General features: G+C 48.3%; 1 protein-coding gene, 13 non-coding genes and 1 pseudogene across 15 annotated transcripts in view; 13 read left to right on the top strand and 2 right to left on the bottom strand.

Annotated features, from left to right (window-relative positions):
* The first annotated feature begins 4,197 nt into the window (after window positions 1-4,197).
* LOC138219119 (5S ribosomal RNA) lies at window positions 4,198-4,306 on the top strand (annotated as a pseudogene).
* A 6,767-nt stretch (window positions 4,307-11,073) lies between these two features.
* Window positions 11,074-11,192, top strand: LOC138244914 (5S ribosomal RNA). Its single transcript, XR_011193529.1, has one exon. It is a non-coding gene; the product is annotated as a 5S ribosomal RNA (ribosomal RNA).
* A 600-nt stretch (window positions 11,193-11,792) lies between these two features.
* On the bottom strand, window positions 11,793-11,957 carry LOC138243540 (U1 spliceosomal RNA). The gene has a single exon (XR_011192195.1). It is a non-coding gene; the product is annotated as a U1 spliceosomal RNA (small nuclear RNA).
* Window positions 11,958-13,439: 1,482 nt separating this feature from the next.
* On the top strand, window positions 13,440-13,558 carry LOC138216607 (5S ribosomal RNA). The gene has a single exon (XR_011180319.1). It is a non-coding gene; the product is annotated as a 5S ribosomal RNA (ribosomal RNA).
* Window positions 13,559-14,095: 537 nt separating this feature from the next.
* On the top strand, window positions 14,096-14,214 carry LOC138244875 (5S ribosomal RNA). The gene has a single exon (XR_011193490.1). It is a non-coding gene; the product is annotated as a 5S ribosomal RNA (ribosomal RNA).
* Window positions 14,215-14,751: 537 nt separating this feature from the next.
* Window positions 14,752-14,870, top strand: LOC138216618 (5S ribosomal RNA). Its single transcript, XR_011180330.1, has one exon. It is a non-coding gene; the product is annotated as a 5S ribosomal RNA (ribosomal RNA).
* A 537-nt stretch (window positions 14,871-15,407) lies between these two features.
* LOC138217324 (5S ribosomal RNA) lies at window positions 15,408-15,526 on the top strand. The gene has a single exon (XR_011181036.1). It is a non-coding gene; the product is annotated as a 5S ribosomal RNA (ribosomal RNA).
* Window positions 15,527-16,063: 537 nt separating this feature from the next.
* On the top strand, window positions 16,064-16,182 carry LOC138216616 (5S ribosomal RNA). Its single transcript, XR_011180328.1, has one exon. It is a non-coding gene; the product is annotated as a 5S ribosomal RNA (ribosomal RNA).
* An 18,415-nt stretch (window positions 16,183-34,597) lies between these two features.
* trnaf-gaa (transfer RNA phenylalanine (anticodon GAA)) lies at window positions 34,598-34,670 on the top strand. Its single transcript has one exon. It is a non-coding gene; the product is annotated as a tRNA-Phe (tRNA).
* Window positions 34,671-35,533: 863 nt separating this feature from the next.
* trnae-uuc (transfer RNA glutamic acid (anticodon UUC)) lies at window positions 35,534-35,605 on the top strand. The gene has a single exon. It is a non-coding gene; the product is annotated as a tRNA-Glu (tRNA).
* Window positions 35,606-36,052: 447 nt separating this feature from the next.
* trnav-cac (transfer RNA valine (anticodon CAC)) lies at window positions 36,053-36,125 on the top strand. Its single transcript has one exon. It is a non-coding gene; the product is annotated as a tRNA-Val (tRNA).
* A 1,727-nt stretch (window positions 36,126-37,852) lies between these two features.
* On the top strand, window positions 37,853-37,925 carry trnaf-gaa (transfer RNA phenylalanine (anticodon GAA)). Its single transcript has one exon. It is a non-coding gene; the product is annotated as a tRNA-Phe (tRNA).
* Window positions 37,926-44,809: 6,884 nt separating this feature from the next.
* LOC138243732 (U7 small nuclear RNA) lies at window positions 44,810-44,867 on the top strand. The gene has a single exon (XR_011192350.1). It is a non-coding gene; the product is annotated as a U7 small nuclear RNA (small nuclear RNA).
* A 5,184-nt stretch (window positions 44,868-50,051) lies between these two features.
* Window positions 50,052-70,357, bottom strand: part of LOC138242777 (zinc finger protein 271-like) — a 362,720-nt gene continuing 342,414 nt past the window's right edge. Inside the window, exons 1-2 of one of the 2 annotated variants that reach the window (XM_069198330.1) lie at window positions 52,014-52,241; window positions 50,052-51,886 (exon numbers count right to left, since the gene is read on the bottom strand). In XM_069198330.1, coding sequence (XP_069054431.1) covers window positions 50,907-51,878 — 972 coding nt within the window. In that variant the 5' untranslated portion in view covers window positions 51,879-51,886; window positions 52,014-52,241 and the 3' untranslated portion in view covers window positions 50,052-50,906. Of the gene's footprint in view, window positions 51,887-52,013; window positions 52,242-70,357 lie in introns of those variants that run through there. The other variant, XM_069198329.1, reaches the window with a different exon arrangement.
* On the top strand, window positions 58,237-58,310 carry trnan-guu (transfer RNA asparagine (anticodon GUU)). Its single transcript has one exon. It is a non-coding gene; the product is annotated as a tRNA-Asn (tRNA).

The raw sequence follows: 70,357 nt of genomic DNA on the forward strand, positions 1-70,357 counted from the left end.
GCACTGGCTTCCTGTCAAGTTTCATATCGGCTTAAAAATCCTCCTGCTCACCTATAAGACTCTCCATGTCTTGTCTTGGCTTGGCTTGACACCTCCATGCTGGTCTGATATTATCACCCTACTCCCTACCTTGCAATCTTCGCTCTTCTAATTCTGTTCTCCTATCTGTCCCCCAAGGCTGTCTACATTGTATGGGTGACAGGGCCTTCTAATTTTATGCCCCAAGCTCTGGAACTCTCTCCCCAAGGATATCAGAGAGTCACCTTCTCTAAACTCCAAATCCAGACTCAAAAACATTTTCTTCAGAAGAGCCTTTATTTAACTGTTCTGTACCCCTCTGTTCCTACTTTACTTAGTACCACTGTCTACTGTCTCCTCTAACTGTGTATTCTCGTCATGCTAAGTTTGTGTATTTTTTGTTGTTGGCATTCTGTAAAATGCTTTGAGAAGCCACCTCTAAAGGTATAAAACTATAAAATAAAGTTTATTCTTATAAAGGTCTTGTCTTGTGTTTACAGATTCAGAGGCCAGTGCTCTTATTGAAGCTGGGGAAAGGGCTCCTCTTGAACTGCAGCACAGTGTGGAGATGCACAGGCTGATGCAGGAAACAGAGGTCACTGCCGCAGAAGGGAAAGAGGCACTGGACTCTGTGCCCATGATGAAGACAGAGCCTGAGAGTGAGACACCTGGGCTCTTAGTATGTGATGATTTTACAGAGAATATTAATAATCTGGACACAATCAATATTACACAAGGCTGTAATGAACTGGGCTGCATCTCTATACAAGAGCACAGTGAAAAACTGGATGTTTTAAATCTTACAGAGCAGGACATGGAGCCCAAGTTGATTGACCCTGCAGAGCAGCAGACTGATGTACCTGGTGAAGAGAACAGTACTGAGTCACAGCACACTGAGAAGAGTCAGTACAGGGAGGAGCAACAGCAGCTCCTACAGGGCTTGATAATAATTAGGCCTTGTTCTGTTCAAGTGGAGAGACTGTCATTGCAGAGTCTCAAACAATCATATGATCCCTTAGTATCTGATGACTTTACACACAGGTTTAATAATCTGGTTACTGAGAAAATCGTTGAAAGTTTTAATGAACTGGAGAGTATGTCTGTTCTTGGGCAAAGAGAGGATCAACTGAATGAACTGGACGGTTTTAGCCTCAGAGAGCTGGAGAAGGAGCCCCAGATGATTCACAGTGCTGTGCAGCACACTGAGGGACATAATGATGAAAACAAATCTCAGTTTCATCACACAGAGCAAGGCCATTCCATGGAGCATTTGCAGAATAAGAGACCCCAGCACGATCAGGGGATGAAGAAGAATCACTCAAGGCCTTGCTCAGATGGAGTGGACAAACTGCCATTATGGCACAGGGAGAAGCAGCGTTTCTGTCAGTCTAGCATTTCAAAACCCTATCAGCACCTTCACACAGGAGAGAGACCGTTCAGCTGTAGTCAGTGTGGGAAGAGTTTTAGTCAGTCAAGCCACTTAAAAACCCACCAGCGCATTCACACAGGAGAGAGACCTTTCAGCTGTAGTCAGTGTGGGAAGAGTTTTAGTCACTCGCACCTCTTAAAACGACATCAGCACATTCACACAGGAGAGAGACCATTCAGCTGCAGTGAGTGTGGGAAGAGTTTTAGTCAGTCAAGTAACTTAATTACCCACCAGCGCATTCACACAGGAGAGAGACCGTTCAGCTGCAGTCAGTGTGGGAAGAGTTTTAGTAAGTCAAGTCACTTAAAAACCCACCAGCGCATTCACACAGGAGAGAGACCGTTCAGCTGCAATCAGTGTGGGAAGAGTTTTAGTAAGTCAAGTCACTTAAAAACCCACCAGCGCATTCACACAGGAGAGAGACCGTTCAGCTGCAATCAGTGTGGGAAGAGTTTTAGTCAGTCAAGTAGCTTAAAAACCCACCAGCGCATTCACACAGGAGAGAGACCGTTCAGCTGCAATCAGTGTGGGAAGAGTTTTAGTCTGAAAAGCCACTTACAGTCACACCAGCGCATTCACACAGGAGAGAGACCTTTCAGCTGTAGTCAATGTGGGAAGAGTTTTAGTCACTCAAGTAGCTTAATAGTCCACCAGCGCATTCACACAGGACAGAGACCGTTGTAGCTTGAGTTTGCTGCTCCTTTGCCAGTCTCTCTCTCCCTCGTCTCAAGTGGTGCTGGACACAGAGAGGCCATTCCATTTGGTTCACATTTAAGGTGTTTTTCTAGCTGATAGAGTGTTCTGATAAGGAACAATTCCCAAAGCTGAGACACATCAACCACCCTAATTAATGGTCATCTCTGGTGCCTCATTGTCTGGGAGATTCCAAGGGAGAGTCTCATCCCAAGTGGTTTACACCCAAGGATGAGTGCATGGTTACTCATCCTCACACTGGGCACCAATAAATGTAGGCATCCTCTCACGAGGCACCAATAAATGTAGGGGTTTGTGCATTTACTGGGCCAATTGTTAATTGTTGCAGTAAGTCACAAAATGATTCTCGAATGCCCATGGAGCTTTCAACCAATGAGCGACCATAGTACCTCCAGGTAAAACTCCAGCTCCTCCTGGACATCCTCAGACTCAGCTCAGACAGTCACGTAAACGCCAATGTGTCCGAGTGTCAGGACTTTTCCTTGTTCTAAGAGTCAAGAACGGAGGTTGCCCGCCCATAACCAAAGGATCCACCCGAGGTTAGCCCAGCAGCAAGCCTCGTGAACCCACCGCGAACGCTCACCTGATCAACGAGTGAACTACGGTCGGAGCTGTGGACAGCTGAATATCAGTATTCAGGACTAGCGCTACATCAGGAACGAACCGGTCTTCTTCCTGTCTAAAGAGTGCGACTTGCTCGGATCTGTAGTCACTTTTCTGTGTGCAATCTCTCCTTTGTTTCAGCCAACACTAACTAGCCGGTCTTCAGAGAGCATCAGCAGCGCACAGCAGCAGAAATCTCTCTTCTTCTTCTTCTCTCAAGTCGAACCAGCACTGCCTGGCACCGGCTGAGCCAGAGAGGGCCAGAGAGCACCGATTGGACGCAGCAACAGCCTGCTACTGCTTCTTTGCGTCTGCGGGAGATCTGAACCCCCACAGAGCAGACGAGTATTCAACATTCTGCATTACAGCTCGAGAATTCAATTGTTACCTCAACCTGAGTTGATATCAATTTAATTCCTATGAGTCATGTACTTGCTTTTGAGTATCTAATGTACAAGTTGTAACAAAGTTCATTTACAAAACGGTCTAAATGAATGATATATGGAATGTATGTCCATCTTGGTTTGTAACTCTTTGTGATTGAATACATACCTTTTGTATTCTGCTAACCCTCACTATAAGATCTATGCACATTTTATGTAATAATAAATGTACTCTCGTGTATTAGTATCCATGTGTATGTGCGTTGCTGAGTTATCCTGCTGGGTCGGTCTTCTAATAACCATCAAAGAATCATTTTGTGACTTACTGCTACAATTAATAATTGTCCTGGTAAATGCACAAGACACCTACATTTATTGGTGCCTCGTGAGAGGATGCCTTTTAAGTTCCTCCAGTCAGGACAGTAGGCTCTACTGTACACAGAGAGGGGTGGGGGTGTGGATTAAGCCGATACCCTGGCTTCTCTCCAGACACAGCTGTGTGAGCTCCTCCAGTAAGGACAGGAACCTCTTCTGTACACAGAGAGGGGTGGGAGGGGGAAACAAGCCGATACCCTGGCTTCTCTCCAGGCACAGCTGGGTGAGCTCCTCAAGTCAGGACAGGAGGCTCTGCTGTACACAGAGGGGGGTGGTAGGAGGGAACAAGCTGATACCCTGGCTTCTTTCCAGACGCAGCTGGATGGGCTCCTCTATTCAGGACAGGAGGCTCTACTGTACACAGAGAAGTACCGGGGTGTGGATCAAGCTGGTACTTTGGCATCTCTTCAGACACAGCTGGATGAGGTCCTCCAGTCAGGACAGGAGGTTCTACTGTAAACAGAGAGGGGCGGGAGAAGGGAACAAGCTGATACCTGTTTGTCCTTATCCAGTGCAGGACAAGCCAACACAAGGGAGCACATTTGTGAACATCCAGCCACGCATTGATTTCGAAAGAAGCTCCTTTCCAAAGAATTGCAAATGAACGATCCCGCTCAGGGGACACGGAACCCCCGCCAAACAGCTTCAAGTAGCGTGTCAGGTGCCATTGCTTTAGCTTATGGCCACACCACCCTGAACATGCCTGATCTTAGAAGCTAAGCAGGGTCAGGTCTGATTAGTACTTGGATGGGAGACCACCTGGGAATACCAGGTGCTGTAAGCTCTTGCTCTCTCAGCCAGCAGAGGTCGCCATTGGTGCCGTAGGCTTTGGGAGGAAACCCTGAAGTATGGACATTTAACACTTACAAGAAAAGTGATCTATAGCCTCATTTTTGAGATGTTTTGTGTGTGACTCATACATATAAAAAAAAAGTTTGTAAAACGAATATCGAAGCTGCCTCTAAATCTGCAAATGAAGATCAGTCAATAAACCACTTGTTTATGTATAACTATACATATATTCACTTATTACTGATTTCATTAATTGAGCACGGATGCAATAGAGGTACAGCCATTCACTGTTTGACATGTCTGTACTGGTACAGAACCTAGCAATCAGAAAACGGGTGAAACTGTCTTTAGAATTAGCATACAGTACCGAGGCCCCCCATGACCAAATAAAGGCTAATCTCGATAATCATCCTAAATAATGCAAACTACAGCAAAAAGACTCACTTTGAAAAGGGAATGAATGTCCGGAAGGAGTAGTGTAACCAGCTTGAATTGCTTCTCTGGACCTATAAGTAAAAGAAACAGAGAACTAGTAGCGTCATCGATTCCTTTCAAACTGGGACCCTTTAGCAAGCACATGATTCGTGGTGTCGTAAATCTTCTGTATCTGATGTTGGACCAAGCACATCAGGGGAGAGTGCGAACGCAGTCCCCCACAACCACAAGCATCTTGAGATACTGTCCTATGCCCTCTATTTCCCACAGATTTTCTGCTTTCGTGCAAACACGTCAGGAGGAAGTTTGTCAGGAGAGATGCCGTATATAACGAAAGCAGCGGTCAGGGAAAATTGGGGCGAGAGAACTTGCAACCAGTGTTCAAACTGGGCCCAGAAGGTCTTAGCAAAAAAGCAGGACCACAGGAGATGGGTCACAGTCTCCTCCTCACCGCAGCCCACCCAAACGCAGCGAGGGCTGGGGGTGAGGCCCTACGGTACAAGAAAGTTCGCACCGGTAAGCACTGGTGGATGACATTTCAGGCTACGTCTCTGTGAATGTTGCACAGAAACTTAGAGAAGTGTTTCCACACCTTCCTTGTTTGGGCTGATGTTAAAATGCTCACATGGGTCTGCCTATTCTTCTGGGGTGCAATGAAATCTTCCAGTTTTTGGACGCTGACATCTCGGAGGGGAATATGGCCAATTGGGTGAGATCTTACAAAACTTTTAACTGTCCCATAAATTGCAGGGCATGTGTCAGAGAGTGTGACATCCAGCTTGGGTCTGACACCCCACACTCTGAACACCTCCCTACCTACCCAGAGCCTGGCAAAATAAGTCCAGGTACTCTCCAGGCGCTGTTGCAAAGCCTCTCAGCACAGAGGCCAGGAAAATGCACAGCAGCTTCATAGCAATATCTGGGACTGACTTCCCCCCTGAGAGTAGCGGCCTGTACATTATTTCTCTTCTGAGTCTTTCCTGCTTCCCACCCCATAGAAATTGAAACATCAATCTCCTCAGCACCGCCGCAACACAGTGTGGGATTGGGAAGGTAGGAGCCAGAAAATTCAAGACAGGCAAGAGCTCGGCTTTGATGACCAGCACCTTCCCTGTCATGGTGAGGTCTCGGTCCTTCCATTGCATCAGTTTTTTGTTTAAGATTGGCAATTTGTTCTGCCAATTTACTGTTCCCATCTCTTCTCCAAAATACACCTTAATTCTGTTCTCTTGCAGGCTGAGATCATGTCCTTCTTTTGGCTCCCTCCAGTTCTGATAAAAAATCTCACTCTTAGATTTGTTAATTTTTGCAGAGGAAGCCAAAGAGAAACGATCACAGCACTGCAGAGCTCTGCTAATTGAGGCATTGTCAGAGAGGATCAGGGTGACGTCATCCATGTATAGAGATGTGTTTACCTCTCCTCCCCCACTTCCAGGCACTGGTATCCCATTAATGGCCTGATCCTGGCGCAAGGCACAGGCTAAGGGCTCCATAGCCAAAACGAATAACAAGGGGGATAATGGGCAGCCCTGCCTCACCCCTGAACAGACTTCAAAGGGGCGTGATCTATTGCCATTAACCATTACTCTGCTGTTGCTAACTGTGTACAGCAGGTTAATCCACTTTCTCATGATGGGGCCAAACTTCATGTGCTCAAGTACCGATATTAAGTACTGCCGGTTTAGGCGGTCAAAGGCCTTTTCTAGGTCTACACCTAAAATGCACAGAGGGAGGGAGCGATCCTCTGAGTACAGACAGACATCCCTCAACAAGACCAGGTTGTCGCTCATCAGGCGTCCTGCTATCCCACAAGTCTGTTCTTTCCCTACCAGTGAGGCCACTACATTTTGTAGGTGCAGGAAAAGGGCTTTGGACAGGATCTTAGTGTCCACGCCTAACAGGCTGAGGGGTCTCCAGTTCTTTATGTCATTCTTTGCTCCTTTCTTAAACAAGAGAGAGATAGTGCCTTCTCTTAAGGAGTCAGGCAGCAATTCTGTCTTATAGCTTTCCTCGAATAGGAGCAGTAGCGGATCCTGAAGCAGATCCCAAAAGGTGCAATAAAATTCTTTAGGGAGCCCGTCAGCACCCGGAGTTTTTCCCTTCTGTAAGCTCTCCATAGCCTGTCTCAGCTCTTCTACTGTCAAAACCCTCTCAAGTACTTCCCTATCTTCTTCACTCAAAACGTTTTCTAGCTTTGAGGTAAAAAAATGAATTTCTTCATCCTTTACCTCTGTAGTGCTGTACAGTCTTGAGTAGAAGGCCTCGGTGCAGGAGAGGATAGCACTCGGCTCTGTTCTCTCTCGTCCCTCCTCATCAACTACACTTTCCATGACAGACTTGGAGCCTACCACTTTCCTGAAAAAGAAGCGAGTACACTTCTCATTTTCTTCCAAGAACTGCACTCTGCTTCTTAACAGCACTCCTCGACTACTTTCTTCGGCTATGCTCCGGATGTCCTTTTTTAAAAGGGTGATATCCTCAAGCACATCGAAGCCACTGTGCAGCATCGTGTAGAGACGCTGCAGCTGCCTGTTTCCTGGCTAGCACTCCTCTCCGTCTGGCAGCAGGCTTCCTTCCCTCAGCCATGAAAAAGGCCCTTGTCTTCACCTTCACCTCCTCCCACCACTCTCCTACTGACCCATACAGAAACTGCAAGGACAGCCACTTTGATGGTTTCTCCTTGTAGCGGGATACTACCCCCTCGTTCTCTAGCAGCTTTGTGTTGAGTTTCCAGAGGCCTGGGCCAAAGACAGTCCCGCCCTGGAGTTCCACTCTACACCCTAAAGCCTGATGATCTGAGAAGAAGACAGGCTGAAGAGTGACCCCAACAACTTTCACTCTCTCCGAGACAAAGCAATAGTCAATTCTGGAACTGATATTCCTCCCTGACCATGTATATCCTGCTGTTGTGGGATATATAGATCTATATGTGTCAGAGAGTTTAAAGTCTAGAACTAAGTTTTGCAGGGCCAGTGAGCTGGAATCCAATTTTATCGGAAAGCTAGACTGCCTATCTGTGTGCTCTAAGATACAATTAAAATCCCCTCCCACTATCACGTCTGTGCTACATAACAATAGGGGAGAGAGTGCCTTGAGTAGCTCCACCCTTCCTCCCACGTCAGTAGGACAATACACATTGATTAGATGCAGGTTAATGGTCCCCCATTCAACATCCACACACAGCAACCTGCCATCTATGACCCTCTGAATACTTTTCAATTTGAATGCCCATCCTTTGAAAAGAATGGCCATGCCAGAGGCTCTGTTGTTATTGTCCCCTGTCCAAACAGAAGGCCCTTTATCCCACCTATCTTCAAAGCTTTTGAACCTCTCTTGATAGGCTAATGCACACTCCTGCAACATGAACACATCCCCCTCTCTCTGCTGGAGGTAATCAAAGACAGACTGGCATTTAACTCTGTCATTGATACCTCTGGTGTTAAGAGAAATTATGTTTAGAGCCATATTACATAAGAAGGTGGAACCAGTCTTTACAAAACACATTTCTCTTCTGTCTCACCTGTTACCTTCTCTTTTTCTTTTTCTTCTTACCAATTTCCTGCCAGCCATCCTCTGAATGAGCCTTCATCAGGGCGGCAGCAGTAAAAGCGTTCACGGAGTCCATTTCAAGGAAGGGGGTAGAGGGAGGGGTGGAGGGGTTCCAGCTGTCCCCATCGCCATGCTCTCCTTCCTCCTCGCTCGGGGAGAAAACAGAGTCATTTTTCCTTTTCCTCAAGTCCAGCTCCTGGGAGCACTGAGGGGAAAGGGGTGCAGCCGATGCACCAGTCTCCTCTTCCCCCTCACCCACCAGCTGTTGCAGATCCTCCGTGATGGACTGGATGGAGGAGAGGAGGGCATCTGTAGCACTTGCAGAGTCTGAGAATAGCAGCTCTGCTGAATCCTGGGTATCCTCGCTGGACCCGCTCCACCGGGGGGCCCCACACTGGCCCTCGTTCTGAGGAGCAGGAGTGGGGGAGGGGTCCTCGCTGTTCTCGGGGGTTTTCAAACCCTCGTTCTTGTCTGGTGCAGTCTGCGGTTGTAGGGGCGTAGTGCTTTTCTCTTCCACCGGCCCTGGAGCCACAGCAGGACTGATCCTGGCTGGAGGCTGAAAGCCTTTGTCCAACAAGGGTTCTTTGTTTGACTTGTTGTTTGCTTTGGCTTTTCGGGCCGGTTTGGCTGAAACAAGCACTGCCTCATCCTTTCTCATTTTGAGTTTATTGGCGTAGGCGTGAGGGCAGTTCTTAAAAACGTGTCCTTCCGAGCCACATAAATTGCACTTTGGCAGCATTGAACTGTCAGAGGCTAAATGTCCCTGTTTGCCACAGGTCTTGCAGCATTTCACAGTGCAGGACGATGCCAGGAGTCCCACAGCACCACAGCGCCGACACACCTTTGGTTGTCCCACATAAAAAACATAGCCATTGCAGGCGCCCAGCCGGATTGTAGAGGGCAGGTGCCTTAAGCCTCCATTTACATTGTCCGGTAGCAAGCGAACCTCGAATTTCCTTGCTCCTGTTTTTATACCGTCAACATCTCTAACCTCAGTTCCATGGTGGACGGTGCAGTACTGGTTAAGCCAGGTGTGAATGTCCTCCGTCTTTGCCAGTTCCGAGAACATAATAACATGCACCGTTTTCCTCTCTCTCTGTGTCAGAGGCTGCAAGTTGATCTTCTCAAGGGCAGGAACTTTCCCTCTTTTTACCTCAAACACATCCACACATTGTTCAAACAGAGAATAGGTAGCAAAAACAATCTCAAATGCTTTCTGACCTGGGAGAGCGAAGATGAAATCCAAGTGCCGAGGTTCCTTCTGCAACACTTTTCTGCTGAACTGCATACGGTCCATGAAGAGGTCATCCAAAAGCTCAAAACGCACAGCATTCTTGCGGGATCCAAAGGTTGCCATTTCGAAAACTGAAAAACAAACACTGCTTCCACAAAACAAGAAAACAATCCAACTACTCCACCTACAGGCTGATCAAGGTACCACCCCTGCCAGGTAAGTATGAGCTGTACAAGCCCCTGCAAGCGGCCCGCACCCACAGCACAAAGCGCGCAGCCTACGCCTGCTCCTCCCCCCGCACACCACCGCCTCCTGCTGGGCCCACTCTTTCGCACACTCACACGCCACACTAACACTCAAAAGGGTGGGCAAAATGAGAAAACGAGCGCGCCGTTTCCTACACATCTGCAGACCTCCTTGAATGTCTGGCGCTGGGCATGCCCCGCTCTCCTCCACCTTATCTTATCACGTGTGACCACCGACAATGGCCACAATGCCGGGGAATGGCACCTGTAAAGTGTTAATTGGGGCACAGGAACAGCCCGTCTCGTCTCGGGGGCCGGCTTCAAAGACAATACAGCAAACACAGCGGGGCGGGGGAATTCAGGTACATTCAGCTCCGGCGGGAATGAGTCATTTGTTGGTCTTTTCAAGTGCTGGGAGCCGAGTAATCCTTCGCTTGTATCGTTTCTCCCCGGTGACTAGATCACTAGATCTGACTGGGACCAGTAGGGAGCGCTCACCCTGCGGTCTGTGTGGCTTTCTTATGCCCCAGCATCCTGATGGCGACACTCTGCTGCACAAACAGGCGCCGTCCTTCGGGGGAGGCATAAAACCGAGGTTCTGACCCTCCTTGGCCATTAAGAAATCCGAGGGCGTCTCTCAAAAAGAGACTCCGGGGGTGTCTCTCTGGTGTTAGTGTTCCCCTTTACCAATCAGTCGGGGTCTCCTCCTAATCCCCGTCTCATATGTAACAATCAATGACGAGGCCCCCCTGTCCCGCGATATTGTATTTGTCTCCTGGCCGCTGGCTGGCGCCGTGAGATTTAGTACTCGCGCAAGAGACCGGGGGCAGAGCGCGAACGCGGTTCCCCGCCCCCCACAAAGTGTGCGCTCCAGGTTCCCTCTCGAGGCTCTGCAACACAGCGGAAAGGCAGCGAGAAGGAGCCTCTTGCTCTGACGCCGCAAGGCCACAAGAGGGCGGAGGCGCCGCGCGCCCGGCCGATGTGTTGGACTGGTGCGCTTTATGTGCTGAAATAAACATGCGACAGCCCAGAAATGTTTTCAGAGTGCTGTGCACTGGAGGTTTTTGTCTTGTGAAGACTTGCCTTGTGCTCCTCCGTGCAGTTTGTTTGTTCTCCTCCAGTACGGGACAAGCCAACACAAGGGAGCACATTCGCCAACATCCAGGTACGCAATGCGATTTGGAAAGAGGCTCCTTTCCAAAGAGTTGCACACGAACGATCCTTCAGTCCCGCTCGGGGGGCACAGAGCCCCAGCCACACACAGCTTCAAGTAGCGAGTTAGGCGCCAAGGCTTTTGCTTGCGGCCACACCACCCTGAATGTGCCCAATCTCTTCTGATCTTGGAAGCTAAGCAGGGTTGGGCCTGAATAGTACTTGGATGGGAGACTTCCTGGGAATACCAGGTGCTGCAAGCTTTTGCTCTCTCGGCCAGCAGGGGTCGCCGTTGGTGCCGTAGGATTTGGGAAGAAAACCTGGAGGATGGAAAGGTGATCTATAGCCTCATCTCTAGAGATGTTTTGTTGCTATGGCATGTGTGTGACCCATATAAAAAAAAAACCCGTTTGTAAAACGAATATCGAAGCTGCCTCTAAATCTGCAAATGAAGAAGAGTCGATAAACCACTTGTTTATCGTATAACTATACATATATTCATTTATTACTGATTTCATTCATTGAGCACAGATACAATAGAGGTACAGCAATTCACTGTTTGACATGTCTGCACTGGTACAGAACCTAGCAATCAGAAAAGGGGTGAAACTGTCTTTAGAATTAGCATACAGTACCGAGGCCCCCATGACCAAATAAATTGGCCTTAATAATGCAGACTTCAGCAAAACGACTGACTTTGAAAAGGGAATGAATGTCCGGAAGGAGTAGTGTAACCAGCTTGAAATGCTTCTCCGGACCTCTAACTAAAAGAAACTGGGAACCAGCAGTGGCTTTCGAACTGGGATCCTATCGCAGCACGTGGTGTCATAACTCTTCCGTATCCGATATTGGACCAAGCACATCAGGGGAGAGCGCGAACGCAGTCCCCCACTACCAGAAATTATGCAGTCGAGATTCCCACATTTGGGGAATTCGCAGGGGTCAGCACAGCCGGAGTGCAATGGCCGAGCCTCGCCCTGGGTGAATCGATTTTTTAAGAACTTTATTTTCTTTTCACAAAAAAATACAGGACATCACAAATTAGAAAGCTTTACATTAATATACATACTTAAAACAGTATATATGATCACATCTCATTACATTTTGACACGGTACCAGTTACATAGCAACAATTTCTTTTTTTCTGGTGTAAATCACATTCTTTACTTAAACATGATAATGTTTTTCACAGTTTCTTGAGATTTTGACCTATGCTCTCTATTTCCCACAGATTTTCTGCTTCCTCCCTCCTTTCTCTCCACAGATCTCTGAGGTAATAGTTCTCTTGGGTGATGAACAGGGCCAGGCTACCTGCTGCCTTGACTGGGACCTCGATGCCTTTGAACAGCCCCATGTTCCTCACTCTCCACAGGGCGTCTTTCCCACTGTTCACCATGGCCCAGATCCTGTCAAACAAGTCAGGAGGAAGTTTGACAGGAGAGATGCCGTTGTAGCGGCAATGCTTGTTAATAAGACAGAATTAAGCGGTGGTATGCTGTCCTAAATGAGGCCCCATCTCACCTTCCATCTCTGTGGTGCAGCCACAGAGAAAGTATTCATGCAGGCTGATTTAAGATGTTTTCTTTTGATAAGGGACAGCTCCCAGATGGGGATGCACTTAGCTAAGCCTGGCTATCATGATCAATGGTCATCCATTGGCGCCTATCTGTCTAGGGAGTGCCAAATGGACATCTGGACTGCATTCCAAAGTGTTAAGAGTAAGTGACTCATATCTCACGCAGGGCGTGGTAATACCACGTGGGTCTCCAATGCCCGCCAAATTCTCAACCAATCAGCACACACCTGTGTCTTGGTCAAAAAGTGAGCGCAAGCTCAGATCGGGGCTCTCCTTGGCCATTGTCGCACATCCTCAGAGACAATCATGTGACAACTGCTGTTGTCTGCAAAGGGACTTGAACTTTGTTATAAGCGCAAGGCCGAGGATCCCGTACGTACTCAGAATTCAGAAAGCTTTTAAGCGCAGGAGGCGCCCTATCCCCGCTCGCTCGCTCACTCCCCTGTTCACACGTGCAGTGCGGCTTGTCCGTCTGTTTATTTGTCAGCTTTGGCGAGACACGGGTGCTTGTGTATTAGCGTGAGCGTTTTTTATTCTGATCAGGAACAGTTCTACAAGTCCGCAAAGGATCGAGGAAAGGTTTATCGCCAGCTGAAAAGAGACACAGCGCTTCGGCTGTGGAGACTTGTTCGGCTGGCGTTCGGAGAGTCGCGTTTTTCAGAATTGTATTGAGATCGTTTTCCACAGAGCTCAGATGTCAAAGCACAGCAGCAGCTCTCCACAGCGATCCTCTATAGCGCCCTTTCTCCCGCAGCTCCGTCCTCATTGGAAGGAAGCAAGAGTGAAAGGCTGAAGTGAAATAGAGCGGGGACGAAGGCAGTGAAGAGAGAGAACGTGGGAAGAAGAGAAAAACGCAAGGGAAAAAAAGCAGCGTCGAAAAAGAGGTGACGGAGCTGTCCTCTCAATAAGAAGGGTGCCAGCGAGCCTTGCTCTCGCTTACGGCCACACCCCCTTGAGCACGCCTGATCTCATCTGATCTCGGAAGCTAAACAGGGATGGGCCTGGTTAGTACTTGGATGGGAGACCGCCTGGGAATACCAGGTGCTGTAAGCTTCTAAGCGCAGGAGGCGCCCTATCCCCGCTCCCTCGCTCATTCCCCTGTTCACACGTGCAGTGCGGCTTGTCCGTCTGTTTATTTGTCAGCTTTGGCGAGAGACGGGTGCTTGTGTATTAGCGTGAGCGTTTTTTATTCTGATCAGGAACAGTTTTACAAGTCCGCAAAGGATCGAGGAAAGGTTTATCGCCAGCTGAAAAGAGACACAGCGCTTCGGCTGTGGAGACTTGTTCGGCTGGCGTTCGGAGAGTCGCGTTTTTCAGAATTGTATTGAGATCGTTTTCCACAGAGCTCAGATGTCAAAGCACAGCAGCAGCTCTCCACAGCGATCCTCTATAGCGCCCTTTCTCCCGCAGCTCCGTCCTCATTGGAAGGAAGCAAAAGTGAAAGGCTGAAGTGAAATAGAGCGGGGACGAAGGCAGTGAAGAGAGAGAACGTGGGAAGAAGAGAAAAACGCAAGGGAAAAAAAGCAGCATCATAAAAGAGGTGACGGAGCTGTCCTCTCAATAAGAAGGGTGCCAGCGAGCCTTGCTCTCGCTTACGGCCACACCCCCTTCAGCACACCTGATCTCATCTGATCTCGGAAGCTAAACAGGGATGGGCCTGGTTAGTACTTGGATGGGAGACCGCCTGGGAATACCAGGTGCTGTAAGCTTTTAAGAGCAGGAGGCGCCCTATCCCCGCTCGTTCGCTCATTCCCCTGTTCACACGTGCAGTGCGGCTTGTCCGTCTGTTTATTTGTCAGCTTTGGCGAGACACGGGTGCTTGTGTATTAGCGTGAGCGTTTTTTATTCTGATCAGGAACAGTTTTACAAGTCCGCAAAGGATCGAGGAAAGGTTTATCGCCAGCTGAAAAGAGACACAGCGCTTCGGCTGTGGAGACTTGTTCGGCTGGCGTTCGGAGAGTCGCGTTTTTCAGAATTGTATTGAGATCGTTTTCCACAGAGCTCAGATGTCAAAGCATAGCAGCAGCTCTCCACAGCGATCCTCTATAGTTCCCTTTCTCCCGCAGCTCCGTCCTCATTGGAAGGAAGCAAGAGTGAAAGGCTGAAGTGAAATAGAGCGAGGACGAAGGCAGTGAAGAGAGAGAACGTGGGAAGAAGAGAAAAACGCAAGGGAAAAAAAGCAGCGTCGTAAAAGAGGTGACGGAGCTGTCCTCTCAATAAGAAGGGTGCCAGCGAGCCTTGCTCTCGCTTACGGCCACACCCCCTTGAGCACGCCTGATCTCATCTGATCTCGGAAGCTAAACAGGGATGGGCCTGGTTAGTACTTGGATGGGAGACCGCCTGGGAATACCAGGTGCTGTAAGCTTTTAAGCGCAGGAGGCGCCCTATCCCCGCTCCCTCGCTCATTCCCCTGTTCACAGGTGCAGTGCGGCTTGTCCGTCTGTTTTTTTGTCAGCTTTGGCGAGACACGGGTGCTTGTGTATTAGCGTGAGCGTTTTTTATTCTGATCAGGAACAGTTTTACAAGTCCGCAAAGGATCGAGGAAAGGTTTATCGCCAGCCGAAAAGAGACACAGCGCTTCGTCTGCGGAGACTTGTTCGGCTGGCGTTCGGAGAGTCGCGTTTTTCAGAATTGTATTGAGATCGTTTTCCACAGAGCTCAGATGTCAAAGCACAGCAGCAGCTCTCCACAGCGAACCTCTATAGCGCCCTTTCTCCCGCTGCTCCTTCCTCATTGGAAGGAAGCAAGAGTGAAAGGCTGAAGTGAAATAGAGCGGGGACGAAGGCAGTGAAGAGAGAGAACGTGGGAAGAAGAGAAAAACGCAAGGGAAAAAAAGCAGCGTCGTAAAAGAGGTGACGGAGCTGTCCTCTCAATAAGAAGGGTGCCAGCGAGCTTTGCTCTCGCTTACGGCCACACCCCCTTGAGCACGCCTGACCTCGTCTGATCTCTGAAGCTAAACAGGGATGGGCCTGGTTAGTACTTGGATGGGAGACCGCCTGGGAATACCAGGTGCTGTAAGCTTTTAAGCGCAGGAGGCGCCCTATCCCCGCTCGCTCGCTCATTCCCCTGTTCACACGTGCAGTGCGGCTTGTCCGTCTGTTTATTTGTCAGCTTTGGCGAGACACGGGTGCTTGTGTATTAGCGTGAGCGTCTTTTATTCTGATCAGGAACAGTTTTACAAGTCCGCAAAGGATCGAGGAAAGGTTTATCGCCAGCTGAAAAGAGACACAGCGCTTCGGCTGTGGAGACTTGTTCGGCTGGTGTTCGGAGAGTCGCGTTTTTCAGAATTGTATTGAGATCGTTTTCCACAGAGCTCAGATGTCAAAGCACAGCAGCAGCTCTCCACAGCGATCCTCTATAGCGCCCTTTCTCCCGCTGCTCCGTCCTCATTGGAAGGAAGCAAGAGTGAAAGGCTGAAGTGAAATAGAGCGGGGACGAAGGCAGTGAAGAGAGAGAACGTGGGAAGAAGAGAAAAACGCAAGGGAAAAAAAGCAGCGTCGTAAAAGAGGTGACGGAGCTGTCCTCTCAATAAGAAGGGTGCCAGCGAGCCTTGCTCTCGCTTACGGCCACACCCCCTTGAGCACGCCTGATCTCGTCTGATCTTGGAAGCTAAACAGGGATGGGCCTGGTTAGTACTTGGATGGGAGACCGCCTGGGAATACCAGGTGCTGTAAGCTTTTAAGCGCAGGAGACGCCCTATCCCCGCTCGCTCGCTCATTCCCCTGTTCACACGTGCAGTGCGGCTTGTCCGTCTGTTTATTTGTCAGCTTTGGCGAGACACGGGTGCTTGTGTATTAGCGTGAGCGTTTTTTATTCTGATCAGGAACAGTTTTACAAGTCCGCAAAGGATCGAGGAAAGGTTTATCGCCAGCTGAAAAGAGACACAGCGCTTCGGCTGTGGAGACTTTATTAATAAGGCCCCTCAGTAGTTGAGATCTCTGTTATACCCATCTAGAAACATGCAATCAGCATGTTATTGCTGAAGCAATAGTCACAACATTATTCCACACCTGGGTGAGATGCGGGTTATGATGACAGTCATGCTTTCTACACCTTATACTGAGCTCAGAAATGGACCAAGCGGACATCTCACGAGCAGATCCCTCCGCGTATAAGAAAGGCAACTTGTCTCAGCAAAAATACCACGGATTCACATCCAAAATATGATAAAAAGGCAAAAACCCCACACTTGGAATGCAAACGTACCCTAAAAAGGAAACACGGTTTTAAAACGAACTTGATTTTCCCCTGGAGAAACCTTTTTATGGACACACATCGCATCTATTACACATGTAGAACTAAATATAAAGATAAAACTTAATATAAGAAGTCATGACATATCACACATGACGAAGTCTGGTCCAGAATAAACAGTTTACACTGACCCACCTTTATTTACCCTGGTCACTCACTTCTATTAACTGTTTAACTGGGTAACAAATTAATATTTGTTTCAATTTGGGATCTACACCTGGGAGCCCTGAAATGTTGGCCAGAGGGGAGAAGCTGATATTCAGACGTGAGAATATATTAAAAAAAAGGATCTGATGTTGTTTTTCACCTGTCTAATCAAAGCTTGTTCAAAAATTATCTGATTATAGGACACACGAGTTTATAATCATACTCATTCCACTTTTTAACCCCGTATATATGCACAATATGAAACGTATATACACTAAATCTCACGTGTGACTCCCATAATATACATTTCTTTACGAAAATTAGGAACACTTACTACAATTATCAACCCCCCCATGACGAGGCAATATTTCATACCTTTGTTTCTTTGTGGGTTCAAAGTTCTGTCCTGTCGTTTCACACGTAATGTTTTGGTAGTTATCTCAATGTTCCTTTGCAATTATCTCCAAGATCATCATCAACTTTTTGTAAAACGCTATGCACAACTGATATTTAAAGAAAGTCCTGTACCAAAACGTCTTCATAGGGAAAGACAACTTTTTTTTCCTTACGTTAGTCGCTACACGGTTACTCAAAAAATCCATTCACCGCCTTTAAAAAAAAGTTTCGTTTTTTATTGTGGTTCACTGACATTTCTGTCACAATTCTGAGGGACCCCAAATAAAATTCACTTGCCGGTATAAAGACGCCGGCGGGGATAAGACAGGTATCGAGCCACCTGCGTATCTAGCGGACGTTTAAAATAAAAAAAATGGCGTGTAATGTTGCGAAGGGCTACTGTTTTTTTTATAGTTTGTCGATTGTAAGGGACGTGGGCCGCGACAGAAATACTGGACGGGGTGGGAAAAGCTTGATTGATGGTTTGTTGTACCGCAACGGTCACAATTGACTCACCAGCAAAGATGGCGCCGAGGCCACATCGACTCCCTCCCGCCCTGCCTCGCACCGAAGCTCGAGCTGCGGAGCGCGACGCCAAACCGCCGGTCCACGGGCGCGGGCGCCGGACATAGACGTCATAAACCCTTCCGAGGCGCAGGAATTATAGATCACGGTAGTTTCTTCTGGACCCGGGTTAGGGACAGTGTGCCCTCCATGAGAGTCTTCTGAGGAAGCCAGTGTCTCATGGGTGTCCAGGCTTGGTACCATCTGTCCATCACAGGACACACAGACACACACACTCACTCACACACCCTGGACAGGACACCAGTCCATCACAGGACATACACACACCCTAGATAGGACACCAGTCCATCACAGGACACACACACACTCACACACCCTGGACAGGACACCAGTCCCTCACAGGACACACACACACAACCTGGATAGGACACCAGTCCCTCACAGGACACTCAGACACACACACTCACACAACCTGGACAGGAACCAGTCCATCACATGACAAACACACACACACTCACACACCCTGGACAGGACAGCACTCCATCACAGGACACACACACACCAGGGCCAGTTTTCCCAGAAGCCAATTAGCCCAAAAGCCTGTCTTTGGACCCGAAGAACACAGGGAGAACATGCAGACTCCACACAGACAGTCCCCACCCCCCCGGTCCAGACCCGAGCCCGGAGCCCCCCCGCGCTGAACCCCTCCGTACAGACGTCCGCACACAGCTCCGTTGTTCCCGATTCCCGAGGTGATCTGTTAAAAGAAGCCGGTGTGTTGCCTCCAGGTGACATTTCCTACTGGAGTCAGGACAGGAGGCTCTTCTGTACACAGAAGGGGGTGGGGGTGGGGAACAAGCCGCCCAGCCCTGTGGTTGAAGCCGATACCCCGGCTTCTCTCCAGACACAGCTGGGTGAGCTCCTCCAGTCAGTACAGGGGGCTCTACTGTACACAGAGGGTGGCGGGGGTGTGGAACAACTCCTTTGTTCGGGGCCTTGGGGCATTCTTGTTGTGAAAGGCGCTATATAAAAACTGAATTGAAATTGAATCTTACAGGTTTGGGTTTTTCGGAGATCTTGTCAGAGATCTTGTCTGACATGCCCGTTTCAAAAACGTAACGACACTCCTCACGTCCGAGCGCCGCCGGTCTGTGACGTAACGTATCCTTACACAACCATGACGGTTTCATCATGGACAGCACGAAAGCCCGAAAAGTGGTTGACGTTTTAATTTGGCAACGCCACGATGGATCCCATTTTTTTTTTTATTTTGGGGGCCAAAGAGGACAAAAAAGGAAACGTCTGGAGGTGGATCGATGGTCATCTCTGCGGTTGTTCTGATGTTCTGGAAAAAACAAAACAAAAAAAAAACGGCTCGCTTGCCCGGTCGTGTAGTGTTTCCACACCCCACGCAAATCAACTTCTCTTCGCCCCCTGGGGCTCGTCGCCCGCCGCACCCCTCTCACGTGATAGGGGCTTCCCCCGGCTGTGACGTACTTACCCCACCCCCTTCGGCCAACGTCATACCGAAGGTCGCGCTTCGGGCCGCGGCGATGTTGACGGACTGTCTTGTAGCGTGAGAAGGGTTTAAATTTCAACTTAAGGAGTTGGCCATCGTTATATTTCGCGAGGTATCATACGGGGGGAAAATGAACATTTATATTTATCAACCTACTAGTAATACTGGGTGGATGTCACGTTCCCCAAAGTTCAGTGCCTCTCTCTAATAAAGTAGAAACGCGACATTAAAAAAAAGAACTCCTATTCCCATTTGTTATGACCCCATCGTGTTTTTCCCGGTGTGCGCTTATCTTTCGGAGACTGTTTCTCTCTGGTGTTGTTTTGCTGTTGGAATAAATGCCGAGGTGACCCTTCTGTGTGGAGTCTGCGTGTTCTCTCCAGCGGGTCGTTTCCTCCACCGCAGGGGCTGGTCGAACCGGGGTCTCCCAATCGTCACAGAAGTGTGTGTCGTTTTGGGTGGTGGTGGGGGGGTGCATCGGGGATACTGCGCCCCGAGGGGGTGACCTCTCACCTTACTCCGGACAAAGGGAGAAGACCTGTACCTTCACGAGTCCGGGTTGTGAAAACTTCTTCTGGCAGTTCAAAACGTTTCGAAGGGACTACAGCGCTACCCTGTTTTCCATTTGTATCGTGTATTATTAGACAGTCATAAGTATCTGTACTGATCACAGAGTCCCCCTCTCACTGCCAGGACTGAAGACCAGTGCAGCACGAATAATAATAATAATTAATAAGTCTGGACTCTCCACTCAGAGCTCCTCCCAGGTCAGGGGGATCCCCTCCAGCCCCCCCAGTGTGCAGCCCCTACCTGGATGATGCTCCAGTCCGCTCAGCACACAGCAGCTCTCAGTGGGGAGGAGAGCAGAGGGATGGAGCCAGTTCAGAGAGGGGGGTGATAAGGAGGCCATGATGGGTCAAGACCAGGGGGGGAATCAGGCCAGGACACTGGGGTAACACCCCTACTCTTCTCCAGAAACACCCCGGGATTGTTAACGAGCACAGAGAGTCAGGACCTCGGTTTTACGTCTCATCCGAAGGACGGCGCCTGTTTACAGTCCAGTGTCCCCCGTCACTATACTGGGGTATCAGGACCCACACAGACTGCAGGGTGAGAGCGCCCCCTGCTGGCCCCACTCACACCTCTCCCAGCAGCAACCTTGGGGGGGGGGGGAGGGAAAAAACCAAAAGCTAAACAGATTTTTTTTTAAAAAAATTTATTGATGCTTAACAAAAGGTCATCAGTCCAGTCTGGGGCCCCTCAGCTTCAGTTCAGACCAGTCTGGGGCCCCCCAGCTTCAGTACAGTCTGGGGCCCCTCAGCTTCAGTCCAGTGCAGTCTGGGGTCCCTCAGCTTCAGTCCAGACTGGGCTCCTTCAGCATCGGTCCAGCACAGTCTGGGGTCCCTCAGCTTCGGTCCAGCACAGACTGGGGTCCCTCAGCTTCGGTCCAGTCTGAGGTCCCTCAGCTTCGGTCCAGCACAGACTGGGGTCCCTCAGCTTCGGTCCAGACTGGGGTCCCTAAGCTTCGGTCCGGCACAGTCTGGTGTCCCTCAGCTTCGGTACAGCACAGCCTGAGGTCCCTCAGCTTTGGTCCAGTCCAGTCTGGGGCCTCTCAGCTCCAGTCTAGTCCAGTCTGGGGCCCCTCAGCTCCAGTCCAGTCCAGTCTGGTGTCCCTCAGCTCCAGTGCTGTCCAGTCTGGGGTCCCTCAGCTTCAGACCAGCACAGTCTTGGGTCCCTCAGCTTCGGCCCAGCACAGACTGGGGTCCCTCAGCTTCGGTCCAGCATAGACTGGGGTCCCTCAGCTTCGGTCCAGCACAGTCTGGGGTCCCTCAGCGTCGGTCCAGCACAGTCTGGTGTCCCTCAGCTCCTGTCCAGTCCAGTCTGGGGTCCCTCAGCTTCGGTCCAGCACAGTCTGGGGTCCCTCAGCTTCGGTCCAGTCTGATGTCTCTCAGCTCCGGTCCAGTCCAATTCAGTCCAGTCCAGTCCAGTCCAGATCTTAGCAGGCACAGAACCAGGAAAGGAACCTGGAAAGATATTGTTATTGCAGGTGTGAGGGACACAGACACAGACGTCACCATGACATCAAACAGCAAGAGGAGACTCCTCCTTGAATCACAGACACGACCGGGCGGCGCCCCCCTGTCTGCTCACCTACACCTCCTCTTCCTCTTCTTGTCCTTCCCGGCAGCCTGCTTCTCCTCTCCCTCGCTCTTCCTCTCCTGAGCTACGGTCTCCGCCGCCTCCATCGGCTCGTCCTGATCTTCTGTCTCCACTGACACGCAGCTCAGGGACTTTAAAAAGACGCATCGGCGCTTCTGAAGCAGAGACAGGAGAGTCACGTTAAGAGTCGGACTGGACACTCCAGTACATGAACACTGCACTGAGAGAGAGAGGGGTTCACACAGAGACACTGACTGGACACTCCAGTACATGAACACTGCACTGAGAGAGAGAGGGGTTCATACACACACACTGACTAGACACTCCAGGACATGAACACTGCACTGAGAGAGAGAGGGGTTCATACAGACACACTGACTGGACACTCCAGTACATTAACACTGCACTGAGAGAGAGAGGGGTTCATACAGACACACTGACTGGACACTCCAGGACATGAACACTGCACTGAGAGAGAGAGGGGTTCATACAGACACACTGACTGGACACTCCAGGACATGAACACTGCACTGAGAGAGATAGAGGGGTTCATACAGACACATGACTGGACACTCCAGGACATGAACACTGCACTGAGAGAGAGAGGGGTTCATACAGACACACTGACTGGACACTCCAGTACATGAACACAGCACTGAGAGAGAGAGGGGTTCATACAGACACACTGACTGGACACTGACTTGACACTGGACAGGAGTAAAGAGAGGATCAGAGCATTACCCACCTTCTTTTTCTTCTGTCTCACAGGAGGTGGTGATTGGACCTCCTCCAGCTGGAGTCCGTGGAGGGAGAGAGGGGGCAGGAGAGGGACAGCACAGGGAGAGAAAGAGAGAGACAGGTAAGTCAAGTGTCCCAAGAGCACAGAGACTCTGCTGAGATCACACTCGCAGTGAGTGAGCCTGGGTGTAGCCCACTAATACTGACCCACTGGACACCACAGGACAGAGAGGAGGAGGAGGAGAGAGACACACTGCCTGGACACCACAGGACAGAGAGGAGGAGAGAGACACACTGAGGACAGAGAGGAGGAGTAGAGAGACACTGACAGACAGGGCTGAAAGAGAGAGAGACAGAGAGGCAGGGACAGGCAGACAGCAGGCCGAGAGAGACACTGACAGACAGGGCTGAAAGAGAGAGAGACACTGAGACCCAGGGACAGACAAGACGGCAAAACTCCACCACAGACAGGACAGGGGGCAGGGTGGGACCAGCACTGACCTCCTTACTCTCTCCTGCCGGAAGAGCTGTCTCCACCTCCTCTTCCTCCTGCAAGTCAAGAGACAGGCTGAGAGAGTGACGGGCTGGCGGGACATCGGCGAACAGAGCTGAAGGCAAAGAGCAGAGGAGACAGGCCCAGCTGGGACAACGCAGGACAGACAGAGAGACAGACAGGGAGACACACGGAGAGACACAGGGAGAGAGACCCAGCTGGGACAACGCAGGACAGACAGAGAGCAGGGAGACACACGGAGAGACACAGGGAGACAGGCCCAGCTGGGACAACGCAGGACAGACAGAGAGCAGGGAGACACACGGAGAGACACAGGGAGACAGGCCCAGCTGGGACAACGCAGGACAGACAGAGAGCAGGGAGACATGGAGAGACTCAGACAGAAGGACAGAAAGACAGAAAGAGAGAAGTACAGACGGACAAAAAGACAGAGAAAAGGACAGATGGACTGATGGACAGAAAGGCAGAGAAAAGGACAGAAAGACAGATGGACAGATGGACAGAGAAAAGAACAGAAGGACAGAGGGACAGATGGACAGAGGGACAGATGGACTGAAGGATAGACGGACAGACTCTGCCCCACTTGCCTCGTCAGACATCTCAGCCTCTCTCCTTGCCCTCCGCACTGGGGAGCCCCAGGCGGGGCGTGGCGGGGCCGGGCGGGCGATGGGGGGCAGGACGGGCGGGGGCAGGGGCAGGGGCACCGCCCCGGGCAGCAGGGGGGGCTCGCGGGGCATGGTGGGGATGAAGGGGGGGCGTCGGGGCGGGGCGGGCAGGGGCCTGAGGGGGCCGGAGGGGGGGGCTCTTGGGCGAGGGGGGGGGGCACCGAGCCGAACGAGCTGGGCGAGCCCGAGCGGGACGAGCCGGGCGACACCGGGAGCTCCAGCTGCAGCTCGGCCGCCCTCTCCAGCTTCTGGACGAGCTCGGGAAACACGAAGACACCACGGGATTCTGTCCAGCGGGGAGAGAGGGAGACACAACGCAGGGGGGATGAGGAGCAGAGACTACGCCTGGACAGGTGAGTGTGTACAGTGTGTCCAGTAAGAGTCTGGACAGGTGAGTGTGTCCAGTGTGTCCAGTGAGAGTGTGGACAGGTGAGTGTGTACAGTGAGAGTCTGGACAGGTGAGTGTGGACAGTGTGTCCAATAAGAGCTCAGACAGGTGAGTGTGGACAGTGTGTCCAGTGAGAGTCTGGACAGGTGGGTGTGTACAGTGTGTCCAATAAGAGCCCAGACAGGTGAGTGTGTACAGTGTGTCCAGTAAGAGTCTGGACAGGTGGGTGTGTACAGTGTGTCCAGTAAGAGTCCGGACAGGCGAGTGTGTCCAGTGTGTCCAGTAAGAGTCCGGACAGGCGAGTGTGTCCAGTGTGTCCAGAAAGAGTGTGGACAGGTGTGTCCAACAGTAAGAAGCTGTCTTACCCTGTAACCTAGCTCAGGGGTGTTAGGGGGTGCTCTGTCTCCTCCCCAGATCTCACCTTCAGCTCTGGTGAAATGACGGACCACTAGGAGATGCTGGAAACGAGGACACAAGACAGAGGTTAGGTCCACAGAGCTCACTCAATCACTACAGCAAGCAGAGACCTCTCGGCCATCAGGACTGTGGGGGCCAGAGTGGGGAGCTGTAGGGTATCGGGAGTTTAGGGGTCAGAGTGGGGAGCTGTAGGGTATCGGGAGTTTAGGGGTCAGAGTGGGGAGCTGTAGGGTATCGGGAGTTTAGGGGTCAGAGTGGGGAGCTGTAGGGTATCGGGAGTTTAGGGGTCAGAGTGGGGAGCTGTAGGGTATCGGGAGTTTAGGGGTCAGAGTGGGGAGCTGTAGGGTATCGGGAGTTTAGGGGTCAGAGTGGGGAGCTGTAGGGTATCGGGAGTTTAGGGGTCAGTGTGGGGAGCTGTAGGGTATCGGGAGTTTAGGGGTCAGTGTGGGGAGCTGTAGGGTATCGGGAGTTTAGAGGTCAGAGTGGGGAGCTGTAGGGTATCGGGAGTTTAGGGGTCAGAGTGGGGAGCTGTAGGGTATCGGGAGTTTAGGGGTCAGTGGGGGGAGCTGTAGGGTATCGGGAGTTTAGGGGTCAGTGTGGGGAGCTGTAGGGTATCGGGAGTTTAGGGGTCAGTGGTGGGAGCTGTAGGGTATCGGGAGTTTAGGGGTCAGTGGGGGGAGCTGTAGGGTAGATGTGGGGCACCGGGCCCACCACAGGGCGGCCGGTCCAGTCTCGCGGAAGGCGACCGGGTCAGACTTACGGAAAAGCACCGGGACTTGGGCCGGGACCTCTCCCGCTGCCAGTCCGGGTTCGGCCTGACCGGTGTGACCTGTGAAGACGCCAAACAGCCCATCTCCGAGACAGCTCTGACCAAATAGCCCAGCCCAGTCGTGTCGAGACTAGGGGCCTTGGGCAGTCTCTACAGTGTGTCCAGTGAGAGTGTGGACAGGTGAGTCTCTACAGTGTGTCCAGTGAGAGTGTGGACAGGTGAGTCTCTACAGTGTGTCCAGTGAGAGTGTGGACAGGTGAGTCTTACCAGTGTGTCCAGTAAGAGTCTGGACAGGTGAGTCTCTACAATGTGTCCAGTGAGAGTCTGGACAGGTGAGTCTGACCAGTGTGTCCAGTAAGAGTCTGGACAGGTGAGTGTGTACAGTGTGTCCAGTGAGAGTCTGGACAGGTGAGTCTCTACAGTGTGTCCAGTGAGAGTCCGGACAGGTGAGTCTCTACAGTGTGTCCAGTGAGAGTGTGGACAGGTGAGTGTGTACAGTGTGTCCAGTGAGAGTCCGTAAAGGTGAGTCTCTACAGTGTGTCCAGGAAGAGTCTGGACAGGTGAGTGTGTACAGTGTGTCCAGTAAGAGTCTGGACAGGTGAGTCTCTATAGTGTGTCCAGTGAGAGTCTGGACAGGTGAGTGTGTACAGTGTGTCCAGTAAGAGTCTGGACAGGTGAGTCTCTACAGTGTGTCCAGGAAGAGTGTAGGACGTCCAGAGGCAATCTGTGCTCTCAGAAGGCCATAATGGACCTGCAGCTTGGTTTTCCTCGGACCCGCGACCCTGTCTCTTGAGCCGAGGCGTGTCCTCAGTCAAGATCACCACTGGAAGTGTCTCTCCTCGTCTGGAGGTGTTACCTTGAGACCTGGTCTGTCAAGCGCTTTGCGCTGCTATGTGTGTGAAAGGTGCTCTATCAGTGAAGTTTATTATTATTATTATAATACAGCGAGCGCTGCTGGGGGCGGAGAGGCCAGTCGGAGGAGGGCTGGACGCTGGACGCTGGACGGCGGGCGGGAGGGGTGGACTTACGACGCCTCGCCGGGCCCGGGTCCTGCTGCGAACGCGCACGGCCGTGCTGCATCTCTGTCGGTCCATCGCCCTGCCGAGACAAGCAGAGTCACAGAGGGGAGGGGAGGGGGCGGAGCCACACAGCTGGGCGGCTTGTTCCCCACCCCCGCCCCCCTCTGTGTATAGTAGAGCCTCCTGTCCTGACTGGAGGAGCTCACCCAGCTGTGTCTGGAGAGAAGCCAGGGTATCGGCTTCAACCACAGGGCTGGGCAGCTTGTTCCCCACCCCCACCACTCTCTGTGTAGAGGTGCACCTCCTCTCAATATCTTTTTACAGCACGATCACACCCATAAGAGTGGAGTAACGGGAAAAAAAAAACAACTTATTTCTCAACTTATTTTGTTATTTCTCGACAGCGGCATTTTTAACTGACTTGCCGATTTCACGGGGATACTTCAGAGTGAATCTGAAGCTGGAACTATTATTTGATTGAAGTCGAAGTAACCCACGAATCTTTTTTGGAAGAAACACGTGTTTAGAAAGCGCTATATAGTCCTTTCCTCCTCCTCTCTCTTCACTCCTCTGAGCTCACGGGGCTCCGGCGCCGCCCCCCGCTAGATTCCGCCGCTCTGTGACGTCAGGCGGCTCATTGTGACGCCCCCGTGATGTCGCCCCCGACGCGCTCACTGCTCGGCCGCGAAACAAAAATGGCCGACATTTTTCGCGGTTGTTTTTATTTAGGTGGACATTTTATTTTTCCAACTCTCAGCGGCCAGCCGGGTGTCCCTGTACGACCCCGGTAGTTGCCACATCGGACAGGCAGAGGAAACGGGTCCAGGTGTTTCCGGCCCAAGCGTTACAAAAGCTGCACTTGAATTTAAAAACAAAATCACGTCGAAGGGCGCATTCAGCACCCCCACGTCCAACACGGGTTTCCGTTAGGTATGGTTCAGTGAAATTAGCACCCCCCCTACCCCCAAGTCAAAGAAAGACCAACCTCCACCCCCCTTTAGCGGCCAAGGGCGGAAATTTCGGGCCACGCCACGTCCAAAAAACACGGGTTCCCACCTCCCCGTCCTGCGGGGAAAAGAGACGGCATTTTCTTTTCCGAGCGCTGCGTGGGACCTCACAACCCCCCCCAAAAAAACGGGCTTCGGAGACGAGGAAAACCAGGCATGTCGACCTCTCTACAACACCACCCGGCCGTTTCTGTTTCAGAACCCCTGAATCTCGGGGTTGCTTCTTGAACCCCGAAAACGACCTTTTTTCTCTCTCTCGTTTTCTTGGTGTCTGGGACGTTCACGAACTCCGCCGCGTCGGTGCGATTCCCAGCGGGACTTGAACATAACCCCCCCCCCGTGGAGCCACAGCGCCCCCGTGTGGCCGAGAGGACCACCACCCGCAGGGCTGAGCTTTTACTGCCGTGTCCCGCTTTCACTCTGGCGATGAAGGAGGGAATCAAGGAGGAGAATTAATATTGTGATCCACCAGTCCATCACAGGACGCACACACACCCTGGACAGGACACCAGTCCTTCACAGGATACAAGTCCATCACAGTACACACACACACCCTGGACAGGACACCAGTCCATCACAGGACACACACACACTCACAAACCCTGGACAGGACAGCAGTCCATCACAGGACACACACACACTCACACACCCTGGACAGGACAGCAGTCCATCACAGGACACACACACTCACACACCCTGGACAGGACACCAGTCCATCACAGGATGTTCAGTGCCTCTCTCTAATAAAGTAGAAACAAGATATTAAACTCCGTTCAAAACGGGAGAAATCACCAGGACACAATACACCTTGCTCCGGACGATGGGAGAAGACCTGTACCTTCACGAGTCCGGGTTGTGAAAACTTCTTCTGGCAGTTCAAAACGTTTCGAAGGGACTACAGCGCTACCCTGTTTTCCATTTCTATCGTGTATTATTATACAGTCATAAGTATCTGTACTGATCACAGAGTCCCCCTCTCACTGCCAGAACTGAAGCCCAGTGCAGCACGAATAATAATAATAATTAATAAGTCTGGACTCTCCACTCAGAGCTCCTCCCAGGTCAGGGGGATCCCCTCCAGCCCCCCCAGTGTGCAGCCCCTACCTGGATGATGCTCCAGTCTGCTCAGCACACAGCAGCTCTCAGTGGGGAGGAGAGCAGAGGGATGGAGCCAGTTCAGAGAGGGGGGTGATTAGGAGGCCATGATGGGTCAAGACCAGGGGGGGAATCAGGCCAGGATACTGGGGTAACACCCCTACTCTTCTCCAGAAACACCCCGGGATTGTTAACGAGCACAGAGAGTCAGGACCTTGGTTTGACGTCTCATCCGAAGGACGGCACCTGTTTACAGTCCAGTGTCCCCCGTCCCTATACTGGGGCATCAGGACCCACACAGACCGCAGAGTGAGAGCGCCCCCTGCTGGCCCCACTCACACCTCTCCCAGCAGCAACTTTGGGGGGGGGGGGAGGGAAAAAACCAAAAGCTAAACAGATTTTTTTTTAAATTTTTTATTGATGCTTAACAAAAGAACAAAAATTACAAGCTTCAGTCCAGACCGGGGTCTGGGGTCCCTCAGCTTCAGTCCAGTCCAGAATGGGGCCCCTCAGCTTCAGTCCAGTCCAGTCTGGGGCCCCTCAGCTCCAGTCCAACCTGGTGTCCCTCAGCTCCAGTGCAGTCCAGACTGGGGTCCCTCAGCTTCGGTCCAGCACCGTCTGGTGTCCCTCAGCTTCGGCCCAGCACAGACTGGGGTCCCTCAGCTTCGGTCCAGCACAGTCTGGTGTCTCTCAGCTCCAGTCCAGTCCAGTCTGGGGCCCCTCAGCTCCAGTCCAGTCCAGTCTGGTGTTTCTCAGCTCCGGTGCAGTCCAGTCTGGTGTCTCTCAGCTCCGGTCCAGTCCAGTCTGGTGTCCCTAGGCTCCAGTCCAGTCCAGTCTGGTGTCCCTCAGCTCCTGTCCAGTCCAGTCTGGGGCCCCTCAGCTTCAGTGCAGTCCAGTCTGGCGTCCCTCAGCTCCAGTCCAGTCCAGTCTAGTCCAGTCCAGATCTTAGCTGGCACAGAACCAGGAAAGGAACCTGGAAAGAATATTGTTATTGCAGGTGTGAGGGACACAGACACAGACGTCACCATGACATCAAACAGCAAGAGGAGACTCCTCCTTGAATCACAGACACGACCGGGCGGCGCCCCCCTGTCTGCTCACCTGCACCTCCTCTTCCTCTTCTTGTCCTTCCCGGCAGCCTGCTCCTCCTCTCCCTCGCTCTTCCTCTCCTGACCCACGGTCTCCGCTGCCTCCATCGGCTCGTCCTGATCTTCTGTCTCCACTGACACGCAGCTCAGGGAGTTTAAAAAGACGCACCAGCGCTTCTGAAGCAGAGACAGGAGAGTCACGTTAAGAGTCGGACTGGACACTCCCGTACATGAACACTGCACTGAGAGAGAGAGGGGTTCATACAGACACACTGACTGGACACTGACTGGACACTGGACAGCAGTAAAGAGAGGATCAGAGCATTACCCACCTTATTTTTCTTCTGTCTCACAGGAGGTGGTGATTGGACCTCCTCCAGCTGGAGTCCGAGGAGGGAGAGAGGGGGCAGGAGAGGGACAGCACAGGGAGAGAAAGAGAGAGACAGGTGAGTCAAGTGTCCCAAGAGTACAGAGACTCTGCTGAAATCACACTCGCAGTGAGTGACACCGACACTAACCAGCCTCAGGACAGCACTGCTAGAGCACCACAACCCAGACTCAAGCACATCACAGCATAGATCAAACAGCAATATCTCACACACTGGGACACACACACACAAACACAACATAAACTGGAATGCTACAGAACCTTAAACAGACAATACACACTAGCTGAATATTTGACCAAAATAAAAAATAACAAACAGAAACAGACCCTGACGAAGTACAGGCTCAGTGACCACAACCTGGCCATAGAAACTGGGCGACACAGGCAGACCTGGCTGCCCAGAGAGGACAGGCTGTGCTCCCACTGCCAGCGGGGAGAAATAGAGACAGAGGTGCACTTCCTACTGCACTGTGACAGATACTCTGGGATTAGAGAAACATTCTTCCCGAAATTCAGGAATCTAATCCCAGAGTTCCCACACCTGCCAGAATCACAACAGGTCCCAATCCTACTGGGAGAGGGAGGAGGGAACTCAGTTGATCTGGCAGCCCAGTATGTGATCTCCTGTCACAGCCTGAGGAACAGTGAGTCTGTCTCCCAATAATGCTCCAGCCGCCTACAGTATATGTCAATATTTTATAATATGTCTTTGTTGTAAATGTCTGTAACATGTCTGCTTTACGCAGAGAGTGGCGGGGGTTGGATGTCAAGGCCTGACGATACCGCATTACGCAGAGAGTGGAGGGGTGGGATGTCAGGGCCTGACGACACTGCTTTATGCAGAGAATGGAGGGGTGGGTGTCAGGGCCATACGACACTTCTTTATTCAGAGAGTGGAGGGGGTGGGATGTCAGGGCTAGATGACACTGCTTTACACAGAGAGTGGAGAGGTGGGTGTCAAGGCTATACGACAGTGCTTTCCGCAGAGAGTGGTGGGGGTGTGATGTCAGGGCCATACGACAGTGCCTTACACAGAGAGTGGTGGGGGTGGGATGTCAGGGCCATATGACACTGCTTTACACAGAGAGTGACGGGGGTGGGATGTCAGGGCTTGACGACACTGCTTTATGCAGAGAGTGGAGGGGTGGGTGTCAGGGCTATACGACAGTGCTTTCGGCAGAGAGTGGTGGGGGTGTGATGTCAGGGCCATACGACACTTCTTTACGCAGGGAGTGGCAGGGGTGGGATGTCAGGGCCTGACGATACTACTTTACACAGTTAGTGGTGGGGGTGGGATGTCAGGGCCATACGACACTTCTTTACGCAGAGAGTGGCAGGGTTTGACGACACTGCTTTATGCAAAAAATGGAGGGGTGGGTGTCAGGGCTATATGACAGTGCTTTCAGCAGAGAGTGGCGGGGGTGGGATATCAGGGCCTGACAACACAGCTTAACGCAGAGTGTGGAGGGGAGGGTGTCAGGGTTATACGGCAGTGCTTTATGCAGAGAGTGGCGGGGGAGGGATGTCAGGGCTTGACAACACTGCTTTATGTAGAGAGTGGAGGGGAGGGTTTCAGGGCCATAAGACACTGCTTTATGCAGAGAGTGGAGGGATTGGTGTCAGGGCCATATGACACTACTTTACACAGAGAGTGGCGGGAGTGGGATGTCAGGCCCTGACGATACTACTTTACGTAGACAGTGGCGGGGGTGGGATGTCAGGGCCTGACGACACTGCTTTATTCAAAGAGTGGAGGGGTGGGTGTCAGGGCTATACGACAGTGCTTTCCGCAGAGTCTGGTGGGGGTTCCGCAGAGATCTAGACAAAGGGGGCAACTCTTAGTCGTATGAGCTTAGTCACACATCGCAGCGATTAAAAAAACAAAACAAACATATTATGTCTGTTACTAACGACTTTTTTTTCCTACATTGAAAGTCTCTTTCCCGGGTGATTTTCTAGCGCGACTGGGGCTCTTCATTTCTCCTCGGTGTCTCATCGCGGGCGGATTTGAAACAGACCACAGAAGGTGGTCACACACTATATTATTATTGAGAGACAGGCTCACTGTCTGTACCTCAGGCTGGGACAGTAGATCACACTGTATTATTATTATTGAGAGACAGGCTTACTCTCTGTTCCTCAAGCTGAGACAGGACATCACATACTGTATTATTATTGATTGACAGGCTCACTGTTCCTCAGGCTGGGACAGGAGATCACACACTGTATTATTATTATTGAGAGACAAGCTCACTGTCTGTTCCTCAGGCTGGGACAGAGGATCACACACTGTATTATTATTATTTAGAGACAGGCTCACTGTCTGTTCCTCAGAGTTGGACAGGAGATCCCACACTGAATTATTATTATAGAGAGACAGGCTCACTGTATGTTCCCCAGGCTGGGTCAGGAGCTCACACAGTATTATTATAATTATTGAGAGACAGTCTCACTGATTGTTCCTCAGTCTGGGACAGGAGATCACACACTGTATTATTATTATTGAGAGACAGGCTCACTGTCTGTTCCCCAGGCTGGGACAGGAGATCCCACACTGTATTATTATAATTATTTAGAGACAGACTCACTGTCTTTTCCTCGGTCTGGGACAGATGGTCACACACTGTATTATTATTGAGACAGGCTCACTGTCTGTTCCTCAATCTGGGACAGTAGATCACATTGTATTATTATTATTAATATTATTGAGAGTCTGGCACACTGTTCCTCAGGCTGGGACAGGAGATCACACACTGTATTATAATTATTGAGAGAGAGGCTCACTGTCTGTTCATCAGACTGGGACAGGAGATCCCACACTGAATTATTATTATTGAGAGACAGGCTTACTCTCTGTTCCTCAGGCGGAGACAGGACATCACATACTGTATTATTATTGATTGACAGGCTTATTGTTCCTCAGGCTGGGACAGGAGATCAGACACTGTATTATTATTATAGTGAGACAGGCTCACTGTATATTCCCCAGGCTGGGACAGGAGGTCATACATTATATTATTATTATAGAGAGACAGGCTCACTGTATGTTCCACAAGCTGAGACAGGAATTCACACTGTATTATTATTATTGAGAGACAGACTCACTGTCATTTCCTCAGTCTGGGACAGTTGGTCACATACTGTATTATTATTATTGAGAGACAGGCTCACTGTTCCTCATGCTGGGACAGTAGATCACACTGTATTATTATTACTGAGAGTCTGGCTCACTGTTCCCCAGGCTGGGACAGGAGATCACACACTGTATTATTATTATTGACAGATAGGCTGAAGGTCTGTTCCTCAGAATGGGACAGGAGATCACACATTGTATTATTATTATTGAGAGACAGGCTCACTGTCTGTTCCTCAGGCTGGGACAGAGGATCACACACTGTATTATTATTGAGAGACAGGCTCACTCTCTGTTCCTCAGGCTGGGACAGGAGATCACACATTGGCTTGTTATTGAGAGGCAGGCTCACTGTCTGTTCCTCAGGCTGGGACAGGAGATCACACGCTGTATTATTATTATTGAGAGACTGGCTCATTCTTGTCTGTTCCTCAGGTTGGGAAAGGAGATCACACACTGTATTATTATTATTGAGAGACGGGCTCACTGTCTGTTCCTCTGACTGGGGCAGGAAATGACACACTGTATAATTAGTATTGAGAGACAGGCTCAGTGTTCCCCAGGCTGAGACAGGAGATAACACTGTATTATTATTATTGAGTATCTGGTTCACTGTTCCCCAGGCTGGGACAGGAAATCACACACTGTATTATTATTATTGAGAGACAGACTCACTGTCTGTTCCTCAGGCTGGGGCAGGATATCACACACTGTATTATTAGTATTGAGAGACAGCCTCAGTGTTTGCCAGGCTTGGACAGGAGATCACACACTGTATTATTATTATTGAGATACAGACTCACTGTCTGTTCCTCCTGCTGGGACTGGAGATCACACACTGTTCTATTATTACTGAGGGACATGCTCACTGTTTGTCCTTCAGACTGGGACAGGACATTCCACACTAGGTTATCATTATTGAGAGACAGGCTCGCTGTCTATTCCTCAGGCTAGTACAGGAGATCACGCACTGTATTATTATTATTTAGATACAGGCTCACTGTGTGTTCCTCAGGCTGGGACAGTAGATCACACTGTATTATAATTATTGAGAGGCTGACTCACTGTTTCCCAGGCTGGGACAGGAGATCACACACTGTATTATTATTGAGAGACAGGCTCACTGTCTGTTCCTCTGGCTGGGGCAGGGAATCACACACTGTATTATTAGTATTATTAAGAGACAGGCTCGCTGTCTACTCCACAGGCTGGGACAGGATATCACACACTGTTGAAGTGTTCTCTCACTATCACCAGTTCTGTAGGGGTTTGGGCATTAACTGGGACAATTATTTTTGTGGCAGTAAATCACAAAATTGATTCTTTTAATGGTCTTAGAATCCAACCATGCGACATAACTCAAACAACGCACACACAGGTACAAATACACAAGGATACATTTGTTAATATATAGAATATGCATGCAAACCTAACAGATCTTATCGTATGGGTTATCAGAATACAAAAGATATAAATTCATTCAGTTACAAAGAGTTACACATATCAAGAGGACATAAGTTCGGTATATCATTCATTTAGACCATTAGACCATTTCGTAATTGAACTTGTTTACAACTTCTACATGAGATACTCAAAACAAGTACATAACCCTTAGGAATTAAATTGATATCAACTGGTTGGGAGCAGTAATGCAATAAGGTTGAATACTCACTGCCGGGGCATCCCTTTTCTCACTGTTTCCGTAGTACAGCGGTTATCACGTTTGCCTCACACGCGGAAAAATCCCCGGTTCGAACCCGGACGGGAACAGCCTCTTTTTGCACGCTCCTGTACTTCACAGAGGTCTTGAGTGAGCGCTCATGCCGCAACACAGGAAGGCTGGAGCAGGTGTCTGTGGGCTCTGCGCACCGCCGAAATAGCTCAGTTGGGAGAGCGTTAGACTGAAGATCTAAAGGTCCCTGGTTCGATCCCGGGTTTCGGCATTTTGTTTCATCACGCCCTTTGTTCCTCTCTCCAGCGCCCCCTGCCTAAAGTGACGCGTCCCTTTCTCAGCCCGAAACGCAAGCGAGACACCAGCAGCGGTCCCTGCAGGTTTCCGTAGTGTAGCGGCTATCACGTTCGCCTAACACGTGCAAGGTCCCCGGTTCGAGACCGGGTGGAAACAGCCTTGTTTTGCAAGCTCCTGTACTTCACAGAGGTCTTGAGCGACCGGTCATTTGTTCCCAATGTGTTTCCGGTGCCTTCATGCACTCTTGTACCAAACGCACGTTCCTTCTGTACGCGGAGCCGATCATTTGCAATTGGGCTGTGCCGACAGACCAGGACGAGCTCTGTCGGCTCAAAAGCAGCGCAGGACCTGCAAGAACAACAGAAAGATTAGCATCCAGCGGGGGCCTCTTAGTGAGCCCAAGATCTCATCAAGAATCGGCTCCAGCAACAGGGCTGGGCGCATTGTTCCATTCTCCAACAACTCTCGGTGTAAACAAGTCCCTCCTGGTCTCTGCTTGAATTGCACTTTCCTGCATTTGCTTTGGTGTAACTGGCTTCCCCTGCATGGGCGAATGTGAAGAAGATCCTTAGTAAGTCATTGAAGAAAACCGAGAAGAGGTCGAGTGGCCTCTGTCGTTCATCAACAATCCAGTCAGGCAGTACTCCTCTGTAAAGCGCCGTTCATTCACATCGATTGGCTTTTTTTTGCCTTCATTTGTGCATGTAGTAAAAGCAGACGCCCCTATTCTACCAACTCGTATACATCGACCCTTCGACACTCTGAGTGACACCTCTTGCGTTTTCTCATATTTATGTAGTTTGCTTGCATGATGCCCGGAACAGCGGGGTTGTGCGCTCCCATATGGTCTAGCGGTTAGGATTCCTGGTTTTCACCCAGGTGGCCTGGGTTCAACTCCCGGTATGGGAACGTGTCGGTTTTGAATCCTGCTTTCCAAAAGATCACCACCGTGTACGAAGGAGCCGCATTAAAACTACTCGAACGTGCAAAACGTGCGAGAAGAGGGGGCGCTTGTTTCCAGCCGAAACTTCTCGCGTGTGAGACGAGCTGATCATCGCTGCAGGAGGTGGGAAGGTTACTCTGGTAGACAGGGCTGACCTTCGGCAATAAGTTTTATACAAGATGATATTTGCACTTTCTGGAGAGGCGATTTTCTCCACTTCAGTAGCCCGATTTCGTCGATTGCGTGGAGAGGGCTGTAGAATGTGGCGCCTCCTTTCCTGCTCCGTCCATGACAGGCGTGCTGGTCTCTGGAGAGAGAGCACGGTCCATCAGCGCACTCCAATAAAGGCACTGGAAGCAGCTGAATCGCATTGACGAAGCTCAGTGCTGGGCCGCTGGGCACTTCTTACCACCGTTTCCGTAGTGTAGTGGTTATCACGTTCACCTCACACGCGAAAGGTCCCTGGTTCGAAACCGGGCGGAAACAGACTTCTTTTGTCGCCACGCACAAAAGGGGATTGGGGATTCGCCTAGCACTGTGATCGAACAGACCCACTCACCTCTTAGTGTGGCGGGATCTGCACAGTGCATGTCACAGCGCATCCTGCTTTCACTTCAATGCGCGTCCTGATGTACCCCGGTCTTCCGCGTGACAGGTGGGGACAGGTGACAGGTCCGCGTGACAGGTCCTATACTAACGAGGAAGACATCGCTCTCTCCAACCCCCGGTATCGTGTCCCGACCCACCGTGCTGGAAGGCGACGTGTGCTGTGATTCCTTTACGGAGCAGAAATGACAACTGAGGAGCCGAGAGATCATTTCAGCATTTCGCGTCTGAACGGAAAACACAAACGACCAACTCGGAATGACTTGCCTTTGACGCTTATCAAAGCGTTCTTTGTGCATCGAACAGACCCACTCACCTCTTAGTGTGGCGGGATCTGCACAGTGCATGTCGCAGCGCTTCCTGCTTTCACTTCAATGTGCTTCCTGATGTCGAGTCGTGTGCCGTGCGGAGGCTCTGAAAGCGAGAGCAATGAAAAGGTGCACGACGCTGTGAAAGAAAACAGAGAAGTGAAAGGCAGTCCTTTCTCTAAGGAGGTGAAAGAAAAGCTACTCCCCGTCGGGGAATCGAACCCCGGTCTCCCGTGTGACAGGCGGGGATACTTGCCACTATACTAACGAGGAAGACGTCGCACGCTCCGACCCCCGGCATCGTGTCCCGACCCAGCGTGCTGGAAGGCGACGCGTGCTGTGATTCCTCTATGGAGCAGAAATGACAACCGAGGAGCCGAGAGAACATTTCAGCATTTCGCGTCTGAACGGAAAACACAAACGACCAACTCGGAATGACTTGCCTTCGAGGCTTTTCAAAGTCTTCTTTGTGGACGACGACTGCACCGCCTAGCAGATACAAATGGGTTGTACAACTTTGAACTAGCAAATGGAAGAGGGCTAAGCCCCCTCTCTTTTAGCCCAGGTTCGATCTGTCTCCCAGAATCACCAGGGCGCACGCACACACACACACCCGTGCCGTTGAAGTGCTCTGCTTCATTTCTAAGGGCAACTCAACATTCACTCCTACCCCGAGTGCAGAAAAGACAGCGTCCGCAGCAACAACAGCTCAGGTCTCTGCACAGGAGCTAAGCTGCCCCCATCTCCCCTGCTCTGCGGCTCCTGCGGAGTGGAGTCCAGCCTGGAGCCGTGTTTGCAGGCGGCAGCTCCCCGCGCTATGTCTGTGCGTCGTGTCCAAGAGCTCCTGGGAGGAAGAGAGAGCCCTCCCACTCGGGGGCTTTTCCATGGTCTGTGTGAGGAGGGGCGGGTGTGTCCAGTAGCTTATCGAGCGGAAGCCTGGGGCGGCGGAGAGCTGTGATTGTGCAGACCTTGAGGTGTCACCTCTTTGTCTGCTTTCCCGCCCCCCCTCCGCCCGAGCTCTGCTCCAAAGTAGCCCGGCAACCCCTCACACCTGCACGTGTCACAACCTAAGGTGTGGTCATGAGACACCCATGGGGTGTCGTTCCTTTCTTGCTAATTGTTTCCTGCCCGTCACAGGCAGGAGTCCATGCGAGGAAGATGCGCTGGACAGAGCTCAGAGGGCGCACCTGGGTGGCTTTCCTTCTGAGTGACGTTCCTGCAACACTCTCCCGCTCCTCTTGGTGCGCTCATGCCGCAACACAGGAAGGCTGGAGCAGGTGGCTGTGGGCTCCGCGCACCGCCGAAATAGCTCAGTTGGGAGAGCGTTAGACTGAAGATCTAAAGGTCCCTGGTTCGATCCCGGGTTTCGGCATTTTGTTTCATCACGCCCTTTGTTCCTCTCTCCAGCGCCCCCTGCCTAAAGTGACGCGTCCCTTTCTCAGCCCGAAACGCAAGCGAGACACCAGCAGCGGTCCCTGCAGGTTTCCGTAGTGTAGCAGCTATCACGTTCGCCTAACGTGCGCAAAGTCCCCGGTTCGAGACCGGGTGGAAACAGCCTTGTTTTGCACGCTCCTGTACTTCACAGAGGTCTTGAGCGACCGGTCATTTGTTCCCAATGTGTTTCCGGTGCCTTCATGCACTCTTGTACCAAACGCACGTTCCTTCTGTACGCGGAGCCGATCATTTGCAATTGGGCTGTGCCGACAGACCAGGACGAGCTCTGTCGGCTCAAAAGCAGCGCAGGACCTGCAAGAACAACAGAAAGATTAGCATCCAGCGGGGGCCTCTTAGTGAGCCCAAGATCTCATCAAGAATCGGCTCCAGCAACAGGGCTGGGCGCATTGTTCCATTCTCCGACCACTCTCAGTGTAAACAAGTCCCTCCTGGTCTCTGCTTGAAATGCACTTTCCTTCGTTTGCTTTGGTGTAACTGGCTTCCCCTGCATGGGCGAATGTGAAGAAGATCCTTAGTAAGTCACTGAAGAAAACCGAGAAGAGGTCGGAGTGGCCTCTGTCGTTCATCAACGATCCAGTCAGGCAGTACTCCTCTGTAAAGCGCCGTTCGTTCACATCGATTGGCTTTTTTTTGCCTTCATTCATGCAAGTAGTAAAAGCAGACGCCCCTCTAGGGAGCCTGTCAGTACCCGGAGTTTTCCCCTTCTGTAAGCTCCAAATAGCCTCTCAGCTCTTCTACTGTCAAATCCTCCTCAAGTACTTCCCTATCTTCTTCACTCAAAATGTTTTCTAGCTTTGAGGTAAAAAAATGAATTTCTTCATCCTTTACCTCTGTAGAGCTGTACAGTCTTGTGTAGAAGTGTCACGCCCTATGCAGCCAGAGGGCGGTCCTTCCCTGTCCTGTCCCTTGTTTCTGGTCTGCTGTCTTTCCTGTCCCTCTCTTTCCCTTTGGCTAAATATTTCCGGGTCTTGCACTCTGTCCTCGCTCAGCACTGACGTTTGGATGTCCTGAGACCTGCCTAGCACCAGGGCGCCCCACATCCGCTCCCTGAGGGCACAGGTTTCTATACGGCATTCCTGAACTATTTGCACTAATGAGCCCGGGCCTTTTTCCCGTCTCGCCGCTACGCATATGGGTCTTTTTCCGCCCTCCTGCTACCTACGGTTAGGCCCCTTGGACGTCCGTGACAAGAAGGCCTCAATGCAGGAGAGGATAGCACTCAGCTCTGTACTCTCTCTTCCCTCCTCATCAACTACACTTTCCATGACAGACTTGGAGCCTACCACTTTCCTGAAAAAGAAGCGAGTACACTTCTCATTTTCTTCCAAGAACTGCACTCAGCTTCTTAACAGCACTCCTCGACTACTTTCTTCCGCTATGCTCCAGACATCCTTTTTTAAAAGGGTGATATCCTAGAGCACATCGAAGCCACTGTGCAGCATCGTGTAGAGACGCTGCAGCTGCCTCTGTTTCCTGGCTAACACTCCTCTCCGTCTGGCAGCCTTCCTTCCCTCAGCCATGAAAAAGACCCTCGTCCTCACCTTCACCTCCTCCCACCATCCTCCTACTGACCCATACAGACACTGCAAGGACAGCCACTGTGATAGTTTCTCCTTGTAGCAGGATACTACCCCGTCATTCTCTAGCAGCTTTGTGTTGAGTTTCCAGAGGCCTGGGCCAAAGAAAGTCCCGCCCTGGAGTTCCACTCTACACCCTAAAGCTTGATGATCTGAGAAGAAGACAGGCTGAAGAGTGACCCCAACAACTTTCACTCTCTCTGAGGCAAAGCAATAGTCAGTTCTGGAGCTGCTATTCCTCCCTGACCATGTATATCCTGCTGTTGTGGGATATATACATCTATATGTGTCTGAGAGTTTTAAGTCTTGAACTAAGTTTTGCAGGGCCAGTGAGCTGGAATCCAATTTTATCGGCCTTTTGGCTAAGATCAAGTTCAAGTGGCATGCCCGCAGTTCCTGTCTTTCCAAAGTTCTAGAAGGCGATCGAAGATCCTGAAGAGTGCTTGAGCTGGTATCGCCCTAGGTTGAGCCTAGGGGGTTAAGGCCAAGCAGCAGCTGAGCTGGGTGGGATCCGGCAGCAACGTTCTCTCTCTCTGCTCTCTCCTCTCCCCTCCCCCTTTCTCTTGCTCCGCCTCCTTGGCCTCTTGGCTGGGAGTAGGTACTCGTGGCCTGCCCGCAGTGCTTGCTTTCTTCCTCGAGACTCGGAAGCGCTATCCGCTTCTTCTCTCTCTCTCTGCCTCCTTGGCCTCTTGGCGGGGAGTAGGTACTCGTGGCCTGCCCGCAGTTCTTAGTTTCTTCCTGGAGACTCGGAAGCATTATCCGCTCCCTCTCTCTCTCTCCTCCTGCGCCTGCACCTAGCTGGGCTTTGCCCACAAGGACAAAGGCCAGGGCTCCCTCGCTGCTCCTTTAGCAGCTAAACCCTCCTCTCCACAGGACCTTGCTCTCTCTCTTTCTCTCCTTTTTTCTTTTTTCTCCTTTCCAGATGGCAGACAAGAAGACACTGATCCGGTTCCACTGGACCAAGAAAACAGAGACGATGCCAACTGTGAAATCCTTTTTCATTACCTTCCTGAGAGGGATCCTGCAGTTGGTGGCCGGAGATCTCTACTGCCTGCAAGACAACAAGGCAGAGAGATACATGGAGGCCTACATGGCCACGGACGCCTCATATGAAAAGGCAACGAAAATGATCAGAGAAAAAGGTAAGCACCCCGGTTTCTCTGATTTCAGGCCGGAGCCTATGAGGAAGACAAACCAGAGGACCATCACAGTCCTCACATACAACCCCTATGAACCAATGGAACTGGTAACAGCGTACCTAGGGAGGTATGTAACTGTGGTGGGCAAACCGACGGAGATCAGGGACAGTTGCGGCGTCTGGTATGGCAAACGCCAGTACCGAGTCCTCCTGAAAGAGGACCCAGAGGGCGTCGACGGTTTCCAGCACCCCCCGGCCCGCTTCAACATCGGAGCCGACAGGGGGTACCTTTACTACCCCAGGATGCCACAAGGAGAACACGTGTGACATCGTCAGATGTCACAACTGTAACAAAGAGGGGCACCTCCTTCACCAATGCAAGGTAAGCAAACCTTCATTTGCGCAGGTGGTGGAAGCCGGCGGGCAGAAACCGGTCTCAAGACAAAGGGAGAGAGGTGAGAACAAAGAACCCGCACCTCCCCCGCAGAGAACCGAAACTGCCGAGGCCACACCCCCAGCTGCACCAGTGCCACAAGATGGCTGCCAGGACGACGGACAAAATGGCCGACCGGAGAAAGGGCCCTAATAACTCCCAGCAAGAAGGGAAAGAGAAAGCGGGAGAAGAGATGCAGGGCGGATCCACCTTCGGAAGGACAAAAGAAAAGAGTGGTAAGGGAGAACCGTTTCCTCGTCCTAGAGGAAACGGAACTTTCTTCCCCCGAGGCCCAGTAACAACCGGAGGAGGCAGCCCAGGAAATGGAAACCCTCCCCCCCAAGGCCCAAAGACGACAGGAAGTGACAGCCCAGGAAACAGAACCCCCCTCCCCCGAGTCCCACGGACAACAGGAGGAGGCAGCCCAGGAAGAGGTAACCCCCTCCCCCGAGGCCCAGGGACAACAGGAAGAGGCAGCCCAGGATGTCGGAACCCCCTCCCCCGAGGCCCAGGAACAACAGGAAGAGGCAGCCCAGGAAGTGGAGCCCCCTTCCCCCGAGGCCCAGGAGCAACTGGAGGTCCCCGAAACTCCTGGAGAAAGGGAAGAAAAAACCCTTCCCAAAGCGGTGGCGGAGAGTATCCTCGAGGAAGACGAGGATTACTTTGAAGCCGCCCTGGAGCCGGGACTGATGGTAGGGCTGGACCTGTCCAGCATGTTTACCTTTCAGTCCCCAGCGAGACCTGGAGGGAGCCCAGCATATTCCCCCCAGGACCCAGACAAGAGGAGCTACATCTAGGCTAAACAGTGCCCAGATGTAGACTCCCAAGTTTTCCACTGTAAGCACAAAGAGAGGAGGTTCAACTTTCACTTGTTTAATCATGATTGTGAAACTTACCTTTCTAACAACTAAGGTGAGAGGGCTAATAGACCCGTTGAAAAGACGGGGAGTTTTTCATGATCTGGCCTCTCAGTTTGTTTCTTACAGGAGGTCCACCTGAAGGATGAAAGCGACAAGCTGACATTCACCAGGGAATGGATGAAGGGAGAATCATGCTGGAGTGTAGGAGGGGTCCACTCTTCCGGAGTGGGAATCCTCCTCGGAAACCCAGAGATGACGCTGGTTTCCTCCTTCCCGGTGGTGCAGGGCCGGATCCTGGTCGCACACATCGACTGGAGGGGGCAGAAGTTGAGAGCAATTAACGTCTATGCTCCAACAGAACCCTCTATCCTGAAGGAAGTGTTTGCTGACCTGGCCAGCTGCTGCACCACCAACAGACAGGTGGTGCTTGGCGGGGACTTCAACGTCGACCGGGAGAAGGGGAGCGACGCTAGCTCGGCAGAGCTGGAATCGCTACTTAAGCAGTTCTCCCTAGTAGACGGCTTCAGACGGTGTCGCCCTAACGACGCCGGAACAACCTGGAAAAACTCCCGGGGAGTGTGCAGCCGCCTGGACTACATCTTCCTGCACACGACCTGCTCCCTGGAGTCGGCGACGGTGTCCCCGGCGTGGTATTCCGACCACGAGCGCTTGACGGTGGTGGCTAACACCAGCCTGCCGGCATTTGGTCGTGGGTACTGGAAGCTGAACCGGGAGATACTGGAGGAAGACGACTTCAGGGCACTGTTCCGGAAAGACTACGCGAGCTGGGGCGATCTGAGAGACGGCTACAGCTCCGTGGTGGAATGGTGGGAGTCAGTGAAAGACAGGACCCGAACCCTGGCGCAGACGTACTGCAGACGGAAGGCGGCCAGGGAGAGGAAGGAAGCTGCACGACTCCAGAGACAACTAGAGGAGGAGTACAGCTCGGCTAACGGGGGAGGAGCCTTCAATTCAGCCCGGGCACGGGACCTGAAGGAGAGGCTCCGCAAACTCAATCAGGTCCGAGGAGCCCAGAAAAAGAGGGTGATCCACGGCCTGAGACGGGGAGATGGAGAGGAAGTGCTGGACGAGAGCGACAAGGTAGAAGCGGCCACCGCTTTCTACACGGAGCTCTTTTCAGAAAAGCAGACGGAGGTGGAGGCAGGCGATGCTTTTCTGGAGGAGCTGAAGGCACGAGTACCTGAGGAGGTGAGGGAGGACTTGGAGGGTCCGATCGCGGCCGAGGAGCTGAAGGCGGCGCTCTTGTCCATGGAGAATGGCAAGGTGCCAGGGCCGGACGGAATCCCCAAGGAATTCTACACCTGCTTCTGGGACACCCTGGCGGCAGATCTGGTGGAAGTGGCGCAGGAGATTTTCCGCTGGGTGAAACTCGGAGACACCATGAGGGAGGGCATCATCTCCCTGCTCTTCAAGAGCCCTTAGCAGAGACGGTGTGACGGGACCCTGGAGATACCGGGAGGCGCGGGGGAAACCCAGAAGATCTCCCAGTACGCCGACGACACGACGCTGTTCCTGAGGTCGGACAGGGGGTTGAGGAGGGCCCTGCAGGTCATGGAGCAATACTCCAGAGCCTCGGGGTCGAAACTCAACCGCCAAAAGAGCAAACTGAAGTTCTTCGGGCCCTGGAAGTACAGGACGACGGCGCCGGAGGGTCTCGTGCTCTGCACGGAGCCCCTCAAAATACTGGGGGTTTCCTTCCAGAGCCAGGACAACGAGACCAACAACTAGACCAAGAGGATCGCCAAGGTGAACGCGAAGCTGGGTCTGTGGAAAACGCGGTCGCTGTCCTACACAGGGAAAGTGATGGTGTTGAAAGCAGACATCCTGCCGGCTTTGGTTTACCTGGCGGTGGTGTACACGCTGCCGGCCAGACTCAGACGAGCGCTGCAAGGGATGATCTTCGGCTTCGTCTGGGACGGCAAGTATGAGTACATCACGGATGTGTCAGCCGGTCGAGGAAGGGGGTCGAGATGTCCCACATTTCCCCATGAAACTCGACTGCATCTTCTACTGCAACCTCTGTCGGGCGCTGCGGGAGCCCATCAGACCTCAGGAGGAGGACGAAGCGCCTAGTCGCCAAATGGGGTTTCCCCACGGCGAGGGAGCGCTGGAAAGGACTTTGGGCCCTATACAGGGATTAAAGGACAATAGCAAGTGCTAGGTTTGGAGGGACTCTGTTAATTGCGCAAATTCGCCCCCACTTGCAAAGATTGATAACGGACAATCAATCTCCGTTCCGCCGTTGTTTTTTATTACATGGAGTGTTAATATGTGTGAGATGTTCCTTTTGAGATGTTTTTTTTGCGGAATAAAGTATATTTTGTAGAACAAAAAAAATCTTATGCCAAGGTTTACAAGTTATCTGTTGAACTACATTCTAATAGGTGTGGTCACATTCCAGGTCATTTGTTTACGTTTTTGTTTCTGGAGCAACTGTTAGATGAAATGTGCTAATATGTAACCTAACTCCAGTGTGAATAACTAGAAGAGGGGAGCAGCTCCATTCCAGACCAAGGGAGCTTTGAGATTGGCTGGGCCAGATCTCTCATTTGCATATCTGATTTGGAAATACAACACTAAACCCCCTTCTTGCATGGATTTAACTTGCACTCAAGAGTCCCCTACTGTGTATTGCTACTTATTTTTTATGATAAGTGGTGATTACCAGTTGACAGGTTTTATTTGTTGAATTATAAATGTTTCTGTATTATCACCCTGAATGGCCTGTACTCACGGTTTGGTAGGATATGTGTTTTCATTTCTTTGACCAAATGGAATTTTTGCTCTTTTAGTATTTGTCTAGAAGGCTTTCTGAAGTCAGGAAGCCCATTTATTTGGTGAAAAAAGATTCTGTATTAATATTAATATTTCTCATATAACATAAATAGGGTCTTCTATGAATAAAAAGATCTTGCACTTGGACATCTTAATAAAGCTGTGTGCTTCCATACAATCGAGCAGTTTTGATTCCTAATATTTGACCTTAGGTGTGGGAATGGGTCTTTTTTGCCATTTGATTTCCAATTGATCAGCACAGTATAGAAAATAGACCCATAAAGTAACCTCAGCAGTGACAAATGTGCAAAAAGTGATCACTTGTTTTCGCCCGCTTTCAAACTGAAACCCTTTGGTGTGTTAAGAGAATGTGATAACCACTGCACTGCGCAAGGTGGGAATGGGTGACTTGCAGAGAGTGTTGAACTTCAAGAAACGACTTCCCTCAGGAATATATTACCACATTCTGAAGAGGAGATTTTCTCCATTTCTGTAGTCTGACTTCCTCTTTTGCTAGAGAGCTGTAGAATGTGGAGTCACCTATCCAGCTCTGGGAGCAGTGTGTTACTGCCGGATGAGCACAGTAAATTAATACAGCAGAATAAACACACTGTGAGTATTTGAAGGGAATTAACAATCTTTTACGTCTCGCCATGTTCAATGCTGCTGTCATTTCTGTAATATTGTGATTATCACGTTCATCACACATGCGCAAGATCCCCTGTTTGAAATTGGACAGAAACAGGTGTCTTTTTATCTTCTCACATTTTGCACTCCCGCCAGTGTTTTATGGATCTTGTTTTGTTTTATTGCAAGAATTCGAATTTCCTGTGTCATTCATGATCACATCAAACAGCCAGCAGATCATGTCACCTTTCAGATAGTCATTCTTCTGCTTCCTAAATTTCCTAGAGACAGGTCTTTTCAGCAGAACTGACAAACGTGGCAAAGCAACCTGATAAGACCAGGTCCTAGAAGTCACTACCCAGTCAGTTACTACTGCCAAAATGCAAGCCCTTCCTCCAGCCTGAAGACGTTGATCCTACATTACTCATGAAGAAGATGTATCTACCAAACCTCAGAGAGCTGAGCTGGATCACTACCCTTCTGAATGACATTGCAGTAACACTCTACCACTCCTCTTCGTGCACTCATGCTGGAACTTTGGGAGGCTACTGCAGACAGCAGAGGTTGGATCGTACACAGAGGTTGAAATAGCTCAGCTGAGAAAGCCTTAGACTGATGCTCTAAAGGTCCCTGGTTCAATCTGGGGTTTTGGCATTTTGTTTCGTTGCGCCATTTGCTCCTCTCTGCAATACCCTGTGTCCAAAGTCACACTTCCCTTTCTCAGCCTGAATCCCAAACTAGAGTCTTTGTGTCCTTGAGTCCCTCTTTTACCGAAAAGTGATGAAGTACAGAAATAACTTAACATGTTTTGCACTCCTTATGGTGTTTTATGGTGGGACCTGTATTTCTCTATGAATTTCCTTAGTGACAGCCCATTTGTTTTCAATATATTTCTGGTGACGTTATTACAGCCGTCTCCCCTGGTGGCTTGTTTTCATATCCCACTTCTGACAATGACTTTTCTTATGTCACTTTGATAGGAGTACAATTGGAAAAAAAACTAAAATGTGTGTAGTTGTTTCCATATCAAACCTGTCTTCCATTTTATACAGTATTCCACAGGAGTGAATCAATTCCTTGTTTAATTTTGCAAATTACCCTACTGTCAAAAAATCAAAATTCCCATGTAGCCAAGGAGTTGCTGAAAAGCAACTTCACTTTGATGTTTTGTGTTGTTATAACTAATTCATCTCCTTTAAAAAAAATAGATTTCTGTAGAAGAAAGGTGTCTCACACTACAGTTTAAATTGTAAACAGGTCATAGAAAAAGCTCCTTAGCTCCCTGTCGGGAATCAAACCCCACTCTCCTGTATGACAGGCAGGGATTCTCACCATGGTTAAATTGCAACCGTAATAATATTGACAACATTAATAAATGCATATATAATTGAAATTGAAAACACATCTAACACAGCATCTTTTCTGGTTATATACCACAATGCATTGCTGATATTTGTTGTTTGCCATTTAGGTTAAATACTGTCATGTTTTTCTCAGCAATCGTCTTTTGATGCGTAAGTATAAATAATGATAATACTATTTGAATACATACAGGTCTTAATATTATTTTGATTAAAATAGGAACAAGTTATAGGTTTATTCCATGCTGAAAAAAAGAAGAAAGAGAACACAATGTTTCGGCCGTGGAGCCTTCTTCAGGTGTGAGAGAGACAGGGCAGTAGGCAAAGGTAAAGTAGCGGGAGAACAAAGGTTGGGAGGGAGGAGGAGTGAGAGGCGGGAGCAGGGGACAGAAAGAGAGGCCAATCAAGAGGTGTGAAGTCAGAATGGGTGCAGAGAGGTGTGAAATGAAACTTCCAATGAATGGAGAAAATTTAAAAGAACAGTAGTCTGTCGTTAAGGGAAGGGAGAATGTGTGATCCTAGCTGCAGAATAATTTTAGTTTCTGTGGTCTTTCTGATGTATGAGTTCGGAAAACTGTCTTTGAGAACACAGACGGAGAGATTAGAGTGGTCGTGGCCGTCAGAGGTGAAATGAGAAACAATGGGCTTGGAGAGATCTTTAATCTTCACAGCCCTGACGTGTTCTCTGAAGCGGTCTCCGAGTCTCCTTCCTGTTTCTCCAATGTAGATGGCTGGGCATTTACTGCAAGAGATACAGTAAATAAGGTTGCTGGAGATACAAGATGCTGTCTGGGTGATCCGGAATTGTCCTGAAGGGCCTTGAATGAGTGTGGTGGTGGCTGTGTACTTGCAACTAATACAGCGAGCTCTGTTGCAACGGAAAGTGCCTGGTGTGGATGGTTGTTGAGGGCGGTCAAGGGAGCTGTGAACAAGGAGGTTACGCAGATTAGGTGGTCAGCGGATATGAGATGATAGGGCGATCAGAAAAGAGGGCCCCAATGGAGGGATCATCCTGTAGGATGGAAAAGTTGTGGTTAATGGTCCTGGGGATAGGAAGTGTGTTAGGGTGGTAAGGAAGCACCAGAGGAATGCGGTTGTTACGGCGAGAGTTTCTGATCAGGTTGATGGTCTGGGGGTATTTTTGGCTCGGGCAAGGGCCCTGTCAATCACACTGCTGGGGTATCCTCTGTTGATAAAAAATGAGTACATTTCGAGGGCTTTGAGTGGACAGTTGGTAGACAAGTGGATGTCTACGGGGGTAGTTGATAGACAAGTGGATGTCTAGAAACGGAAGAGTGGTGGAAGATATGTTAACCGTATATTTGAGGGACGGGTGGAAGTTGGTGAAATGGTGCAGGAAGAACTCAAGCTGATCGTTGGAGCATGTGGCGGCACCAACGCAGTCATCAATATATTGTTTGTAGAAGTCAGGGACATAGCCAGTGTAGGAAGCGAAGAAGCGTTCTTCTACCCAGCCGACAAAAATGTTGGCATAGCTGGGTCCCATTCTGGTGCCCATGGCAACTCCACTGACCTTTTGGTAAAAAAGATTATTGAAAGAGAATGCGTTCAGTGTGAGGACCAATTCTGCAAGGCGTACCATGGTGTGGGTGGGTGGATCAAGCACTGTGCGTTTGTCCAGCGTGTGCTTGAGGGCTGTAAGGCCGTCATTATGGGGAATGACGGTGTACAGAGATGTGATATCCATGGTAAAAATGTGGCATTCGGTACCCTGAAATTGGAAACCATTGAAAAGTTGGAGCGCGTGGTTGGTGTCTTTGATGTATGAGGGAAGATCTTCAACCAGCGGTCTCATGAGGCTGTCGAGAAAGGCTGAGATGTAAGTAGTTGGACAGTTACATGCTGATACGATGGGCCGTCCAGGGGTGTCCGGTTTGTGGATTTTGGGGAGGAGGTAAAATTGAGATACCTGTGGATGTTCCATGATGAGCCGGTTCGCCTCCTGGGGGAGCTCGTTACCGCTGATAAGAAGGGAAATGGTGGATACCACTTCCTTTTGGTAGTCAGTGGTAGGGTCCTGTTGGAGACGGAGGTAGGCAGAAGTGTCAGTTAGTTGTCTAGAGGCTTCAAAGACATATAGATCCTTATGCCACACCACAACAGCACCTCCTTTGTCCGCTGGTTTGATGACGATATCATCCCTGTTGCGGAGAGACTGGAGCGCCTGATTTTCTCCTTGGGTGAGGTTAGACCTATGTTTACTGGGTATAGAGAGTGCCTTGGGAGCTTGATTAGTGCATTGGTTGATGAAATAATCAACTGGTGGAAAACGGCCAGAGGAGGGAGTCCAACAGCTCTGTTTGGGATTAATGTTGTTAATGACATCAATAACCGGGTTGTTATCAGCTGCCTGTGAAGAGGAATTGTCGGCAAAATGTGCTCTGAGACGGATCCTGCGGTAAAAGTGGTTAAGGTCGACATTGGTCTGGGGGATGTCCAGCTTCCTTGGAACTGGTACAAAACTGAGCCCTTTGCTGAGGAGGGATCGCTCATCCTAATGTAATCGCTCATATAATCGCTCATCCTAACATGTAAATCTTTATACATGTTATTATACACATAAAGTAAACTGCATGACTAGAACCAATTCTGTTCTAATCAACCATAAGTAAGAGTAATTATAGTCAACATTTAGTTGACTAGACTAAATCAAAAGTGGGTGACTACAAAGTAACTAATAGACATTTTAGGAACAAGTACAGGTTTGTTCCATGCTGAAAAGAGAAGAAAACGCAAAGTGTCAGCTGAGGAACCTTTAACAGATGTCACATGCTGACGCAGTTACCTACTTCAACTAATAGACATTTCAGTTGACTTGACTAAGACTATGATTAAATCAAAAACTAAAGTGGTGACTAAAGCGGTGTATTTTTAAGTCACCTGACTGGATAAAACCCTTTCCACACTGACTGCAGCTGGAAGGTCCCTCTCTGGTGTGATTAGGTGCAGTGGCTCTGTAGCTAAGGATGTATATCTGTGGGTGGAAAGTTGCTGGTTCAAATCCCACAGCTGGCAGAGAAATCCTATGCTGGTGGGCCCCTGAGCAAGGCCCTTAACCACAACTACACCAGAGATGCTGACCCCTAGCTTCTCTTCCTATCTGTGGGCCTCATAGTGAGAGTGTTGTGAGAAGACAAAATCCTAATGTGAGAAAGTGATCTTATCTTATGCGCTGGTGGTGTCTTAAGGTGATTCAGTCACTAAAACTCTTCCCACGCTGACTGCAACAATTTATTTTCAAAGTTTATTTATCAAATGCACAACAACAGAGCATGCAGCAGTAGTTGCTGGCAATGAAATGTCTTTTCTGCAAGCTCACAAAAATCACAAGAATCACAGAAATCACAAAAACACAAAAATCACAAAATTGAGATTATGAAAATAAGGTTACATAATAACAGATGTAATAGAAATTGAATAAAACTCAATATGAGTAGAGCTGCTATGTGTCCATGGTATATGCAATATATACAAGTAGTGCGGTTATGCCGAATACAGTGAAAACTGTGTGTCCATGTAGCCATTACAGGTGATTTGCTAAAGGAGCTGGAGGTTGGCTATTTAGCAGTCTGATTGCCTGGAGGTAGAAGCTGTTCCGTAGTCTGTTGGACTTGGACCGAATACTTTGGTACCGTTAACCAGATGGTAGGAGGGAAAATAGTTTGTGACTGCGATGACTGCGGTCCTTGAGAACGGACCTGGCCTTCTTCAGACATCTAGCTGAGTAGATATCCTGGATGTTTTGTAGCTCACAGCCGGTGATGAGCTGTGCTGACTTCACCACCCTCTGCAGTACTTTGCGATCCCGGGCAGAGCAGTTCCCATACCAGGCAGTGATGCAACCAGTCAGGATGCTCTCAACAGTGCACCTGTAGACGTTGGCCTGGATATGTGATGGCATGCCAAACCTCTTTAGCCTACGGAGAAAGAATAGGCGCTGCCGTGCTGTTTTGACCATGGTTTTAGTGTGGTGGGTCCAGGTTAAGTCCTCTGAGATGTTAACTCCCAGGATCTTGAAACTGCTGACCCTCTCCACTGCAGTTCCACTGATGTAGATAGGTGTGTGATCTCCTCCCTAGTGTTTTCTATTGTCTCTCTCCTGTGTGAATGCGCTGATGGGCTCTTAAGTTACTTGAAAGACTAAAACATTTCCCACACTGACTGCAGCTGAACGGTCTCTCTCCTGTGTGAACAAGCTGGTGCCTTTTTAAGTCATGTGATTGACTAAAACTCTTCCCACACTGACTGCAGCTGAATGGTTTCTCTCCTGTGTGAGTGCTCTGGTGGGCTCTTAAGTTACTTGATTTACTAAAACTCTTCCCACACTGACTGCAGCTGAACAGTCTCTCTCCAGTGTGAGTGCGATTGTGGGCTAATAAGGCAGTTGAGACTCTAAAACTCTTCCCACACTGACTGCAACTGAATGGTCTCTCTCCTGTGTGAATACGCTGGTGTCTTTTTAAGTAGTGTGACTGACTAAAATGCTTCCCACACTGACAGCAGCTGAATAATTTCTCTCCTGTGTGAATGCCCTGGTGGACTATTAAGGTTCTTGACTGACTAAAACTCTTCCCACACTGACTGCAGCTGAATGGTCTCTCTCCTGTGTGAATGCGCTGGTGGACTATTAAGGCACTTGAGTCTCTAAAACTCTTCCCACACTGATTGCAGCTGAATGGTCTCTCTCCTGTGTGAATACCCTGGTGTCTTTTTAAGTTGTGTGACTGACTAAAACTCTTCCCACACTGACGGCAAGTGAAAGATTTCTCTCCTGTGCGAAGGTTTTTTGAAATGCTAGACTGACAAAAACGCTGCTCATCCCTGTGTTGTAATGGCAGTTTGTCCACTCCATCTGAGCAAGGTTTTGAGTGATTCTTCCTCATTGTCTGATCATGCTGGGGTTTCTTATTCTGCAAATCCTTCATGGAATGATTTTGCTCTCTGTTCTGAAACTGAGATTTGTTTTCTCCATCGTGTCCTTCAGTGTGCAGCTCAGCAGTCTGAATCACCTGGGGCTCCTTCTTCAGCTCTGCGGGGTCAATCAACTGGGGCTCCATGTCCTTATCTGTAAGATTAAACTCACTCAGTTCTTCTTTGAGCCCTTGTACAGAGACACAGTAAAGTTCATTACAACCTTGTGACATATAGTTCGTGTCCTGATTATTAATCTTCTCTGTAAAAGCATCACATACTAAGAGTCCAGGTGTCCCACTCTCAGGCTCCGTCTTCATCATGGGCACAGAGTCCAGATCCTCCACACTCTGTCTGCTCTCTGTGTGCTGCTCACTGAGTGTCTCTTTCCCTTCTGCAGCAGTGATCTCTGTCTCCTGCATCAGACTGGAGCTCCACTCCTCCTCCTCACTGTGCTGCTGTTCAAGAGGTGCCCTTTCCCCAGCATCAGGGAGAACACTGGCCTCTGAGCCTGAAAACACAGGACAAGAAGACAAGCCCTTTATTATAATAATAATAATAATAATAATAATAATAAACTTTATTATACAGATGCAGCCATTCAAAATGCACGGTACCGACGGGCACTCATGGTGCATTAGTCGGTAGTGAAAAGATTTAATAATTTAATCTCTTTACTGTGCACATTTTAATCCGCTTAGTATTGAATATTTATAGGAAATTTTACCGCTAAAGGGAAATTTTAGTAGCTGAGCATAAAAAGAAGAGGAGCAGAAGAAGGTATATAGATAGATAGAAGGTCATAAATGATATTAATTTAGGAGCATACAGTAGGCTAGTCAAACGTTCTGAGGTCAAATTCTTCCAGGACGACGGCATCGAAAATTTTTGGAGCGCCCTCTCTTTAAAGCCCTTGCCAAATATGAAGACAGTACGTACAGTTATAATTCAAACTGAATTAAAAACTACACATCCCAGTTACCATGGTGGTGCATGTGATCATTGCGTTTAACCAATGAAGGGTGAAAAATCAGTCACATGACTTTGGGGCTGAGTTTCGAAAGCTTAATCTATCAGCAACAAAGCGAAATCTATACGATAGGCTACCTCAAACTGTCAGTTACATGACTGTGTACATCGCTTAAGCCACTCCTATTTGGCATTTTAGTTATGGAGACAGGAAGACGCACCCCCCCTCCCCCTCCCTCTGAGTGCCTGACTTGTCGCCATCTTTAACCGTTCCGTTTCCGAATCACAGTAGGTACACGTACAAAAATTAGGTCATCCCAGATACAATACATATAGATTTTTGTGGTAAGAGGGAGCAAAACATCAGTATTTACCGCTAGTAATTAGTGTGAGATTTATAGTTGAAATCTGAGCCTAAATATTAAGTTAAAATCTCGACAAAGCAATGTAGGAAATACGCACACAGAAACACACAGAGAAAATAAATCCTTTCTGACATCTAAAATCAGTTTCGATCAAGGTCTCCAAAATGAACAAGAAAACATTTTCAGAGAGCAATTACGCTATGTTTATTTAGAATAAGTGATTTATGAGCAATCTAATTTCTTATTCATTTAAAACAGTGAAATGTCAGCTGCAAAAGATCGCACCAGAGACAGCACTATCTCTGCCACTCACAGACGTTCAGGAAAGGGTGAATGAAGTCATGTCAAGTACAATACTTCGGTGATCAATAATAACAGTTGAAGGACAAGAAACAAAAGATAGTGAAAACTGAAGCTTTTTAAGGCTAAAACTAAAATTCGTCCTACAAATTAAGGCAAATATAAATTCAGGACGTTAAAGTGCTAGAGGTGTAAAAAATACAAAAATGCACAAGAGCAAAAAGTTTTAGAAATGGAGCAGGTGTTACTTTGAAATAAGCAAACAGAAAAAAGCCATGACTATACATAGTGCAGAAGAGGGATGCAGGAACACTTGCTTAGATATACAAAAAAATCACAAAAAGTGTATATTACAAAAGAACATGCAAACATGTTCATGAACATGTACGTCCATTTCCCTTTGGGATCAATAAAGTCTTATCCATCTCTACACATGAAACAGAGTGAGGAATCAGAAACTTAGCATGCATAAAAAACAGCAATTCTGTCAGGCGTTCTTGTCCATGGAGAATGGCAAGGTGCAAGGTGCCGGGGCCGGACGGACTCCCCAAGGAATTCTACACCTGCTTCTGGGACACCCTGGCGGCAGATCTGGTGGAAGTGGCGCAGGAGATCTTCCGCCGGGGGAAACTCGGAGACACCATGAGGGAGGGCGTCATCTCCCTGCTCTTCAAGGGAGGAGACGCCGTCGACCTCAAAAACTGGAGGCCGATCACGATGCTCTGCGTGGACGTAAAGATCCTGTCCAAGCTCCTGACCGGCAGACTGAGAACCGCCCTCCCCCACATCATCCACAGCGACCAGACGTGTGGGGTGGAGGGGCGATCCGTCAGCTGGAACCTCCAGCTGACCAGAGACGCCATCGCCTGGGCCGAGGACCGGAACGTGCCCATGATGGTGGTCAGCCTGGACCAGGAGAAAGCCTTCGACAGAGTGAACCACAGCTATCTGTTCAGGGTGCTGGAACGCTTCGGTTTCAGAGAGAGTTTCAGCCGCCGGATTCAGATTCTGTACTCTGACGTGGGCAGCAGAGTGAACGTGAACGGAAACCTGGGGGATTTCATTCCCCAGGAATCCAGAGTACGACAGGGCTGCCCCCTTTCACCCCTTCTCTATGTTCTCTTCACAGAGCCCTTAGCAGAGGCGGTGAAACGGGACCCCGTCATCGACGGCCTGGAGATACCGGGAGGCACGGGGGAAACCCTGAAGATCTACCAGTACGCCGACGACACGACGCTGTTCCTGAGGTCGGACAGCGGGTTGAGGAGGGCCCTGCAGGTCATGGAGCAATACTCCAGAGCCTCGGGGTCGAAGCTCAACCGCCGAAAGAGCAAACTGAAGTTCTTCGGGCCCTGGAAGCACAGGACGACGGCACCGGACGGTCTCGAGCTCTGCATGGAGCCCCTCAGAATACTGGGGGTTTCCTTCCAGAGCCGGGACAACGAGACCAACAACTGGACCGAGAGGATCGCCAGGGTGGCTTCGTCTGGGGCGGCAGGTACGAGTTCATCACGAGAAACCGGATGTGTCAGCCGGTCGAGGAAGGGGGTCGAGATGTCCCACATTTCCCCCTGAAACTCGACTGCATCTTTTACTGCAACCTCTGCCGGGCGCTGCGGGAGCCCATCGGCCACAAGTACCAGTACTTTGTCAGGCTGTGGCTCTCCATCCCGATGAGGCACTTGGTCCAGTGGTCAAACACTGGGCCCAAGGCAGAGAGGCTACCAAAGTTCTACACCCACGCTGTCAAGTGGAGCTCTGTACAAAGAGGTGAGGGGGCATCTGGTCACTGACGAAAGGCTGCAAGTTCCCAGACAAGTCTGGGAAAGGATGCAGCCTAAAGAACTGGACAACGAACTGAAGGACCTCAACTGGATGGCCGTACACAAGAGACTGGCTACCAGAGAGGTCCTCTACAGACACTTGCTTACCAGGAACCCGCATTGCCCCCGGGACACGTGTTTCGTCGAGGAGACTCAGGAGCACGTGTTCTGGAGCTGCCCCTTCGCCAAGGCGGTGTGGGGCAGAATGGACAGCACCATGCAACTCCTGGGGACGGGTTGCGGTGCTCAGTTACCAGTATATTCTGCTGGGGCTGGCACCTACCGGACTGGACAGAGGGACGCAGTTCCTGATATGGCTTCTGCTGACCCTCACAAAAAAAGGCCTGTGGGACGCAAGGAACAATCTCATCCGGCACAACATCGAGTGGGGAGCGAGAGAGCTGGAGGAGAGGATCCTGGCGGACCTCAGGAGAAGGATGAAGCGGGACGTTGCTAAATGGGGTTTCCCCACGGCAAAGGAGCGCTGGAAAGGCCTATGGACCCTGTACAGGGATTAATGGTTTACAGCAAACGGTAGGGTTTGGAGGGACTCTCATAATAGCGCAAATCCGCCCACCCTTGCAAAGATTGATAACGGACAATCACCGCCGTTCCGCCGTTGTTTTAATGATGTGAAGTGATGATGTGTGAGATGTTTTCTTTTTGAGATGTGTTTTTTTCAGAATAAAGTATATTTTATAAGAAAAAAAATATGCGAGCTTACTGCCTCCTCGGGCTCTGTATTTGTTAGCGATACAAGACCGGCCGTGGAGAAATGAAGTGAGGAGGGTGTGTACATTAAAAGGCTCATAGCGTCCCTGGAAGGGCTCAAACCACCACCCTTTTTGTTAACAACTGAGCCACAAAGACGCATGTACAGCTTAACACTTCCCGGTCTCAGTGAAAGTGATACACTCCGTAAAATTTCCAGAGATTCATTTATTTTAAAAGGAAAATCACTAACAGCGGCCGAGATCTACTGGAGTTTTTTTCATTCTATACTGCGATTTCTGAAGGGTACCCTGTGAAAATACGAGTTTTGACGAGAAGGGATGGACATATAAGGTCAAAAGGCTTGGGGAATTGAACTTTAAGGTGAAGACTGCGGGTTCAGTAGCAGCAGAACCTGATCAGTATCAATTGACTCCGATATACTTTGAAAATGAACTTGGGGATTTAGAGTCAGACGTGCTACCGTTGCACCATGGGGTACTTAATTTAAAAAAATAGAAAAAACAATCAGTGTTCCTGGATCTGTAATTGAGAACAACACCTACACAAGAGCTGCGCATGAAGAATAAAATGTGGTCTGGGAAGAAAAGACTCTTTGGAAGAGCTGCGCTCTTCACAGATTTTTCTTTGTGAAGCTGATTTGTCTCCTTTGGGGAATTCAAAGGCACAGACAGCCGTGACTTCATGGCCCAATGGTAGCGTGTCTGATGCCAGATCAGGAGGCTGTGTGTTCAAATCATGTCGAGGTCAGCTGTTACTTTTTCAGGTTCTGCTGGTCCTGAACACGGAATTCACACCATGCAGTTGAGTTCTATCTGTACACCACATAGATAATCTAAACAAAATAGAGCAGTACAGGACACGCAGTGTGGAGCTCACACAGGCTTACAGTCTCCAGCATTGGAGTGAAGGGGGAAAAAAAGAACTTTGTTTGTTTTTTTTTTAAGTGAAAAGGCACAGTTCACATCTGCTTAACATCACGTCCAACTTTAGAGACAGCTACATCAGATAATGGAATCCCGGAAGTTTCAGATAACTTTTTTTAATACAGGTTCAAGCAAACCTGAAAGTTAATGTGTTTCCGGACACCTTTGTTTTATTAAAAAGTGTCTGAAGCCTGAAAATGTAATTTGAAAAAAAAAACCGCTATTGGACATTAGCAGCTGCTTTTAGTAACGATTTGCTATTTCATGCTGGAAAACAAAGGAAACAGACCCAACGTTTGCTTTCAGGTGCGGTTCATTACATAATATACATTATTACTGAGGAGCTTGAATAAAATTTACACGAGCCAGGTAGAAGTCGAACCTACAATCTTATGATCCGAAACCAGACGCGTTGTTTATTAAACCGCTGGCATTTCACATGACCTGAATTCCCCCATAGGGTGCTCAGCGTCGCTACTAGTTATGCACCGCTCCGTCTAAAATTTCAAAGTGAGAAACATGTGTTTTCTGATTTTTTATGAGTTTTAAAATATAATCTCTTTAAATCAGACAAGGGGTTTATGTTTCGCACTGAAATTCCGAATGACTGAGAATTCAAAGAAAGACTGTTTTCTTCCACAACACCGTATAATTATCACATCCACCAAACTCTCCAAACTCTCCAGACCTTGCTGGTTGAGCAATTGCTCCGATAAATTAGGTCACGTATCATGTTAAATCATTTCTTCTCAACAGAACATTTCCTGGTGCACGTTTTCTCCATGAAAAAAAAGACATTTTTCCCTTGCACGATTTCTCGTTTTTTATCAAAGCGTACAGAAATAAAAAAGAAGACGAAATAGTGTCGCAAAAGAACTCTGTCGCCCTTGGGAGATGTCAAACGCATTGGACATGAAAAATGCCGGATAAAAGCCAGTTCTCTTCGTTTCTCAGTGTCGGGGCTGCTATGTAAAAGAGGCAATTTGGTCTGAGAGCAGGCTCAGCGCTTACTGAACGCAGATGTCTCAGAGCGGTGTGTCCAAGTGGCTGTAAAAGGTGATGGTTGTCCTGTCACCGTAGCCTAGTTGGTTAAAGCGCTTCTCTATTAAACAAAAGAACCGAGATTCAAATCCCAGCCGTGTCTTTCTTCCTATCTTGCAGTACAGAACGTACCATTTCGGGCAATCACAAAGGGCTTGATTTCGTTAAATGCATGTGTTCATTTCCTTTCTGGAAAACTTGTTTTTTTTTAAATTCACACAGCTTGCGATAAATGAAATTCAATTCTTGGTTAACAGTGCAGAAGAAATATTACCATCTGGAAAAATAAAAGGTAAGAGATTTTTTGTAACCGAAAACTTCTGATTCGAGAAAAGACCACACCAGTCAGTCTCTGTGGCGCAATCGGTTAGCGCGTTCGGCTGTTAACCGAAAGGTTGGTGGTTCGAGTCCACCCAGGGACGGGGTTCTTTTGCGATGTAAACGTTGTCTTTAGTCGATTGGATTTTTCAGCGAAACCATAACCATTTTAATATTTGCAGGAAATGCGAGTGTTTAACACGTGTCAGGGTCACCGAGAAATGTCCAATAATGCCCAACATTGCAACTCCCCAGAAAACCATATTCACCCAAAACAAATTATCGTCGAATCTTCATTTATACTCCAGTTGAATCCTCTGCTGAAATATTTTAAAAATACAATGCAGGTTTGTTTGAGACTTGACAAGCATTGTTAAGATAGCACTGTGCAGTTGGATTTTGATATTTTGACATATTTACCTTAATTTAAAACAAATACTATACAGTCTATTGTAATTTTAAAATATGTGAGCCGAGGATGCAAAAGGGTGAAAGGGAAAGGTCAGAGGGTATAGTAAAAACGAGGTTAGGATTGGTGGAGGTGGTAGGGGTGTTGATGGTTTTTCTCTGTAGAGGATGATTGAGTTTTTTATCCTTCTCTGAAGTGAGAAATTGGAAGAGTTGGGAGTTGAAGGATCTGATGAGGTTAGTTATAAAAGGAAGTTGATGTGGAGCTGTTAGCTGTAAAACTTCCTAACATCTTTGATGTTGTCATCAAAGATAAACTGCAGTAAGCAAAGATAAAGAAAATTATCTTTGTTTACTGACCTGTCTTTCTCACACCTGAAGAAGGCTCCACGGCCAACATGTTTCCTTTCTTCTCTTTTCAGCATGGAATAACCTTTTACTTGTTCATTTGCAGCCTACGCATGCTGACACAGCTACTCACCTGATATATAACATTCCTATAATCGCAACTATGAATGTCCACTGTGGGTATTTTTTCCATTATTATTTATTTTGGCATTGAAGCATATTTTATGTAATACCGAAGTGTCATAATCACTGAAAAACATTTTTTCATTTAGAAAGAATTAAAAAAATATAAATCACTATGAATTACATTTAACCTGTTCTGATCTAGGTTTTCTATATACTTTACCATGCCATGTTCAGAATGTCACAACGCAGAAATGCAACAGAAGTTTTGTAATTACAAATCTTCTCTTACCTTAGTGTCAGAATACTAAGATGTTTTGGTAACGAGTAAGGAGGGAAAAAGTAATTCAGCAGAAGGGGTGCTATTTTGTTGACTATAAATCCTCACATGCCATGTTCAGAGGGTCATATTAAAAAAAGGTACAGTAAATTTTCTTATACTTCATGATTTTCATAATTTGTTACATTGTGTCTCACACCTTTGTGTCAGAATTCTGAGATGTTTTTTTCTAAACGGGGGCCATCGCAATACAACAGAAAGAGCAATTAGCTTTTCCCTATGAATTCTCTCATACCATATTCAGAGGGTCATATTTTAAAAATGGTACAGCAACATTTCCTGAAGTTCAGGATTTTGAGAGTCTGTTACATTGTGTCTCACACCTCAGTGGCAGAATTGTGAAACGATTTTATAATCAGGAGGGAGGGTCATAGCAATAAGCAGAAAGTGTCATCACCCTTTGCTCATCCTCCGTTAACCATATATTCTCATATGCCATGTTCTAAATGTCCCATTGTAAACTGCTATAATAACATTTCTTGCAAAATGCAAGATTTTGAGACTTCACGTTTTGCCTTTGTCTTATTTACTTGTTGTCTAACACGCCAGTTTGTGTTATTGTGAGTTTTGAAAATTGGTTTTTGATTTTCTGAAATGTGTTTCATATAAAAATGCAATTTGGATAATCATTACTTACATATTCCCCTTTACTGAGGATATGTGCAGTAATCCACTCGGATTAGTATTTTTAAAAATTACTATAGAGAGCCATCTACAGGCGAAAGGCGGCATAACATCACAGCAGCAGCATTTAAGGTGGAACAAAAAACGCGAATAAGAAACTGGCGAATAAGCAGCCAACTTCAGCCTCGGTAATGCAATAGGATTGGGTGAGGTAGAAAAATATTTCTTCCTCTGAATCCAAACATTTTTGTAGGTGTTCTAGGACTTCTCGCCTCAGATAAAGCTGCCAATACATCACTTATTTCGACTCTATCAATATCAGCAGTGTTATCAGTACTGAGCCCTAAGTGTAGGTCCTGTCATCATATAAAAACTTGAATGTATCGACTGCATTCACCTGAAAAAATCTGATAAAATTGAAAAATACATCGGAAACAAATTTGCTTGTTTTTTTTTCAGATCCAGAAGAGAATCATCATGAGACTCAAAACAGACCTGTTAGTAGTATAAAGCGACACCTTTCGTCAAACTTTTGACAGGTACCACGCCCCCTTTTCCAGCCAATGGTAGTCTGCGGTGGTTGGCTGTCCCGCCCCCTTGCCAGCCAATGGCGTGTTGTTATTTGTGCATGTCCCACCCCCTCAGGAGCCAATGGTGTGTCGTTGTTGGAACTCCCGCCTCCCCCCCAGCCGGTCGGTCCGGAGCCTCAGGGTCCCAAAGCCCCAAGGCAGTGCATCCCTCGCTTTAGGTGTGTGAAAGTGTGTATTGGTTTGTAAGGGGACCATGTCTGCCGTGGGGTTGAGTGCGCTCTATTATAACCCTAGGAAATCGGGTAGTTACGGCGGCGCAGGGAGTCTGGTGCGGGCCGCGAGATCCCGGGGTGTGAGCGGCGCTAGCTAGCCGTGGCCGGGTGGCCGAGTGGTTGTCCGGCCAGGCTGCTTATACGCTGCACAAGCTGAGTCTCAAAAGCAGCAGGGGTGCAAGCACACACACACACACTGACTGCGTAAAGTCTCACGGAAAGAATTCGCAGGACAAACACCATGTGAAATGTGAACCGCTTTATTTCAACAGGGGGTTTTCAAACACAGAAACAGCGCAGCAGCACTTTTTACACAAGTTACAGACTCCAGTTTGCAAGTATGTGAAATGTGAACCGCTTTATTTCAAGTGGGGGTTTTCAAACACTGAAACAACGCAGCACACACGCGTTACTGGCTCCTGTTTGCATTCAACAATTAAATGTTGGTGTGGAAAATTAGTTCGGTACACGTAACCACCACCCCAACATTGCTGAGAAACTTTGCGGCATCTGAAAAAGCATTCATAAACCCCTTCCGCTCCCCGTGTCTAAAGCCATGCGAACCACACTGGGCGATCTGATCTAGCAGGGCAAAAAAATTTGCCTGCGTAATCAGCGGGATGGTGTTACCACAGGTTCTGTGCAAAAGACGCTGTATTTTGGAATACACACTGTAGAACCCCCCAGTGTTGTTTTCTGTTTGGGAGTGTTAAAAAACCTTATTTTAAAACTGCTTAGCTTTTAAAGTTAAAAGCGACTGGTCTGTGCGCGGGTCTATAGGCCGTTAACCACGCCGCTTGACCCAGTAGCGCCACCACAGCCGTAAAGGAAACCGGTGTAACAACATGTCCGTGTAACTTGTTCCGTTCACCTGCAGCCCTGTGTGTAAGGATGCACCACATGTGTGGCGTTTTTATCATAGTTATCGTAGTTTTCTGATTTTAACAGTTTAGATTTCATTGATTGTTGTGTTGAAAAGTCTTTTATTTTTAACACCGTGTAGTTTTCTGATTTTGAGATGTGGATTATTGGCGTGGTAATAAAAAATCTTTTATTTTTTCACACAGCCGCTGTATCGACGAGCGGCGAAACAAATGTGGCGGAAACGTTGGACCCTAAGGTGGTGACTGCATCGGAGACGGCTGTTAAGACCCTGACCAAAGCCAGACGTGTCAAGCCTGCGGAGAAAAATCATAACGCGCCTAAAGACTTGGTGTTGGGTGATGTGCTAGATTCAGTGCGCGGTATTACACAGTCACTATCAACGGCGATCAGTAATGAGGTGGCCAAAAAACGAGCTTTAGAGCATCTAAGAGCGGTTTTAGCCGGTGTACAGACGTTGTTTCCAAAACAGATCCAGGTTTTCATCGCTAACCTCTTAGATATAATTTCTACAGAAGATGCCGCTCTAAGCTCAGGATTTCAGACCATGATGATGATATTTCATGCTTCATTGGTGCAAAACCCCGGTGATAAATGACTAAACATGCGGTCTAAAAAGTGTTTAAAAGACCGAGCACTTGCCAACAGCAAGCGTTTGTACATAAATAAAAGAATTAAACTGGCAAAAGCATGTTTGTTGCGTCGTCAAAGATTCAGAGAGAGGCATCAGATTTCCCAAGGGCCGCCCGAACCACACAATGAGAATGCCGTGGTAGAAAATAACTTAAGGCCCGAGGTTGTTGTAGCAGAACAGGATGTCGGTAACCGAGAACCGGTTGTACTGAACGATCTGAATCAGGTTAGTGGCGGTGCAGGGGCGAATAGAGACCCGTTAGTTTTCCTGGAGCGTATACATAGTTATAACAGGTCTTATAATAATTTTAGAGCAACAGAGCACCATGAAGAATTTCGTTTTGTTAATCTCGACAGAATAACCTCGTATGTACAGGCTATAGACGCTGTGCATGGTGCAGTCCAGAGAATATTGGATGAACTTTCTCCAAACATCGGGGCAAATGATTTTGTATAGCTGCGTTTGACTGCGGGTGGTTTTAACAAGCCCTTGTTCTCACGCAGGAGACATCCCGGAGAATTAAATGCTGCCGATTTTTTAAGCCACATCTCGGACCTCTTACAGAGCCACACAGAGGTTCTCACCGATGACAGCCACCGCTTAGTGGTGACGATAGTTAGGAATATGCAGGGGGGTGCCCGCCGAAGATTTAAATCCGTTCTGTACAGCCGGGTAATTGCTCAGAAAAAAGCGCACCTTATCGACTTACATTACACGGACGGAAATCTGTGTTTCGCCGGGTGTGTGTACGGTTTGTTGAATGAGGGTTGTACCGATGGGGAAATGTTACAGGGCGCTAAACGAATGCACAAAGAGTTGGGTTTTCCAGAGAATCGGAAAATTAGTTTGTCAGACATTACCGCTTTTGAAAAACATTTAAAGGTGGTCATTAAAATTTTGTACCACGACCAGGGTGATTGGAAATATTTTACAACGGGGCCCACACCACCAAATTTCTAAAATACTTTTTGTTCTACTGCATGAAGAGCATTTTTATGGGGTTTTAAATATTAAAGCTTTTGTGGGGGCGGCGTATTTTTGCACTAACTGCCATGCGGCGTATAGCCACAAGAACGCACATGCCTGTGTTAAAGCTTGTAAAACCTGTTTAGATCCCCACTGTTGCAAAATTGATGCCGAAATTCAGAATTGCCCGGCCTGTAAGGTCTTTTGTCGTAGCTCTCAGTGTTTGGCGAGACACTTGCGGAATGCGGCGACGGGTGTGAGTAAGTGTGAGCGCAGGGTCTTTTGTGAGAAATGTGGGGTTTATAACCTCGCAAGTCCCAAATGTAAAGAGAAACTGCTCGCGTTGTAACAACGTGATCGACACCCTAGACACACATTTGTGCTACATACCGCCTTTGGACAACCCCTAAATTTCAAACAAGTACATTTTTTTCGACTTTGAATGCAAGCAAGAAACGGGGACACACATACCAAATTACGTCCACGCCCTTCATATTGACAATAAACGAAGCTGGGAATTTTATGGTGAAACTTGTCTAAAGGATTTTGTGTGTAAATTTATTGATAGACGTTTTGAAAACCATACGTTCATATCGCACAATGGCAAGGGATATGACAATTACCTAGTAATCAGACAGTTGTTAGCTGAAAAGATGGACGTTGAACTAATTAATCAGGGTGGCAAGATAATGTGTATGACTGTAAAAAGCTCTGAACATCAGATTTGTCGATTCTTTAAACGTTCTACCTATGAAATTAAGCAAACTGCCGGCCGCCATGGGGTTCCCTGGGGCTAAGGGGAATTTTCCACACTTGATGAACACTTCAGAAAACCAAAATTATGTCGGACCGATGCCGCCGCCAGAACTTTACGGCGTTAACTACATGCTGCCGAGCGAGAAAGCCGAGTTTTTGGTTTGGTAAGAACAATGCAGGGGAAGTGTGTTTAACTTACAGAGAGTTGAAACGTTACTGCCAGTTGGATGTGGCAATTCTAAGAGAAGGCTGTATCAGGTTTCGGGACGAGGTCATGAATATGACCAGACAGACACGCGTGACTGAGTCAGGGGCCGCCTGCGTTGTGTGCATCGACCCCTTTCAGTTTGTGACCATCGCTAGTGTCTGCATGGCTATGTTCAGACTTATGTTTTTACAGGAAGAGACGATTGCGTTGCTACCCCATGAAAATTACCACCGGCAGCAAAAATGATTTTCTACACCCAGCATTCAATGGCTTATGTACATCGAACACACAGAGCCCGTTAAAATCCAACACGCGTTAACCACGGCCGGTGAGTTCAAGGTTGGCCCATATTTTGTGGATGGTTATGCTGTAATTGACGGAGTGCCGACAGCCTTTGAGTTCAACGGTTGTTTTTTTCACGGTTGTTGCGTTTGTTATTGTGAAAACGATTTTAATCCGCTGACAAACACTACTTTTGGTTGGTTGTACAGAAAGACGATGGTTAAAATTAATTTTCTCAAAATGAGGTTTTAACGTGCGTGTTTCGTGGGAGCAAGAGTTCAGAGACATGCTTGTTGAAAATGGAGACTTGGGTAAATTTCTAACAGCTGCGCAGTTACCAGAGCCTCTGCAACCGCATGAGTCGCTTTTTGGGGGGAGAACAAATGCGATTTGTTTGTATTACACAGCGCAGCCCGGTGAAAAAATTCATTACTATGATTTCACCAGTCTGTATCCGTTTGTGAACAAAACTAAAAACTAAAAAATACCCACTGGGGCACCCCCGAATAATATATAACAACTTTGGAGATTTAAAACGGTATTTCGGTTTAGTGAAGGTGAAAGTTTACCCACCCAGACGTTTGTACTTTCCAGTTCTTCCAACCAAAATTGACAAAAAACTGTCAACACTGTCGTACATGTGGTGAAACAAAACAGACCACCCCCTGTGAGCACAGTGATGAAGATCGCGCCTTGACTGGTGTCTGGTGCACCCCGGAATTACAGATGGCCTTAGATCTGGGGTATAGAGTGTGTAAAATGTACGAAATTAGGCATTTCGAAAAGGCCTCACACGATCTTTTTACCGACTATATCAAACTGCATCTGAAAGGGAAACAGGGAGCTTCGGGGTTTCCAGAGTGGTGTACGGATGTTGCGAAACAACAAAGATATATCAGCGAATATTATGAAAAAGAGGGTGTCCGGCTGGACCCCGGCAACATTAAAAAGAATCCGGCCAAAAGACAGCTTTCAAAAATTGCCTTGAACAGTTTGTGGGGGGAAGTACAGACAAAGAGACAATTTACCACAGACCACCATTGTGAGAAACCCCGATTAATTGTTCAGGTACTTATTTACGCCATATCATGAGCTGACCAGCGAAATCGATGCTGGACAACACATCAAGTTTGTATCAACAGGGCCCAAGTCGTATGGGTACAAGCTGTCTGGTGGGAAAGCCTGTTCACATTGAGCGTAATAATGGTGAAAATGTTAACTTTGAGAGTCTGCGGGACTTGGTTTTTGACTATGGCGTTAACCCTTATGCTGAGTGCCGGGAATTTAAACATTTCTATTCAACAGCCGATGATCGTGCGTGTTAAAAAGGATTGGCACATTGAGAGCCGGACCTTAAAGAAAACCCAAAAGGTGGTGTACGACAAGCGGGTGCTGCAAGAAAATTTGACATCATTGCCCTACGGATATTAACACGATGGATGTCAGGTTAAAACACCCTTTTTCAAGCATTTTGTCCAGACCCTCGAATTGCGGTAAAAGTTATTTTATAAAACAGCTCTTGGAGAACGGTGATACCGTTATGACTCGTAAACCCGAAAACATAGTCTGGTGTTACAGCTGCTGGCAACCTCTATCCGCTGAGTTGCTTGTGAAATTTCCATACATTCAGTTTATAGAAGGACTACCGACGTCGTTTTCCGACGACCAGCTACTGCCACCGGGTAGAGTAAATTTGATTATAGTTGATGATTTGATGGAGTCTGCGTGTGAAAATAATGAGATAGAAAAAGCTTTAACCAAATACGTACACCACCGAAACCTCAGCATCATGTATATGATCATGTATATCATCCAAAATGTGTTTTGTCAAAGCCGGAAAAGTAGAACCGTAGCGTTAGATACAAATTCCATGGTGCTGTTTAAAAACCCTAGAGATAAACTACAGATTATAACCCTGTCCCGGCAGATGTACCCTGGTAAAGCCAAATTTTATTTGGAAGCGTTCAATGACGCTACTAAAAAACCTTTCGGTTACTTGTTGGTGGATTTAAATGCCGACACCCCAGAAGACTATCGCTTGCGAACAAGTCTTTCCCCCCCAGATGTACCCACGTCTTATGTATTTAAAAAAAAAAATTAAAGTCAGTGATCTTGCAACCATAGACTCAGTAAAAAAAAAACACATTCGGTCCGTCGACATGTCTTCACGAGTTCAGTGAAACCTGACTCTTACATTTTCTGGTGAAAGCCAGCCCCAGTCAGCGGAAACCTATTCTCTGTGGGGCTTCAGGTGATCTTGTACAGGCAATAGCTAAAATCACCTTGAACACCTTGAAAGGGAACATACCGTTATCTGCTTAGCAGTTTGGGACCCTGAAGAGAAAGCATAAGCTTTTAAAGACTGTCAAAAGGGTCTTCCCAGTGGGCATTGATTCGTCGAATATACGTATATTTACGGCGAAATTACGTCTATACGTATATATACGTCGCCAAACCATCGTTGAACTCACTGTAGTCTCTCATGTTCACCAAGTCGGCCTGCCACTGCCAGTCCATTTCAGGTACCAGCGTCCTGTTTCTCTTAAAGCTCACACGCCGCCACACGTGGCGCTCACACCTGTGGAAGTCATGGCCCTCAACAGACTCCCCACGCTGCCGTAACTCCCCGCTTCCTTAGGGTTATAATAGAGCGCGCTCAACCCCGTGGCAGACATGATCGCCTTCCAACCCTCGTCACTAATATGTGCTTTTTCGAGGGGAATGCGGTGGCGGGTATTTGGACCTTGAGGCTCAGGACTGCTCAGTGGGGGAAGGCGGGACATCCGCTCCACAATGACACACCATTGGCTCGGGTGGAGGGAGGGACAGCTGACCATAACAACACACCATTGGTTGAAAAGGGGGCTGGACATCCGCCCACCACAGCCTCCCATTGGCTGAAAAAGGGGGCATGGTATCTGTCAAAAAGTTTGACGAAAGGCATCGCTTTATACTACTTACAGGTCTTACTTAATATTATTTTGATTAAAAATAGTATTTTAATAAGCAATAAATGGCACATAAAATAGTTTGAAAGAGAAGACCACATAAAATCAACTACAAATGTGGGAACTTGTAAGATTATAAATTGCATGTAGCACATTAGCAACACTACAGTAATGCTAATATAACAATAGTATAAGAAAATCCTGATCCAATTCCTTTCAAATGTTGATACAAAATGTGAATGACTTCAGAAGTGGGTATTGGGTCTCCTGATGGAGATCAGAGATGAACTGAGATGTGTGGGAAGGTGTACAGAACCGTTAGACTCCCAGTTCCACATCAAGAGGCTGAGCACAATGGATGAGTTCTGTACACACGAGTGAGTCCTTGCTGCTGGTATGATATTACTGTATATTCTCTCTGGTGTAGAAAATATTCACTAGTATTCTAGGTTACAGATGGGTCATAATTTGACAGCCTACATTTGATTAATAGGATCCATCTCTGGCATACTTTCTTATTTTTAGTTTATAATGTATAATATTACTTATCTTTTAATGCCAAAATAAAGTGTTTTACATAATGTTCTATGTTCTAAAACGTTACTACAATTTAACTTTGAAATATGGTGACTTTGTATTCTAAGACTGAGCAAATACTGCAGAAAAGTGCAGTTAATATGTAAAAATGTGTTAGTTCCATTGAGTAGTCATGGGTAATGTGTATGTCTGATTAGTTGATTGATGAAGATCCAGTAGTAAAAAAACTTCTAATATTATTTCAAATATATTATTTCCAAATAAACCAACTTTGGAGAGTAGGTGGCAGTGATGTCAGAGGGAGTGTGTTCACAGTGTTGTCAAGGTATTGCTTATTGATTTTTAAGATGTTTTTACATTACATTTTTACTTTGATCAAGTTAAAATATGCACAAAATTTAGTTTATAGATACCTATGTGCTAAGCACTGAATTTGCAAGGTGTAAAGCTGCAAAACTGTCTTTTAAAGTATAAGTATTACAGTAGTACATTTGATCCTAAATATTTGAGTAAAAAAACATTGACTGGAAACTCACTTGAAAAACATCTAAGCTCAGTGAGAATTTGTTTTTCAGACAAATGACAAATGAACTGATGATGGAATTCAACTTCGCTGGCATAAACTGGAAAGATCAACGACAAAAGAGGGGCCTGGGAGAGACAAATCTTTATAGAGTAATTAAAGGTACTCTTATTTTATGTTGTACTTTCAAACTTTGGGTACTCTTTAATTAGGACAGACTATTGGTCCATTATTATGATGCAAGCTAAACTTAATACACTGATTAAGCTTTGAGCTTAGTAAACCTTAATGGTTCTTTCTTGAGATTAATCATAATTTATTTGAGTACTAATATTATAAAATTTTCTCCTAGCTGCAGTGCTGAAGTCCCACCCAACAACAACAGAAAATGAAATAAAGGAGCACAAAATGCTTTGTTTGAAGATTGCGTACGCAAGGCAGGGGGCCTGGAAGTATGGACACTGAAAATGATAAGTTGCTGGTTCTAACTTTTAGGACAATAAGAGAGGGCTTTGCAAATGGTGAACAGTAAAAATTGGTCTTAACTTCACATTGTAATCATATTTTCTTGGAAATATAGAAGTTATACGTTTCAAAATTTACATCTGAATTGAAATGTGTTTTTGACTTAAATATTAGCATGTTCAGGTAATTAGTTTGTGTTTGTCTTTACTATTTATATTGCCATGTTACAAGAATTTGTAGCTAAAGTTCACTAGTTGTGTCTTTTTATAATTAGCCTTTGTTGATTACAATATTGTATATCATGTATAATTTGAACTACATATTTTTCAGGTGTTTGATTATTCTGAAAATTAACAAATTCCTACACTAAGTCATTGGCTTGATTTATGCCTTGATTTAAAATCTCTTTGATGTATAATAGTCCTCTAAAGTTATCTGTATAATAGAACTCCAACCATTTATATATAATGAACATATAATCATAGATGTATAATTGACGTATAACAATATACGTATATTAGAATTTCATTCTAGACAAATTACGGACCACATTTATACGTCTAAGGTATTCGTTTAATAGACTTATATTCTACATCTTTTGCCCTCTGGGCCAATTGCTGTTCATGAGCTCCTAGATCCACTTGTTCCCAGTGGAACCAGCCTGGAGCAGCAGAACAGAGGTTTTGTTTCATTATATTGTCTGCCATTGTAAAACAAGTTATCCATTAGGGATAAAAACTCTCTCTCGAGTCATGTGTATCTCCTGTATTTGCCCCATATTCCCAGGGCTCATCTCTCAGCTGAGTGATCAATAGCTGAACTCCACATTGGGGTACAACAGAGCCTGCTGTGGAATTGGGCAGGGGAGGGCCGGTTGTGCTCCTGAACTAGTCCCCTCCTCTCCTACTCTCGTATTTGAATCACAGTCTATAAACTCCAGCCCTATTGCTTTTTTATTTATTTTGTTTAAAAAACAGCTCTGGTGAGTTATGTATTTAACAATAACATTTCACAAATCTATCCAAAACAATTCTGGTACAATTCTTTTTTTACTCAAAGGTCTTTAGCTTAGTGGGCAAGACCTGGGTTCGAGCCTATACAGTGAGGCATGAACTAGGGTGGGAGTGGCAGGGGTACAAGCCCTAGAAACCAAATCCCTTACAATAAGAGAAGGGCAGACAGTTAAATGGGGATAATTTCGAAGTTGCAAATATGAGATACCATAGCACGGTTTTTTTCACTCCCTGGTGAGACGGGCTTCCATAGTTATGTGTATTCTTGATATATCAGAAGGGGGCACTCTTC

This window comes from Lepisosteus oculatus, chromosome 14, assembly GCF_040954835.1.
Source record: "Lepisosteus oculatus isolate fLepOcu1 chromosome 14, fLepOcu1.hap2, whole genome shotgun sequence".
Classification (NCBI taxonomy): domain Eukaryota; kingdom Metazoa; phylum Chordata; class Actinopteri; order Semionotiformes; family Lepisosteidae; genus Lepisosteus; species Lepisosteus oculatus.